The 72,089-nt window shown below is 37.8% G+C and overlaps 1 protein-coding gene across 3 annotated transcripts; it reads left to right on the forward strand.

Moving 5' to 3' along the window:
- Window positions 1–16,556: 16,556 nt before the first annotated feature.
- On the forward strand, window positions 16,557–59,652 carry LOC137941440 (fumarylacetoacetase). Of its 3 annotated transcripts, XM_068786851.1 has the most exons (15): window positions 16,559–16,987; window positions 18,079–18,157; window positions 18,366–18,424; window positions 18,518–18,642; window positions 25,669–25,743; window positions 25,994–26,069; window positions 40,909–41,008; window positions 41,091–41,150; window positions 41,320–41,390; window positions 41,673–41,735; window positions 52,404–52,541; window positions 54,987–55,051; window positions 58,265–58,361; window positions 58,449–58,574; window positions 59,434–59,652. In XM_068786851.1, exons 1-15 carry the CDS (start codon window positions 16,784–16,786, stop codon window positions 59,494–59,496), a joined length of 1,401 nt encoding a protein of 466 aa, XP_068642952.1. In that variant the 5' UTR covers window positions 16,559–16,783; the 3' UTR covers window positions 59,497–59,652. The 3 variants fall into 3 exon arrangements, with proteins under 3 accessions (XP_068642969.1, XP_068642952.1, XP_068642962.1); XM_068786861.1 differs by lacking the exon at window positions 52,404–52,541 and having other exon boundaries at window positions 16,562–16,987; XM_068786868.1 differs by lacking the exons at window positions 54,987–55,051; window positions 58,265–58,361; window positions 58,449–58,574; window positions 59,434–59,652 and adding an exon at window positions 52,693–52,845 and having other exon boundaries at window positions 16,557–16,987.
- The last annotated feature ends 12,437 nt before the right edge of the window (window positions 59,653–72,089 follow it).

The raw sequence follows: 72,089 nt of genomic DNA on the forward strand, positions 1-72,089 counted from the left end.
TGGGTTCCAAATCGGTACTGTTTGGGCTTGGAAGAGCTTTGAAGTAGTGGGTATGTTGAATTTGGAGGCTTTGAAGTTGGACAATAGAAATTGCGACCCTTATGTGACTTGATTGCCTAGACTTTTGAAAAGACATAAATATATGTTTAACTGTAGTTTGTGCATATAGTCATAGTTTGTGAAATTAGTTAGAGTATCTCATTTTTTTATATAATTATAGGTGGAAGTCCCTTTGGGGTGGCTGATATATGGAAGGTGGTGTCAATTAATCATTTCTAACAGTAGTGCAGTGTTGATTCTAAATGGTTTATGGAAGGAATTAACCCATAAAGATATTGTTATTATCATTTGTTATTAAAATGCAATTGGACTATTCTTTTTTATAGAATGAAGTATGAAAGTTGCATTATGCTCCATTACTATGAATGTATACTGTCAATCAGAAATTTAATTCTTATAGCTTATGCTTTTAGGAATACAATGCTACTATTGGTAAATGTGTTTACATGACTTTGAAATCTTCAATGGATGGTCGGCTGATGGTGCCATTATAGAAATTATGTTTGTTTCAGAATACTTTTCATAGGCTAAATACATGCATAATTGTGCTATTGTCAATTTGTAGTGAATAAGCTATGTGGGAAAGGGGGTTGCTCATTCTACCACCTCTATAGATCATGTGTGGAATTAAAGGTACAATTGTGTGTTGAATGCCTTTCGTCATAAATCCCTTTTAAGTTACATGACACGGACAGTATTTCATCATGTGGAGGCTATATGAATATGTATCTCTATGTCAGTTGTTCAGGTGGGAAGTGTTAGAAGATGGGTTCAAGCTCACAAGCTCAAGACAAGAAGCCTACACATCAAAGTAGTGGCATATGTGTAAAATATGGTACTTTCCATAAAGATGGCATAGAAATTTAAATATGTGTTCCTTTTATGTCTTTTGTTTTATCAAGTTGTAGCCCTAAGGGCATTGTAAAACTATAAATAAAGGCATTGGCTAAGAGGTAGGGCATTGAAGCACTCTCATCTCTTTCCACAAATTCGTCCAGCCCTCATTTTTCTTTTTAACGCAACCCTCTTCTCCTTTTAATCCAAACTCTCTCCTTCTTCGTTCTTCTTCTTCTCTTCTCCTTCTTTCTTCTTCTTCTTCATCTTTCTTCTTGATCTACAGTTCCTTTCATGAGATCCTAAATTCTACATGGTATCAGAGCAAGGAGTTTAGGATCTCTCTTCATGGAGTTATTATGAAATTTGTTCAAGAAGTTGTAAAAGGAGTTAAGTCTTGAAGAGATAAGTTCATGCACTTCTTATTTACGTTTTTTTTATTTCTTTTTCTTATTTACATACTTTTTTTTACTGTTTTTCTTTTCTTCTTGAATTTTGAGTCACATCAAGTCAAGATAAATCTTTATATGTTGTAAAGATTTATTTTTATGACTAAATTGATGCTATAATCTTGACTCCTTGCAAATCAATTACAAGAGTGATCAAGATCATTTGTTGTTTGCATCTTATTAAAATTGATGGGTGAAATTCAATTACCTTTATGTAATTTGGATCCATCTCATTTGAGGTAGAATTCTAGCACATGTTGATGTATCTTCTCCTACTTAAGGTTGTTTATGGGTTTGTGTTATGTTGTTGGATGCCCATTATATGTTTGAAGAAATTCCAGCAGTCATTTACCCTTTATAGTTCCCTTTTTTTTTAACTTCAACAATTGAATTTTTTTTTTTTTATGTTGAAGTCTTCCATGACCTGAAGATAATCTCTTCCAAGTGTCTTGGTTTGCCATTAAATCTTCTCTAAATTTTTGTCTATTGCTCGTTTGTGTTGGAGTTTGGATTAAGACCTAATCGGTTGCATCTATTTTCTTCTCTTTGTTCTTATGAATACAAGAGAAATTGAGTGATGGCTAAATGTTATTATCACTTTCTAAAGGCACAAATTTTTTGATAATTTGGTCTTGCCCTCGTGAAATAAATTGGTTCTTGTTCTCTTTTGTTGGTGACTAATTTGGTCTACGGGTTCTTCAAATTACATTGAGTGATTGTTTTTTGAAGAAGGTTTTTTCCCTTGACCTCCATATTTTACTTGCCTCATCATGGAGATTGGATACAATAGTAATAAGAGTGATTTACTTCGTATTACTATAATTCCACTTAGAGGTCTCTCCAATTACATGACATGGTCACAATCGGTTCAGAGGGTTCTTATTACTCGTGACCTCTTGAGCCACATTGTTAACTTTCTTCCTCCGATTGATGAAGAAGATGCGTCCTACCACAAGTGGGTTAAGGATGATAACATGGTGATAAATTGGCTCATTAATAGTATGGAAGAGCAGGTGGCCAACAATGTGGTCCACTTGGAAACCGCCAAGAACATATGGGACACTTGTGCCAAGCTTTATTCAAGCATTGCTTCATTACAAAAAATATATGATGTATTACAAAACATGCTGCATACGAAACATGGAGATAATATTCACAAATTTTTGGCACGGTTTCGAGGTCTTCTTTAAGAATGGAAACTAGCTCAGCCATATTCCACTAATATTGTCGTTCAAGAACGACAAAAAGAAGCTTTGGCAGCAACCATTTGTTTACCGAATATTAAACCATACCTTGAGGTTGCCAAAACTCAGCTTCTAAGTTCTTCTATTCTGTCATCCTTCGATGATAATAGTGCTACATTACTTCGGATACCGGATCCATCCCCTCCTTCTCTTATTGATGCTCCATCGGTGATATTCTCTGCCAATCGGGGAACATCTTTCTCATCCTAAGGACGGGGCAGAAATATGAGAGGGGCTGAAAATAGAGGAGGTAGAACAGGTCAGAATTCTTTCCGTACTGAGCCTCAACTTTGCACTTATTGTGGCCGTCAGAACCACCTTGTGGCATCATGCTGGAAACTTCATCGCAAGCCTGATTGGGCCACAACTAACTCGGTCTCGATTAACGTTGAGAAAAATGAAGATAAGGCTGAATCATCATCCGAAAATGTGACTCTTATGGCTGAGGACTATGCTGCATTTCAGAAAATGAAATCCTTCATGGAATCATCTATTCCCTCATCATCTACTGCTGCCACTACTATTGTCTCAGGTATGCTTTCTTCTTCTTCTTCCTCTTCCTCTTGGATCATCGACTCCGGGTCCTCCGAACATCTATCAGGTAACAAATATTTGTTGCAGTCCTTATCTCCTTGTTATCCTCATAAATTCGTTACTATTGTTGATGGTACCCAAACCAAGGTTTTTGGCAAAGGTTCCTCCTCTCTTACTTCATCTGTTCCCCTTCAAGATGTTTTGTTTGTTCCTCAATTTCCTTTAAATTTGTTCTCGGTTAGTCAATTGACCAAACAATTAAATTAATCTATCACCTTCTCACCGTCTTCTTGTGTCTTTCAGAATCTCACTACGAAGCGGGTGATTGGTGGCGGCCATGAAAAGGGGGGTTTGTACTACGTCACTCTTCCACCATTAGTTGCATTATCGTCCACTACATCTGAGGCCCAACTTTGGCACAACCGACTTGGTCATCCGTCTACCCCTTCACTTCGTTCTTTGGTTCCATCTTTAAAAGGACTTTCTAATTTCAGTTGTGTGGTTTGTCAATTAAGTAAACATATCAGGAGTACATTATGCTCGTCGTCTTACAACTACAAGTACTGCTCTGTTTGAGCTAATACATTCTGATGTATGGGGCCCTTTATGTATCTCAAATATTTCCCAAGTTAAATATTTTGTCATTTTTGTTGATGATTTTACTCGAGTGACTTGGTTATATCTATTTAAAGAGCGTTCCAAAATTCTTCCTTTGTTTAAAAATTTTCATGTTATGGTCTTCACACAATTTGGGAAGAACGTTCAAACTCTTAGATCTGATAATGTTAAGGAATACATGTCTCGTGACTTCAAATAATTTTGTGAGAGTAATGGGCTTATTCATCAAACATCATGTGCCTATACTCCTCAACAAAATGGTGTTGCTGAAAGGAATAATTGTCATCTTCTTGAATTTGCTCGGGGTCGGGGCCTCCTCTACTCCATGAAGGTACCTTATTTCTATTGGCCTCATGCTATACTTACAGCATGATTTCTCATTAATAGGTTACCTTCATCAGTCCTTTATCATAAAACTCCTTACTCTGTGTTATTTAATGGTGAAGATCCTTTTTCTCTTCCTTTTAAAGTGTTTGGATGTACGTGTTTTGTTCATGTCACATCTCCACATAAAAATAAACTTGATCCTCGGTTATGAGGTGCATTTTTTTTGGGTACTCTCGCACCCAGAAAGGTTATATCTGTTACAATCAAACCCTTCAGAGGATGTTTATCTCTAGGGATGTGACTTTCTTTGAGGACACCCCTTCTACTCCTCCCTTGATGCTCCTCCAGGATGGACTTGTCCTTCAACTACTCCTTGTCCGCTTGTGCCGTTCAATCTTGAAGTGGATCCATCCCCTGATGCACCGGTCGTACCTTCACCTGTGGAGTTGTCGAATTCACCCAAGGTAAGTCCTTCTCCTCCTATGTATGGGCCTGAATTTGATACTCGGGCTATTGCTTTAAGAAAAGAACATTGCTCTTGTACTACTTCGCATCCTATCTCAAATTTTATGTCTCACCATCGCTTGTCTTCCGAGTGTTTTCAGTTTCTTGCGTCCCTTTCTTCTACTTCCGTTCTGTAGTCGTATCAGGAGGCCCTAAGACATCCAAGATGGAAGGCGGCTATGGATGAAGAAATGCACGCCTTATACGAAAACCAAACCTGGTACTTAACATCACTCCCGAAAGGTAAAAGTCTAGTTGGTTGTCGATGGGTTTTTCGGTGAAACATAATCCGAATGGATTGGTTGCTCATCTTAAAGTTTGACTGGTTGCTAAGGGCTATACGAAGTGCTATGGGATAGATTATGAAGAGACCTTCTCTCTAGTTGCAAAATTGAATTTGGTACGCATCATCTTATCTATTGCTGCTAACTCATCATGGCCCGTTTATTAGTTGGATGTTAAAAATGTATTTTTAAATGGTGATATCAGTGAGGAAATTTATATGGTGCAACCACCTAGTTATGTGGTTGAGGGGAAGTCAGTATGCCGGTTAAAAAAGTCTTTATATGGGGTTTAAGCAGCCCCTTCGGGCTTGGTTTGATAAATTTAGTCAAACACTCCTACGGTTTGGTTTTAATCGGTACTCAGTTAATCATTCTGTATATTATAAAGATACAGTCAAAGGGAAAATATTATTGGCTGTATACGTGGATGATATTATCTTAACCGGTGATGATGCTTTGAGCATACAAGAGGTGAAGCAGATGATATGTCAGGAATTCAATACTATAGACCTTGGTATGCTTAAATATTTTTTGGGGTATAGAAGTTCTTCAATCCAAATATGGGATAATATTGTTTCAAAGGAAATATGTCTTGGATCTCCTTGAAGAAACAAGAATGAAGGGTTGTAGACCAGTTGACACACCTATGGATACAAATGTAAAATTATGTGCCACAAATGAAGAAGATATTGATATTGGCAAATATCAAAAACTCATGGGAAAACTGATTTATCTCACGGTAACTAGGCCAGACATATCATATACTGTATGTGGTTGGAAGATGGGCTCTAGCCCACGATCTCAAGACAATAAGCCCACACGTCAAAGGAGTGGCATATGTGTAAAATATGGTACTTTCCATAAAGATGGCATAGAAGTGTAAATATGTGTTCCTTTTATGTCTTTTGTTTTATCAAGTTGTAGCCTTAAGGGCATTGTAAAACTATAAATAAAGGCATTGGCTAAGAGATAGGGCATTGAAGCACTCTCCTCTCTTTCCACAAATTCATCCAGCCCTCATTTTTCTTTTTGACACAACCCTCTTCTCCCTTAATCCAAACTCTCTCCTTCCTCGTTCTTCTTCTTCTCTTCTCCTTATCTCTGCTTCTTTTTCTTCTTTCTTGTTGATCTAAAGTTCCTTTCATGATATCCAAAATTCTACAGGAAGTTACAAAATTTATTTCGAGAAAATGTGTTAACCTATCTTTAAGACTGTGTTGGATGTTATGTATCGAAGGATCTTTAGATCTGTAGGCAAGAATTGACGTGGGATTTGGTAAGAGGTTTTGGGTCACCTAGCCTCATTTAGAATTGTGAATTGTGGACTCATCTGAATGAACTATTGTGTGGACCCTAAAATATATGGGTGTATGTGTAGATTAAAATACTCATGTGTAAATGTGCCCCATCTGTAGTGGAGAGTCTAGACCTTAACTGGGAAACCAAACGATAGTTATGTGGACCTAGTCAGAAAATTGACAAAATGATGTGGGATTCGTTTGGGATGCCAAATGGGGGATCAAGACCTCTTTTTGGTAGTTGGTTGAGGATAAGGAATTGATCTAGATCATAAGGAATGGGATTCTATGAAACCAAGTTTGGAAACCAAGTGCCTCATCTATAGAGGAGTCAGGATCTCATTGGACAACCAATGAGGGTGTGTTTGAAATCATTAGTATATATATAAGTATTTACTTATCTTAGTAGTATGTGTGCATGTTAGGCATGTTGATGTTTGTTGTTATCATGTTAGTTATGATTTATATTTGAAGTACGTATGGTGGATTAATTGTTTTTATTATAGTATTATGTACTGATGTAGTTGAGAATAATAACTGGGTGATTGTGATGTCCTCGCAAATGAATAGATAATATCTAGAAGTGCACATTTTCTTGGGAAGCCTTGGAGACGAGATAAAATTTTTTTATAAAAATATGAGTGAATTTCATCTAGGAATTTGAACTTGCGTCCTACTCAAAATGTGTTGATTTATTAACTAATGGATTACTCTCTCCCATTTTTTTTTTAAACATCATAGGTGATTGGGAGTAGAATTTATTGGGCATTCACTCACCCGTGTACGATTTTTTTTCTTTTTTTTGTTATAGAGAAGGGAAAGGTGCAGTAGTTGTTGCTAGTGATCAAAGTCTACTAGGGAAACTATGCCCAAGAGAATTAGGTAGGTGTAGAGTGGATAAAAAAAAAAAGAGAATTATACATTTGTGTTGGCATGAAATGGACATAGTGTATAGTATTTATTTTTGTATGCTATAGCATGATATAGAAAGTCCAGGGACATGTGCTCCCAATTTTGAGTTAAAGTTTTCTTGTTCTAGTATGTTGAGAGAAGTGGATTCGAATGTTGACTCGATGTTTCAATGATGAATGTAGTAAAGATAGTACAAGAAACAAACAAAGAAAAGGGCCTGCATTCATACCTCATTTGAACATAGATTGTCATACCCATTGCCATGTAAAGGTGAGATGGTGGGGTATGACAAAGACACATAGATAAGTTATTCTCAATTGTTTAACAAAGGATATGAAATGACAGAATGGACTCCAACGATTCATCAGATGTTGATTAAGTGTCGGATCCAGTTAGGCCACGAGACTTTGCCAGACTTCAACATAGAGAATAAGACTAATTTCTATTGAATTTTTGTTGCACTAAGTGAGCAAAATGTTATCTGAGTTGTACTTGGGGAAGATGAATTTGTTTATTGATGGTAAAAAATACTAGTGAGTATGAGATTACTCAAGATTACATTCATTCAATTGAGGATACTCTTCATCATGTAGTGTAGCATTGAAAGTATTATTCTAGATTGTTGTAGATAGAGATGATGAGATTCACGAAGAAACTATTGAGGTATATATTGGAGAGAATATGCAAGGATCTTAAATTTAGTAGAGAAGATGGTGTAAAATATATTGAATTCAATGATACAAATGGCATATATGATACTGAATTTGACAATACGAAAGGTATGGATGTTGAAGGAGATGATGTGATGGGTGACATTGAATCGAGTCGAACCCGAACCTGCATATGTTCGAGCTGGGCTTGATTTAAATATTTCTAACTCAAGTTCGAGCCGAGCCTAGCATCGAGCATAAAATTGTAGTCGAGCTCGAGCCCATTAATTTTAACTGAGTTCGAGATTCAACCTACATTTAAAACTTTGCATAAAATACGTGTTAAATAAATTATGTATACATTTTATATAAAATTAGGCATGACTTCTACCTAAAATTGGACATAACCTCTATACATTAACCCTGTATAAAATTATCTATACACTGCATAAAATTCTTTTTCCCAGATAAGTATGTACTCGATTATTTATATATAAATTATTAGGTCAAATAAATATGAGTAAATATTATTTTGTATCATATTATACGGTTACGTGATAATTCGATAAAGCGAGGGGTAATTTTTGTAAGTTTTAAGACTACATGCGAAAGTAGAGGGTCTTTATTTATATTCTAAAGGAGAATAAATTATTAAAATATTTACTTAAAAATAATTTGGTCGTATTTTAATCCACATTATACATTTTTTATATTTTATAAAATTTTATACTATAATTTAAGCATATAGCATTTCAAATATTTTATATTCTTATTTATTGACCTTTTTAATAATTAGGTTATAATCAGCCATTGGACACCCGTTCGACTTCATAATTGGGCAAAGACTCGACACGGCAGTGCAATCGTGTTGCACATGGAGCGTAGAGTAGCAAACGCCCTAGGTAGGATTGACCTGTCTGGATTGTTGTTCTCTTCTGGCCTTGGGACGAACTAACAGAGACTGGTCCATTCCTTTCTTATTTGTTAGACCTTTTAATCGAGTACTGAGGAAAAAATTTCAAGCTAAAAAGTTGATCATTCCATTTTTTTTTTGTCTTCTCTGGCTTCGGTCTTTACTCAAGAAAATGGGAAGATGGGTTTTGCCAGTTGTGATCGCTTTTATCATTCTCCAGGCAGCTTCCTCTTCTTCCATTGAGGTAATTGTCAGCGAGGAAGAAGATTAGAGGAAGAAATCAAAGCGGAAGATGCTCGAAGAGGAACAACGAAGAATAAAAAGACGAAATCGAATAAAAAACCAAAACTTCCCTAATGGAGCAGATTGCACTCCGATTTTTCTCATCAACAGTCAATTTTCCAACCTTCCCAAACCCCAAATCCCCATTTTCGTTCGCTCGTGAACTTCTTGTTTTTAAATCCTGAATATCCTGAATTCCTGATTTCGAAGAATGAAACTAGATAAAGTCGGTCGGGGCCTTCGTTAAGTTAACGAGTTGGCTTACGAGCTTCTAAACCGAACCATGGTTCGCTCAAGCTCGAACTCGTTAACATAAACGAGTCCGATCTGGATCTAGAACCAGATAAACAGAATCGAACCGAGACGAGCTCGAATTGGCTACATTCGATGCCACCCCTAGTTATGAACATATTAAAATGTGTTTCCTAGAGAAGAAGATGAGGATGGTTGGGTTAGCAATGGTGTAGACCATAATAATCTTATATTTAGTGCCGAGTTCCGCATTGTGGGAAAGAATGAGTTATATGCTGGTCAATTTTTTGAAAGTAAGGAAGCATTGAGAAAATATTTAATAGCGGGATCAATGACATTAGGGAATTATTTCTAGTACCTTGACCATCACCGATTGAGTCCCCTTATTTGCTTGTATGGGGGTGCTTACAAATTACTCCTAGGTTGGTGGTACCACTTACAACTATGCAATAGACGGTTTATCAACCTAGGGGTAGTAAAGAAGAAGTGTAAGTGTATTTTTTAGTATTGACATAAAAATTTGGATATAATTCTTCTACTTATTCTCATTTTATTATTCTTTTACTTTATGACAACTAGGAGCAATTCGACACTTAATCATGGATGTACATTAACATGTAGTCAATGGTCCTACATGTGTGAGATAGGGACATGCCATGAGTCGTACTTATCAGCTGCTATATAAAGTCTACCACTCTTCCAGGGTTCTATTATAAGTGTTGACTTAGCTAAACATTTGCAAACCCATGGTGAGTCACATGATGTAGGACTTAGCAAACATACTCATATCATGTTGGCACATCTAAATTCGATTTTGTCATCAGGTGATAGCATTGCCACCACTAACACATGAGTTATCTGCATGAACACATGTTATCTCTTAGTCTTTTGATGAGGCATATGTTCATCACATGATCAAGAGTTTTACTGTATGTCTATGCATTTATACTAGACAACAAAGAGGCACAATGAATGAAAGATTGGTTAATGCACCGGTCTTTCCAACTCCATCTCCATATGCACCTTCACATCTCCACGAGTAGTAGGCTTAACTCCATGTGCATGTGGACATGTTCGTACACAAACACATGAATTTTAGTCTTTTTCTTAATTTATATTAAGACTAAATTACTGAAATAAAATATTTCACATAGACCAGAGTAATTTCTCATTGTTTCTACTCCTTGAAATTTTAACACGTGTATATTTGATATTTATTAGGTATATATTTAAAATTTCATGTCCTTGAAATTTTAATAGGTCAATATTTGAAATTTCATATGCTCTTAAAATTTGAGTAGGTATATATTTGAAAATTTAATAGGTGTATATTTAATATTGAAGTATTTGGTGATGGAAATTACGTTAGTCTTCTCTAAGTTGTTCTTTTAATATAGTGGAAATTTAGAAAGTAATTGATAATAAGATACAAAATTACTATTATTTGACTTCTTGTTGTTTAATAAATGAAACTAGGTAAAATTATTCGATTACTTAATTAAATAGTTTCTTAAATTTTTTACCCATTTGGATCCTTAAGCATTTTTACCCATTTTTTACTATTAAATACCCCTTACCTAATTCATGTGGATCATGGGGTGGTTGAGACTAGGCTATGCACAAATTTGCAGGCATATCACTTTATAACTAATCTTTAAGATGTACTAACTTGCTTTAGTAAGCTTTATCACCATATAAATTCTAGTGACCATCGACTCTAATATCTACATTGGTGGTACCAACTTTAATGTCGGCATTTGTGACACTAACTTTAATGTTGATAGAGAAATAATGCTTATTATACCAACTTGAGACAAAGTACCGACTTTGTCACCTTTTATTCTTAGTGAACTCGGTACTCACAGTACCAATATTATCACAATTTTTTTAAAAAAAAACTACCTACATTGCAGTTGATCAGACATGTGAAGCATTGAACCGTCATTCTTCCAAATAATTTTTTTTGTTGACTATAAGTTAACCAAATTTTAGAATAAAAATCATTAAATCTAAAAAAAACATTTAGGAAAAAGATATTGGTCAATTTTACGAACAATTTTTTTTTATATTCCACTCATTCCTTTATACATAACAATTGTGTGTGTGTGTGTGTGTGGTTGGGGAGGGGGGGTGGTTGTCATCGATGAACTTGAAAAAGTTAGACTTCAATTCATTTAAAATGAATTAATTCAACTTCAACTCATCATTGGGTGTTAATGTAACCGAGTTCAAGTGCACTGAAAAACAAATTCTAGTGTTAGTACCCCAAAATGAAAAATATGATATAAAGAAGAGAATGAGTAACTTTTTATAAGATACTTAAATAGAACATATACCTAAATAGATAATTAACCAAAATAAACATGGTTACTACACTTATAAGTGATTTAATGTGTAGTATTAAAATATATTTATAAACTAATTAATGAAAGACTATATTATATTACTTAATGATTACAGTTTATTATAAATTAATATAATAATTACATGTGACTAGAATAAATTATAAAAAATAAATAAATAAAGTAAAAAATAACATAAGAGAATATAATAAATAAAAAATCATTTTATTAATACCAAAAGATGGATTTTTACATACTATTAATTAATAATATATTTTAAAAAATAAAAAATGATTATTTTAATTAATTATAAAAATAAGATAATTAAACCAAAATAATTGATCAAATTCTCTCTTTGAAAATATTATAATTACCATTCTTAAATTTATAATTTAATATAGTAATAAAAATAATGTATATTATAAATAAATATATATGGTATTTTATTAATAAACTAGGATAAAATTAATTAAAACTTAAAAAACATGCTTGAAAATGAACCGAGTTACTCGTAATAGTCCACAATTTACAACATAAAAGCAACCGTTTATGCCTTGGAATATAACAACGACTTCGTGCATTTAATATTAAAATTATCAACTTACTAATTTAGTACATATGAACGACAAAATACATATTTAGAAGCAATAAGATACAACCATCAATGATCATTCCATTGACAACGGCTAGCCAATACAACCCAACAGACCGATCTGTTAGGTGCGGAAAGCTACCGCCTACAAGAGTGGACAAAACCACTCTGACACCTACCCTGCCCATTCTTGATCACCTCTCACGGGATTCAAACGTGGCACGTGGCGTGCCCAACTCTGGTACCAAGACAGCAGCTAGCCAATACAAGTCAAGAGACTAGTCTATTGGGTGCGGAAAGCTACCGCCTACCAGAGTGGACGAAACCACTCTGACACCCACAAGCTAGTCACTATGGCATATTGAAATTGTGTGGCTCTTGTGGATTCTAATGCACGTCGCCTCCGCATATTTGTTGATAGGCTATCTTCATCCACAAGATCATCGCTATCATTATTATCTTCATCCTCATTTATACCTGCTAATAGGATCTCATCACCTCCTCCACCAAGCTCATCACCTGAATCATCAACTTCCAATTCAAACATATCATTGTAATCCTCTCTACGTATATAATTATGTAATATGCAACAAGTTATTACAATTTTTATCTGGATCTTACAAGAAAACGGAAGAGGGCCTCTCAACATTTAAAATCGAGCTTTTAAAGCACCAAAAGTTTGTTCAATAGTATTCCTCAAAGATGAATGCCTTCGGTTGAATAACTCTTTATCATTTTTAGGAAGGTTGTCTCCAAATTCTTGTAGATGATAATGAGTTCCTCGATATAGAGCCAAAAATCCTGGCATATTTGCATAACCAACATCGACTAGATAATATTTACCTATAGTAAAAAATATATTCTACCTAAAATAATTAAAGATAATAATAGATAAAAATATATTGAATAAAAAATATTATTTACCTTCAGGTACAAAGACTCTATCTTCGCGAGTCAATGCATTCTTTAATACACGGGAATCAGCTGTTGATCCCTCTCATCCAACAAGTACATAAGTGAATTGCATGTCAAATGTACATGTTGCCATCATATTTTGTGAGAGATAGTCCTTGTGTTCCAAAACCTTTGTTGTTCTTCAAGTGGGATGTTTGGTTTGATATGAGTTCTATTAATAACCCAAATACAATTTTAATTATATCATTTCAATTAATACAAAGTAACTCTGTATATTAATCTAAAATTATTCATTAGAGGCCAAGTGATGTTACCTTAAAATATGAATAAAATATTGGATTGTTTAAAACCTTCGAGCGAGTGCGTTCTGAAGGCCATTTGATGTAATTAGATTAAAGTTTGACAATAGAATTCAACACCTTATTGAAATACCTACTTATAGTCTAGTTTGATCTATCAAACATCTCTACTGTGATACTATACGATTATTATTGACTAATAGTTAAGAGAAAATATGCAAGTTGTTCTTCCATTGAGATGGTTTTTGTAGGTGATAAAAATCTTTTACTATAAAGTATCTCTGCCAATTTGTGAAAAACAATTTGATTCATCTTGTAAACTTTTCAAAATTTAATAGGTGATTTCTCTAATTCCTTTTACAAATAAATCGGACCATCAATCCCACGAGAACGTGTTGGATGTCTATTCCTTTGGCTGAGATAGTATCTTCTCATGACATACAACATACATGTGAATGTTAACATACTTGCAATCTTTTCTTTGTCTTTCTTAATATTAATGGAAACCTGCAAATACAATCACCACAAGTACAAAATAATAACCCAACAATCATGAAAACCCAAATCTTAACCATAATAACATTCGTAATCTATCAATGATAAGTCTTACAATGTCATAATTAAAAAAAACATCATTAAAATTCAAAACGCTCGTCCCAAAGTAGGTAGTGTACTTAAAAACTCATTACTACATTTCACTAGAACTTTATTTAAGCCACTTGAGCCGCTCTTCCACTGTCAACTTCGTAAACATGTCCTTCTTAGTTTTTGTATCCAACCATTGAGGAGCGCAAAACTTCAACTCATCCGGGAGGTCCAAGATTTCCGTGAGGGCTTCAAACCAATTCTCTCCGACTTTACCATCTTTAGGTTTGATAGCATCACACAATACCACGGTAATTTCCTTCATTGTATCAAGGAACATGAAAGTGTCATCAGTGGACATTCCCGCTTCGGATATCTTTTCACAACAAGTTGAAATTGATGGGTTACCACTTCGAGACTGATCAAGTGCCAACTCATTCCCGCTAAAGAATGATGATAGAGTATACCTACCTAAATCGACATCCTCGAGCACGTCCAAGGGTGAATTTTCTTCCTCACAATGGACATCATTGCACATGTCTACGGTAGTTTGACTTACTGTCCCTATGGCTATTGAGTTTCCCAGTACCAAAGCCAATTTGTCGTAAAGGGGGCAGCCTTATTGTCAATACTTTCAACATCTTTATGCTCCTACAAGAATAAAACATTCTTTAGACGGTTTGGAATAGAGTTTTAGTAATGCAAAAAACATACAAAATGTTTTACAGTACATCATGATTTACTAACCTTGATGTAGTCTTGCCATACATAATAACATGCAGTAACTCGTTGAGATAACTCGTTACTGTTTGGTAAATTTTCTTCCATGATCTTGTTCAATTCTTGAGCTGCTCAATAGTTTTTTTATTAACTACATCTTCATTAAACTTATTGACATAGTCCATATACACCTCATGCTTCCAAACCCCACTAGGCATCTAGTTCCCCATATTGACCTGCTCAACCAAGAGATCAAACATTTTGTTGTCAACCTCGAAGGTCTAAATGTCATATGATCGAGGAGTTTGTTTTCTTCTTTCAGCCATTTACAATCTAAATCCGAGATGGTCCTCATGGAATTTTTTTTATCAGACAACATTTACCCGTCATAGAAACTAGGGACAAACAGAAATACAATAAAAAAACAATTACCATGTGGTAGATAGTTATAACACCCAAATCTCCTCACCACATGATAAGATCATTCCATAACACTTAATATTCAACAACATTCTATAACATTTCAAAATTAATCAAACTAATTTAATTGCAAAAACACACTCATCAAGTCCAAATTCACCGAATAACCTTGGTAGAGCCCCATATGACTTTGCAATCACTACGAACCGTACCTCATCAGTTTTCGTTGGCTAATGGACCCCCGTGTAGGCGACTCAAACCTTGTTTGAACTGGACTAAACACCCCAAACCTAAACCCTAAACCCTATCACTGCTCTAAACCCTAACTGAGAACCCTAAAAAATTAAAAAGAACCAAAAACCCTAACTGCTAAACCCTAATTCCAAAACCTAAACCCTAAACCTTAAAACCCCTAAAATCCCCAAACCCTAAACCCTAATTCCATACCTAAACCCTAGACATTAAAAACCCTAAAAGCCCCAAACCCTAAACCCTATCACCCCGAAAACCGAGAAAAATTTAAAACAACCCTAAACCCTAAAAAAACCCTAAACCCTAAACCCTTAAATACCTTGAACAATACCCTAAACACACTAAACCCTAACTCTAATCCCGAAATTAATTCCACCTATAAAGACGAAATTGAACCCTAAATACCATAAACCCTAACCCTAAATCCCACAATTATGCAACAATCAATACAAATTATGCACAAAATTAAAATTAAATCAAATACAACACTAAATCAATTGAAAAAAATTAGGGTTTAGGCTTACCTTCTGAAATTTGGGAAAAATCAAAGCCGGTTTGAAGTAGAATAGAAGAAATTGAGGCCGAAATGTCAAAAATCGAAACCAAAATGAGTTAAATCGAAGAAAACTAGGAGGATTTTTAAGGGAAAAGAAAAAAGCAAGAAGGAGAAGGGAAAGGGAGGCCGAGAGGGAGAAAGGAGAGGGAGGCCGAGAGGGAGAAGGGAGAGGAGGCCGAGAGAGACATGGAGAGGAGATGCGAAGACGATGAAGGGAGAAGAGATGTGAAGACGATGAAAGGAGAAGAGAGAAGAAGCCGAAGGGAGTGTGAAGACGAGAGGAAGAAGAGAGCAAAGATGAGAGGAAAAAGAGAGAGGGCGAAGAAAATCGTTAGAAGAGGAAGGTCGAGAGAGAGGGATAATTGAAGGAAATGAGGAAAAAAAATTCGTCAAGGGAGGGAACGACGCATCCCGTGTGACGCTTCATATGAATGATTTGTAAAATCGGGCTGAAACACGATTCCCAGATTTTTTCAAGAAGATTACCAGTATGATTCAAATGAAGAGGCGCTCATTCACCGCGGCCTTATCGAATGAACGGAATAATGCACATGAACTTCATTTCAAGTTCATTTTGCACTAACCTTTTAACTTTTAACAACCTTTTGAAACCTTTTTGAGTTCTGTTGAAACTCACCAACGTAACCACCTGCCGAGTCCATTAAAAATCTGATCTCACTGTACCTATCCGTCTAAACCTCCCTCCCTCTCGGAGCCACGAGTCTCCTCTTAAACTGTCCCCTCCTAAAAAGTTTTATCTTCCATTTCGAAGACATTGGGAACCATTGATCTCAACTACCGTTTCTTCGCCTGGTGTAGTAGCAATTGCTCTGCGGTTCCTTTCGCTTGTGGGTACGTATTACCTCGAATCCTCCGTTCACTTCCCGCTTCTTCCTCTCTTCGCTCGACCGGGTCACTTCCTTTCCCTTCCTGCCCAAACTATGTCGATGAAATCCTTCCTCGAGGTTGCCTCGGACTCGCATTTCCCTCTGGAGAACCTTCCTTACGGCGTGTTCAAGCCCAAGGGAGGCGAGGAACCTCGCATTGGTGTCGCCATAGGCGACTATGTCCTGGACCTTACGGCCATCGCCGCTGCCGGTCTTTTCGATGGACCCAACTTGAACAACTCCCAATGCTTCTTTCAGGTACTTTGTGCTTCCGCTCTCAGTTCCTGCTTTAGTTTATGCCTTCACTTTTTTATTTACTCAGTCTCGTGAACTTGTAATGTTGGAGAGATTAGCTTTCTTTCGGTGTAAAGCCTGTTAAATATTCAGCGCGAAATGTTTATTTGTAAGCGAAAGAGACTTCTTTGGATTCGTTTATTTCCTAATTGAATGAGAAAATATGTTGTATTTCTAGTTTGATTTTCATGGATAGATTTCGCTGGTTTCGGCTGCTCATTTACTTTTTGAGTCACTGTTCGTAAATGCTGGGGTTGTCTATTTATTTATTTATTTATTTATGATTGAGGGGTTCCCTACTTCGTTTTTGTTTTCTTTTGGCGTTTGCTTCCTGTTTAGAGTGCCATCTGGTGATGGGCATTAATGGCTTCTGGAGTGGAAAGGTGAATTTGGTGAAAATTTGAAAAATTAGTATTGGTCATTGGAACGTTTTGGTTATTGACAAATAGTATTTTTGATATTATCTGTTTGTGGACATCTGATAATTTGGTGTCATATTGCAATATATAGTTTCTTTTAATGGGTTAGTTGGGTCATTTCTGCTCTTCTTCCAGTAATCAGGATTTTATGATATTGAGTTCCCCTTTTGAATCATGCTTTTTTGAATTATAGGAAAATGTAACTAAAAATTTCTGGAAAATTTCACAAACTGAAAATTCATGTTCTGTTGCTTTGTTGCATTCTAGCTTCCTTTTTTTCTCCTCTAAACTAATATTAGCAATGAATGGGGAGCATTTTTTGTTGTTTTGTTTCGGGAATTGGGTTCAATCTTTTTGGTTTTGTCACAATTTCTTTGAATCTAAGTACTTTTTCTCTGCTCTATCTGTCAATAGACTCAGTATAACTTACTTACGTCCGCTCCTAGTGTAAATTTGGTATCTTCTATGGCTATCCTGTTGAACTGACCTGATTTTGCCACCTTTTTGTCTTGATGTTACTTTGTTTTTTAGGAGTTTGCTCCCTCTTATTGATGTTGCTTCATTTTCTGGTGTTCTTGTTTTAAGGAATTTATTTGGTCCAAATGTTTTTACTAATGCTAGACTTGCTCTTATTAGCCTTCTCTTAACTGCTTCCTGGGAATGGGACAACTAGCATGGAAAGAGGCTCGTGCAACAACACAAAGACTGTTGTCAGGCATGCTCTACTTTTCTATTTTCCTCTGTTCAGTATGAATATTTAATATCACGAAAAAGCAACCACTGGAATCTTTGGCAGAACTGGAAACCTATTTCCCCTGCTCATTAGCTTCCCATATTTTCTTTTTTCTTCTAATTTTCTAAAATAACGAAATTTAAATCCTTTCATAGTTGTGTTTTATGACTTTGTTAATTTTGCTTTGCAGCTGAAGAGCCAACTTTACGTGACAATGCAAATTTGAGAGGCAAATCCATATTCCCTATGGTAAGGCATCTGTGCTCTCTTCAATTAAATAGTATGTACATTGTAACAAGCTTTGTGGTGCTTGTTCAAAACTAAATTGAAATTCAAAAACAGTCAGGTGTGGAAATGCTCTTGCCTTTTACAATTGGAGACTACACAGACTTCTTCTCCTCCATGCATCATGCAAAGAATTGTGGGATCATTTTTCGTGGACCAGAGAACCCTATTTCTCCAAACTGGTTTGTCTACTACATATTTTCTAAGGATTTTTTTTTAAATAGTGCTGAGTTATATTAAAAGGCTCATAAGAGCAAAATTACATGGAGGGGGAACCATCCCAAACAATGAGAGATTGCAAGGATGTTCCAATTTTAGCTAATCTATCAGCTGAGGAATTGGCTGGTCTAGGAATATAATTCCATCTACATGAAATAGTAGATACAATGTCCGATATAGAAGAAATGGTGGGCCAAGGACGCCAAAGGGGGAGGCCGTACTAGGGCACCATCTAAGAAATTTTATTTTGCCTTTGAGTTTGTGAAATTATGGAATAAGAGGGATTGAGAGAGGAAGAAGTAGAGAAGAGAGAAGGGGAGAAGAGACAACAGCAAGAGAGGGATATCTCGTGATTAGGGTTCTAGTCGACCTCTTATCACCTTTTATAATTTAAAAACAAGTGCAAGGATAATAATGCCCCTACTCACTTAAACTCAATTACACCCTTATATCTCCTTCATTATACCTCCCAATTACATGATACTTAAATTACATAAACTGTCAAACGTATTGAATAAGATAAGCCTATTCCTAGAAGGTGCAAACACTGAGAAATTACCAAACTATCCTTCTAGAATATTTTTCTATATGCTTGGTTACTTTGTGAAAAATTGGGTTTCCAACATTGAAACTAACTGCTTGATTGTCACAATACATAGTCATAAGCCCATTGTTCTGTTGATTCAATTCCAGTACAACTGATCTCACCTACATCAATTCATTGACTGGATGAGCCATAATGTTGTACTCAACTTCTGCATTGGAACGAAGCCACCATATTTTATTTTTTACTTCTCCAACTTATGAGGTTTCCACCTAAGGACACATAGTAGCCAATAGTTGATTTTCTGTTTGGTTTAGATCTGATGTAGTTGTCATTTGAGTATGCCTCTATCTTAAGATGATCATAATATTGAAGAATAGTCCTTTTCTAGGAGAACGTAGGTATCTTAGTATCCTCTGAGCAGCTTCTAGATGTATCTTTCCATGACCGATCCATAAATTGGCTGACCACACCAACTAAGAATGATATGTTAGGACGAACAACGGTAGCATAGATTAGTTTTCCAACTAACCGGCGATAAACAATCTTGTCTTTAAGTTCATCGTTGTCCTCATTATGCAAATCATGATCTACTTCTGTAGGAGTCTTTACTGGTTTCACTCCTAGTAGACCATACTCCTGTAACATATCAGTGACATATTTTATCTAAGTGAGTACAAGTCTTGCCTTGCTTCGGGTTACTTGTATGCTAAGGAAGTACTTCAGGGCAACCGGGTTTTTCATTTGAAAATGCTGGGAGAGATATAACTTCTTCGATCCCATTTGATCACTTCCACACAAAATAATGTCGTCCACATACATTAGTAGGACAACAACCCCAAAGGATTTCTTTATTATAAACAAAGAATGGTCAAAATGATTGCAAGAGAATCCATATGACATAACCACCTGGATCAATTTCTCAAACCATGCCCTCGGACTTTGTTTAAGTCCATAGATTGCCTTTTGCAGTCTACTTACTTTCAAAATCTCCTTTTGAGCAACATACGCATGAGATTGCTCCATGTATACTTCCTCAAGGTCACCATACAAAAAAGCATTCTTGATATCAAGTTGAAACAATGGCCAGTCTTGGTTAATAGCAATAGAGACAAGAATATGTACTGAAGACAGATGAGCCACAAGTGAGATGGTCTTAAACACATCTACTCCACATGTCTGTGTGTAGCCTTTGGCAACCAGTCGTGCCTTATATCATTCAATAGAACCATATACCTTGCTTGTGACAGTGTACCCAACGACACCCAATGATAGTAGCCTTTGAGGTCAAGTCACACAACATCCATGTGCCTCTATCAACGTAATGCCTCCATTTCAGCATCCATAGTTGTTTTCCATTGAGGTGACAATAGAGCCTCCTGTACAGAAGAACGGTGCTCGAGAACAAAGATAGGGCAAATTTTTTGTACTGGTGAGACAAGGAACTAAATGAGATAAAATTTGACAATGGGTGTCTTAGTGGACTTATAGACACCTTTCTGAAGAGCAATAAGGAGGTCTAAGTCACTTATCTTAGGATCAATAGATGAAAATGATTTTAGGTCCAGGAAGAGAGAGGGTGCTTGTGCTGTGCACTCGAAAGTATGTCTTCTATGATACACCTGTAGTGGTTTCTTTGCAGGTACAACTGGTGAATAGGACTATCCTCTATAGGAACTGGTGCAATAACTTTCAGATTTGGAGTGAGAGGAGAAGTATCTCTAATAGTATAGAGGAGAATGTCTCATCAATGGATATAAATGTTTTTCTAGTGGAAGGATAAAAAAACTTGTATCCCTTTTGTGTACGGGAGTATTCTAGGAAAATACATTTTATGGGATAGGGTGATAATTTATTTTTGGCTAAACCAAAAACATGTGCAAAACATATACACCCAAACACTCGTGGGGTCAAGGTATGTATGGAAATTGATGGTCTAAGTAGCTGGATGAGAATTTTCCCCCTAAAAGAAAGCATTCTATTAATAAAGTAGCATGCAGTAAAAACTGCATCATCCCATTATTGTTTGAGAACATTCATATGAAGGAGCATTGAACGAACAACTTCTAGCAAATTGCATTCAACTACCTCATTTTGTTGAGGAGTGAACACACATGACGTTTGGTGAATAATTCCATGAATTTGGCAAAATGTATCAAACTTGTGATTCATGTATTTTAGACCATTGTCAGTGCGAAGGACACGAAGAGATACATTAAACTAGGTTTTTATTTCATTGTAAAAATATGGAATACTGGGAATACTTTAGATTTCTTTCGTAGGATATACACCATGGTACATCTACTAAAATCATCAATAAAGGAAAGGAAGTACTTAAAACCAAAGTACTGGACATGAGATAGGGTCCCCATACATTTGAGTGAATAACTTCAAATAAACTTGTATTCCAGTGATGCTTGCCTAGCTGACACATATCACACTCAAACAATAAACTAGAAGGAAAATTTGGAAATAGCTGAATCAACTTTGCTGAAGAAGTCTTTCCAAGGCGAGTAAACTCCCCCATACTAAATCTTGCCTCCATGGTATTCCCAGTTATTTCCTTTCCTTTTTCCGTTGCCCTGCCACTGTCAGGAACCAGTTAGAATGCCTCAAGAGTTGCTTTCTTTGGGGTGGGCCTAACGGGAAAGAAATTATTATCTTGTGAAGTGGTTTGATGTTTTGCCAACCTACGTATCTTGGTGGGCTTGGCATTAGAAACATTGCAAATACCAACTCTGCTTACCTCATCAAATGGAGTTGGCGATTCAACTTGTCTCCTGGTCTGATTTAGAGGACCTTGGTCGCTGCTAAAGCTGACAAGGTTGGTTGGTGGCTTGATGGTGTCCGTCATTATTAGTTTTCACCTATTTGGCGGAAAATCTCCCTCCTCCTTCCCAAATTCTTAGAGGCTGTTAAGAGTTACCCGGGGAATGGTCATCAAACTAAATTCTGGATGGATTGGTGGTTGGGTGACAAGCCATTGGATTCTGAGGCTTTGATGGCCTCCAACCTGGCCAATGTTATCATCTGCAGCCATATCCCTGATCCCTTGCCCGAATTGTTCCCTCTATGTGGCTTCTGCTTATAAACTATTGCAAGGGCTCAACATTCCTTAGCCTCACCACCCTGTTGCTCTGGCTTGGTCCCTTCTTGCTCCTCCTCGTGTCAACTTTTTCACTTGGTGTGTCTGCAAGAACAAAATCGTCACCTCCAATGCCTTGATCAGTCGAGGAACTCATGTCCCGGATCCGACTTGTCCCTTCGCCGCTGCACTCCAGAATCTACCACCCACATTTTACTCCATTGCTATTTTGCCCAAGCTATTTGGGCTAACCTCCTCAATAGAGTTGGCGTACAATATTGTGTATCCCACAACTTGCCATCTATGATCCAATCCATCACCAACTCTCGGCTCCCTAAGCTTGGAAAATGTTCATCTCTAGCTGCGTGGGCCACATTCATTGGGCGCTCTGGAAAGAGAGAAATAACCTGAAATTCCAGTTCAAATAACACTCGCTAATTCAAGTGTTTTCTGAGCACATCGCTGGCCAAGTGTCCGCTGGCTCCTCATGAAGAAAGAATTCCTTCACCTCAACAACTCTGATTTCCATGGAAACTGGCGCCTGATTGCTGCCATGGCTGGGCCCTCTCGCACCCCCAAAACTGGTAATGTGGTCCCCTCCCCCCAGCTCACTTCAAACTTAACTTTGATGGTAGTGCTTTTGGATGCCCGGGGCCTACCGGATTTGGCGGATACGATGAAAATGGCAGCCTCCTCTCCTTCATTGGTCCTTTGGGTATCTTTGATTCCTCTGCCGTTGAGCTTGTTGGGTTGCTCTAGGGCCTCAAGATCTTTCGGGATTGACTCTCTGCCCCACTTATCATCGAAGGTGATTCCAAAGTTGTCATTGGCTGGTGCGCTAAGTTGCTGCCCCTTGGCACTGGGCGGACTCCCATGCTAAATAGGGAACCTCGCTCCAAAACCTTATTGTGGAGGGTGGCCCCACTCTATTGGTTGTATTTTCTTTCCTCTTTTTATAATATTCACACATTCCATAAAAAAGAAAAAACTTTGCTGAAGAAGGATGTCCTAATCGTAGGTGCCACTGAAGTGGTGATAGTGTAGTTTGTAAAAAAATAAGTCAAGCAGACTGTGAGTGTCCTCCAGATGATAGAGTATGTCCCTCTCAAACTTGGAACCAATTGTCCTCCTCGTCATGAGATCCTAAAATCCACAGTAAGATAGATAAAAGGTTACTGATCAGTTCATGGACTCTGTAAGCTGACTTATTGACAACAAGTTGAGAGGAAAGTTAGGAACAAGTAACAGTGACTGTAGTGACATAAAAGGAACAGGGACTGGTGTACCCCTTCCCTAAATGGATGACACTGATCCATCAACTAAAGTAACAACTTGACATCAGGAGACTCTGTTAAAGTAGAAAACATGGAAGACATACCTGGCATATAAATTGTGGCTCTTGAGTCCATAACCCAAGTGGAAGTAAGAAGTACATGTTGAGTAGACGTACCTGAATTAGCGAGTGTGGCAGTAGGGGTGGAAGATTGAGCCACAAAGGCTAAAGAGGAGGCAATAATCAATTGGGCAAGTCTTTGAAGCAACTGGTGTACTTTATCCGATGCTCCAACTGGTGTGCCTAATTGGGTCCCTCCTTGCATTTTCTTGATGTGAGGGGAGGCCTCCCTTGATGTACTCTTTTGCTTTCCTTTGTAATAAAATCATTATCATTTAAAAAAAAAGGTAAAATATACACCCTTTCTTGGAGAGATGCAAGCTTCTTCTTCCTTTGTAGCTCAATGTAAAATGATGGAGCTTGGATTATATGAATGCAAGGATTGATGAAAGAGATGAGATTTTTCAAAGGTGTGAGTCTCTCTCTTTCACTCTAAAGTAGTTTTGAAGGAATTTTGCAATATTCAGAATAATGGTTGGAGTATTTGCCAATTAATGCTCATTAATTTCTCTATTCATGGTTTGGTGGGGTATTTATAGCTTCCCCAACTCAAACTACCCGTTATTTTCCCGTTTGCAAAAGTTGGTACTTTGATTGATCGATCAATCGATCATAACTATTACTTTTTTGTCAGTCAGTAACTTATTGATCGATGGATTCATTGATCAATATGTTATCGTTGGTCCAAAAAAGTTAAGTTGATCGATCATTACCATTGGATGATCAAACAATCGAAATTCTCTCTGGTTGTCCATTACAAGTATGATCGATTAGTGCCTTTCGTATGATTGATAATGCTTTATTTCCCTGATTAGCAAGATTCACTCTGATCGATCAATCAGGTCTGCTTGCCTAGGCAGAAATGATCGATCAATCCAAGTGGGATGATCGATTGTGCGTTATAGCATGAAATAGCCATGTTTTGGATGATTGATCAATCGATTATAGTTGATCGATCATGCTTTATATTTCTGGCCTGCATAGTTTTGGATGATGGATCATCAATAATGGTTGATCGATCATTCCAATACCAGTTCAACAATGTTGACCTTTAAAGCATGGGAATATTTTTCTCTAAGTGCTCTAGCATATTCTAAATAATGTTTATGATGTTCTTAAACATATCTAAATGCAGTTTATGACCTAAAGCTTCTATTTCACATTTGTACTAAAAGTAGGGATTTAGAACACTTTGTTACATAAGTGATTGAGTTGGACATTTTGACTTTTACACTTGAACTGTGGTCTTCTCGTTATCTTCTTCCTTGTGGGTGCTTCTTCAAGAGATGTTCTTCAATAGTGTTTGAGGTCTTGAGTTTAGCTTGAAATTTTAGACCTTGAGATACATTTCTTCTTGAAGGCGAAGTATCTGAAATACTTAAATTTTCAAGTTGTTAGATCAATTTAAGTTTTGTTATCATCAAAATGGTTGTTAGATCAATTTAAGTTTTGTTATCATCAAAATGGGAGTCAACCTACGGTCAACAGCTTGATGACTTCTCCACTATGGCCCTTGGTAAAAGGGAAATTGGGGCATTTTGTAGCAAGTTAGGGTTTTTTATATACATGCTCTAGCTAGTTTGGTCAAGTGTAGAAAACTGCTGTCTAGGGTTGCTTTGGTCATTTTATTTAACGGAAGATTGGTCATACATACTCTATTATATCTAGGCTGTTTTGTTTATGTAAAGATAGTTAGTTTTCTGTTTTATGCTCAGGAATAAGTTAGATGATGATGTATTAGTGAGGTGACAATTTTATACTTAAAAAACATGTTTCTAAATTCAGTGGAATATAAAAGAGAGAACAGGGTTGAGCTTGATCCTAATCTGGTTCTTCTCTGATATGCGGCAACTTCATTCCTCCCTCCTGTTTGTTTTCAATCTATTTCTCCTTAAACTCTTCAATTTCACCTCACGATCTTTTTCTTTACCTGGAAATCAAATTGACTGTTGGGCAGAATGTTTCAGGTTTCACCTTCCTATAGCTTATCATGGAAGAGCCTCATCCATCGTCATCTCTGGCACAGACATTATTCGACCAAGGTAAGAAAACTTCACCTTGTTGACTAGTTCTGCCAGTTAATCTATCTTCTGGTTTTCTTTGATTTTCTAAATGAAGTTCTTATTTCACCTTGCCGTTTCCCTTAATTATTTAGCGGTTTCCCCTTAATTATTTCGGGTAACTTTTTCATAACTTTGATAATGCAATAGTGATAATTATTCTGGCAGGCTGGAAGTCTATATTGTCATTAATTTTTTTTTTTGTAAAATTAAAGATTTTCTTATTGCATAGGGGTCAAGGACATCCAATTGGCAATTTTCCACCATACTTTGGCCCATCAAAGAAACTGGATTTTGAGCTTGAAATGGTTAGTCATTTAGAATTTGAAAGCTGCTTCATACTCTATATGTTATTTCCAAATACTGCCAAAAAATTTATACAATTGCCTTATTCATTTCTCTTTTCTCTATGTACATGACCACTTAAGGGTCTCTGTGTCTCTGTCTCTGTCTCTCTTTATAATGCCCTCCAATGTTGGAAAATAATTGTGATACAATGATCATGATGTTGAAGAATTACCTTAAGCATTCTCATAAATGAATAACCATAAGATCAGTTGTGTTTGTGAAAGAATACAGGTCAATTTGAAAAAGGTAACATTCCTAGTTTTAGCTGAAGTTTCTACTTTCTAGTAGTGGCAACTTGTTGTAGTTGGAAGTTTTAATTAATAGCAATTTGCTATCTTAATTGAAGGCTTCAATTAGAAAGAATATTCAGAAAAAAATCGATGATAAAAAAAGAAGAAAATGTTGGAAGCCATGACCCATGCCGCTTGGAATTTTATTTAAGAATCTAGTAATATTAGGTTTCCTTGTTCAACCAATACTGGGTTGCAGAATACCCAAGATGAGGAGTTTAATTAGGAGAAATGTCTTGCTTCAATGTACGTGAACTCTAGTTTTAATTCCACTAGGAATACAAAGCTGAAATTGCTCCAGACTTCGGTTTATAAATTGTAAGGCCCTGTGAACTGTTAAAAATCAAGAAATATAGAGAGAGTACAGTTATACCTTGCAAAGAAATTTTTCTTTTTTCTTCTCTTGTTCCCTCAGGTTTTTTTGGTTTTCCAACATTTGGTATTAGATCAAGGTCACGAGTTCAAGCTGCCCTAGAGGTATTCTGAGAAAGGGGGGATTGTTGGGGGTGTGGGACCCTACCTCAGCATACCTCTGAGTGCTCACGGGCTAACCACCCGGGGCTTAACAGTCGCACCTGTGGGCAATAAGGTTTGGTGCAGTCCTTCAGGTTTGCCGTTGGCGAAGCGTGAGCCATCTATGGGCACAGTGGTGTAGTGGCGCTGAGCAATGGTCAAGTGGCTGGAGAAGCAGGGTGTGGTAGTGGAGAGAAGGCTGGTGATGAGCAATCTGGCAGTGGTGGTGATCACTCACGTGCTGCAACAAGCAGGAGTTCCTGTTTGTGCATGGGGTGGATCACCTGTTGGTGTTGTGGCTTGGAGCGAATAGTTTAATGGCCAAGTAGACACAAAAGAAAGCAGGTCAAGGGAAGGACATGTCCAACATCTTGTGCTTCAAATAAAAGCAGTATGACCACTACAAGTCCTAGTGTCCGAGTCAAAAAGATCAAGGATCCAATCATCATGCTGAATTCACCAAATCAAATGACAAAGGAGTCAATTTCGAGCAAGCATTATCGAAGCAGACTGTGGGTAAGCTTAGTTTAAGGGAGGCTAGTAAAAAACTAGATTTTTGTATCAGTCTAATTTGGAGATTTAACTTGGTATATTGGGCCTAGTTCAAGGGAGGCTATTGGAAGTCATGATGCATGCCCATGAAGAGTTTTAATTAAGTAGAAATCTAGAGGAGTATTAAGTTTCCTAGTTTTGTTAAAATTGCTTTATAATAGGTTGCTTAATACCTAAGATTAGAAGTTTAGTTTGGAGAAAAGTGTTTTGGTTCAATGTATTTGAACTCTAGTTTTAGTCCCATGTAGAATAGAGAGTAGAAATTGCTCCAGACTTCAGTCTATAAATTGTGAGGCTTTGTGAGCCTTTTTTTGAAGATAAGAATTAAAAAAACAGCTTGAAATCTATCAATAACTATTCCTTAACATACTATATACTCTTGAAGTAAAGCAATTGTAAGGAAGGGCAAAAAACAGACTTTCAAAACTTTTATAATTCCCCATGCTTCATTGTCCAGCTCAAACTAATCTATTATGTAGGGGTTTGACACACTAGCAAACCAATGTTATATAAGGGGGGGTTAGTCAACATGACTCAGGACATGATCTACATGTGCATTACTCAGTTCATGTCCTGAAGTCGTTAGGGAGCGCCATACTTTATGTCATGTACATGATCATCCATGACTCAGGAGTTCATGTCCCAAGAGTAAATGCTTTCCACCCGATTTTGATAATCATGTATATGACACTATCGCGGGGCTCTCTCTCGGGGCTCTCTCTTTCGCACACCCTCTCTGCCATTTCATTTCTTTGGTCTCCCTCTCTACGGCTTCCATCTCGCTGCGAACGTCCTTTCGGCGTCCTTCTCTCCATCTCAGACTCGCTCTCCCTCTGAACCTCCCCCTCGATTTTGACATTTTTGCTTCGATTTCTTAATTTCTACTTCGATTCGGCATCGATTTCCCCATTTGGCTTTGATTTCAGCCATCGACTTCAGTTTAACAGCCATCATCCCTCTCCTCTCCCTCTCGATCTCCGTCGCAGAGCACGGGAGGTCGAGCTTCTCGGCCTCCCTCTCTTCTCCCTCTCGGTGTACCGTTGGAGCGCCGCCTCTGTCGGCGTTGCCCGCCGCCGTCGCCATTGGCCATTGGCCCGTCGCCGTCGCCATTGGCCATTAGCCCGTTGCCGTCGCCGTCGCCGTCGCCCGTTGGCTCGCCACTGAGGAAGATGGCGATGGTTTAATTTTTCCGAAGTTAGGAAAAATTAAACTATCGTCATAAAAATCATTAATTTATAAATTTTATTTATAAAATAATTATATTTATTTATAAAATAATTATTTTTGTTTATAAAATAATTTTTTTATTTAATATATTTATTTTATAATTACTATATTAAAATAGTGATTTAATAGTCATAATTAAAATATTGTTAAAATAAATATTGGATAAATTATTTTGGCATAATTATCCGATTGCTATAGTTAATAAACCAATGGTTTTAAATTTTGTGATAATATATTATTAATTAATAATACATAAAATATATTATGTACAAATATATAGTGTGTTAAAGTTATGATTATATTAATTTTTTCTCTTAAATTATTCATTTTTAGGTTAAAGTATATCATATGTTATTAATAAATTAATAACTCAACGTATTACTTTCGTTTTTGTTATTTATAACGTTATTTATTTATTATTTTTAATTAATCATGTGTGTATTTCATTTGCTCATGTAATTACCATATTAATGCACAATAAAATATCTAATTCCATTAATAAATATATTAATATATTTAATTATACATTAAATAACTTATTCGTGTAGTAATAATGGTTGTTTTACCTAATTTGGGGTTTAAGGATTATGATGTAATTAAGTGTACTGTAAAGGTTTAGGGATTCTCTTGTTTTTTATGTTTGTCTCATGTTGGGGCACTAACACTGGAAACTGTTTTCAAGTGCACATGAAGTCGTCAACACTAACACCAAGTGCGAAGATGATCTCTACATGACTGACATGATCTTCATGTTGGACATGAACTTGAACTTCAAAAATCCATTTTGGGGACTAACCCCCCCTAACTCAATAAAGCTGGCTATGTAACCTGTTGGAAGATAAACTCGAAGTATAGTGGCATGATGTAAATTATCTTTGATTTTTGTCCCTTTTTTTCCTCCCTTCTTAGGGTAAAGGGTATTGATAATAATTATTGAGTTTTTCTTTAGTGTAAATACATTGAGGGGGAGGATTAGGCATGTTACTTAACCTAATCCTCTTTCCCTCTCTCTTTCTCACTCTTAGCCGAACATCCTCTCTTCTATTTCTCCTCCTCCTCCTTCTTCTTCTTCCACTCGTTCTCTCTCTTTCTCGCACTCGTTGCCTTCTTCTCTATTAGCCTAGTTTCTTTACTATTCTCTTCATGGGATCCTTAATCTAACATGGTATCAGAGTATTAGATTTAGGATCCCCATGTTAAAGTGATGATTAAGTGTTTTTTATCAAACTTCACGTGTGATTGTGTTGGTGAAGCAAAGGTTCGAGCTATGCAAAGTTTTTTTTTCTTTACCTTTCATGAGATGGTTCTAGTGGTTATTTTGATCTCGGAAAGATGCTTGCTTGTTGATCTTTCTCGTCCAATCTAGTAGAAGAATGATTATTACATCTCATACAAGATCTATTATGCTTTAGAGTGTTCTTATCTTTCGGTTTGCTCTCTCTCATGGAATATCGATTAAGCAGCAGTTTCTTTGCACATAACTTCAAATTCTTTGCACGAAAACTATGGTTGGACCGAGCTCTATCATCCTTGATGTATTATCAGATTGATTATCATGATTTGAAGCTTGTTATGGTACCTACTCTGTTGTCATTTTGGTATTCTTGAAGGCTTTGCGTGCTGTTTTTTCTTTTGCTCTTAAGAGCTCGTGAATGGCTGAAAGTTGATTACCGAGAGGAGAATTTTTTTTTGGGAAAAAAGTTGTTGGAGTTAGCAACAAATCCAATCTCCTATATCAAGTTATCTCCTGGACTCTCTTACCTTAATTATTCAAGAAGGAAAGGGAAGTCAAAGTGGTGATTTGGCATGCAAAGTTGGCGATTTTATTTACAAGGAAAATTTCCTTTTTAAAGAGATTCTGTTTTGATTTAAGATCTCTTTCAAATTTGATTTGATCTAAGATTGTTTCCTAATTAAGATTGGAAATCTTCTCTAAAGGGCATGACCGGGGCATGAGTATTATTCTCTACCCGTTTAAGTGCTTGATTAAAACAGGATAGTGAATGCATTGGGAATCCCTCATGTGTGAGAAAGGTATGAGATCTACCTTATATGGGACAACACATGGATTTTTCATTGCTGCATGGTTGATGTTGAATGATAATTGAGCTTGGGTTAATCTTTCTCTAGAGTTGCCTTATACTTTTTTGCCTTGGTTTGCTCATTGGCTTGGATTGGTTTGTTTGACACATTGCATATAAATGATTTGATTACTTGTTGATTAATGGCTGAAGATTACATGGAAAGTAAAAGTGATCATCTTAAGGTTAGCACTATTCTCCTGAGAGGGTTATCTAATTAGCTAAGCTAGTTACAATCGGTTAAGAGGTTTCTCATTACTCGAGACTTCTTAGGACATCTAACCAAACTGGCTCCATCTGTTGATGAGGAGAACAACTTTTATATTAAATGGCTGAAGAATGATACACTATTTTTGTTATGAATGGTGCGTATATTGATAAAAAAAAGGAGAAGAAAAATTACAAACCTAGGTCCAAGGCTTGGCTCCACAACAAAGTGTTGGAGAGAAATGCCCGCCTTGGCTTGGGTGTTTGCCAGGTGATTAGCAGAGCGGAGAATGTGATTCCATTTGCAACTTAAATGTGAAAATAAATTACATATTTCATTGAACATATGCCAATGACGCCATGGGGTCTGATGGAGTGTGCACACCAAATGATAACCACTTTTGAATCGCCTTTAATACAAAGAGGACTAGAGAGGTGGCTAGAGAAAATTTTCAGCCCGTGCAACAGTCCCGAGAGTTCTGCTTTGGTAGAATTGGAGTTGCCAAGGGGGCTTGCATAAGAGAAGAGGAGGTCACCAGTTGCATCGTGGATAACACCACCGAACCTTGCTGGTCCCGGGCAACCGAGAGCACTTCCATCAAAGTTGAGCTTTATATGAACGGGGGGAGGGAGGGCCCATATAGCCATGGTTAGGGGGGGGGGGGGGGAGGGCAGAGATAGACCAGCGATTGTCTGCCAGTTTCCCCTGAAGTTTGAATCATTGAAGTTTCTGAATTCTTTTTTATTTAGGAGCCAAACAGATACTTGGCTGGTGATTTGCTCAGTTAGAACCTCAAAAGGAGAGGTTTTGAATTTGAATTTCCTCCTGTTACGTTCTTTCCAGAGTGCCCAAATGATATGACCAATACATCATGATATAATCATTTTACCTGTCTTTGGGAATTTGGAGTCAATGAGTGAGAGGACAGTGTCTGCTAAGTTTCCCGAGGCACAGTATTGGAGGCTAATTTTATTTAGAAGGGATATCCAGGCCAGATGGGCAAACTGGCATGATACGATAATGTAGGTTGCCGTTTCTGGGGCATTTTTACAGAAGGGGCAGAGAGGGTCCAAGATATGGGTGCCCCAACGGATTAAGGAATCAGAAGTTAAGATTTTGTTCCTGCATGTAGTCCAGATGAAGAATTTGGCATGTGGCGGGGCAAGAAGGTCCTAGGCATAGGCTATAGGGTGTTTGAGGTGTACTATGGAGTAGTTCCTTAGGTATTTGTATGCAAAGGATGTGGAGAAAGATCCTTTTGGACATGGAGTCCAGATTAAAGTGTCACCTAAGTTATTTGGCTTTCTGGCTGGGAGGCTGTGAAGGAGTTCGGAGGCAAGAAGAGCTTTAGGATCTAAGAGGCCCCTTCTAAGGTTTAAGTTCCAGTCCCCATTATCTGACCAGATGTCAGAGATAAAGACCTCCGAGTTATCTGAGAGGCCAGAGATTTCTTGGAATCTATTTTTGAGGGGGGATTGGCCAGACCACCAATCATTTCAGAATTTTGTTGAAGCTCCATTTCCAATGTAACATTTTACTGCCATTTTGAATTTGGGGAGAAGTCTAACGATTTTTTTCTAGGCAGGTGAGAGTGAGTAAACTCGCCACCCCTCTGTCCACCAGCCAGAGTGGAAACGTGCTTTTTCCGCAATGAAGGCTCTCCAGATTAAAGCAGGTTGTATATTGAATTTCCAGATCCATTTGAGGAGAAGAGTAAAACTTGTGGTGGTGATATTTTGGATACCCAGCCCACCTGTGGCTTTTGGTTTGCACACTTCCTCCCATTTAACCAGATGGTATTTTTTTTCCCCGTTTTGGCCACCCCAAAGGAATCGTCTCTTTAGAATCTCAATTCTGTTTCTGACTGAAGCTGGACAGTGGAACATAGATAAAAAATAGTTTGGAATTCCCTGCAGACAGGATTTGATTAGAACTAGTTTGCTTGCTTTTGAAAGGAGTTTTCCCCGCCAGGAGGCAAGCCGCCCTTCCAAGCGCTCGATGACAGGGTGCCATGCCAAGAAGCCTTAGAAGGGAGATAGGTGGTCAAGGGGAGTTCCAGATATGATCCAACAAATGTTTCAATGTTGCAACCAAGATAGCTTGCCATCGAACTAAATAAACCAGGCTCAATGTTGTAACCCAAGATAGATGATTTCCCCCAGCTGATTTTTTGCCCAGATGACATTTCAAATAAACTAAGCAGGTCACTTAAATTGTGAATTTGACTAAGGGAACCATCACAGAAATGAATTGTGTCATCTGCATATTGAAGGAGGCTAACATCAAGGGTAGGGTCTGGGAAAATCGGTTTTAGCCATCCTGTCGTTTTAGCTAGATGGACCATGGCAGCCAAATGCTCACCAATGAGAGTGAACAGAAAGGGGGATAGAGGATCCCCCCTGCCTAATTCCCCTAAAACCCTTAAAATATCCACAAGGTTTGCAATTTAATAGGACAAAGTAGGAGGCATTAGAAATACAACTTCTCATTCAGAATCTCCAACGGGTGGGAAAGCCCATCTTGCCAAGGATGTGGTCAACCAACTTCCAGTTGACCTTGTCAAAAGCCTTTTCGAAATCAAGCATAATTACCACTCGTGGATTGTTCAATTTTTTGAAAGAATGAAAGATTTCATGTGCTGCCATAGACGAGTCCAGGATGTTTCGGCCAGCAATAAAAGCACTTTGACAAAGACTGATAACACTGGGGAGAGCAGACTTAAAGCGCTTGGCCAGAATACGGGCTAGGATTTTGTAGGAGCTTGTGGTGAGACTAATGGGTCTATAAATCTTGGGCCAGAGTAGAGATGGATTTTTTCGGGACAAGAGCAATGAATGAGGCACCAATGGATTTGTAGGTGATACCTACTTAATGAAAGTTATTGACAAAATCTTGCACATTGCTTTTGATAATGTCCCAAGACTGACGGTAAAATTCTCCATTGAAGCCATCTGGGCCAGGGGCCCTATCCCTTGAGTTTATTAGTTGAGAAAAAGGCTTCCTAAGGTGGCTAGTCATTTTGGGATGGACCTTGGACCCAATTTAACATGGTATTAGAGCAGGTACTCATATGTGGGCCTGCACCTAAATTATTTACTTGTAGAGTCACAAAAAATGACCTACACCTAAACTATCTACTTGTAGAGCCACAAAAGAGGGCTTACACCTAAACTGCCTACTCCTAAATTATCCACTTGTAGAACTACAAAAAGAGGGTCCACACGTGAGGAGTGTTAAGGAATAGTCCCATATAGATTAATGAGTACAAATATTTTGAGTTTATTAGTTGAGAAAGATGCTTCCTAAGGTGGCTAGTCATTTTGGGATGGACCTTGGACCCAATTTAACACTTAGACTCAGAGGAGTCTAGAAGCCTCTCATCATCTGAAACGGCTTAGAGATATGCCCTCCATGGGCAGTTGCAAACCTTCGCCCACATGGATCTTGTGCACTGGAAGCAGCATGCTTGCTTCAAGTGGCTCTCAAAAGGGGATGCAAATACCAAATTTGTCCATGCTGTCGCTTCAGCTCGGAGAAGAGCCAACCACATTACTTCACTCAGTGTTAATGGTGAGACCACCTCAGAATGATCTCTAATCTCTGACTCATTGGTGAGTTTTTTTTGCAAATCTGTACTCTGAATGCCAGGTAGTTTGCCCCTTTTTTCATAGGGTCAATATTTAGGCTATTCCTTCTGCGGTAGCCAGCCTCATTGAGCTCCCCTTCTCTAGTCGTGAAATTAAGAAAGCTGTTTTGGGCCTCCCTCTGGATCGTGCTTTGGGCCCGGATGGTTTTAGTGACATTTCTATTGCCACTACTAGCCCCTCATTAGTAAAGACATTTCCCACATGGTCCACTCCTTCTATCATCGTGGCATCACATACAGGAGTATCAAAGCTTCCTTCATTGCCCTTATCCCTAAAAAACAGGGGGCAAAGCTCCCTTCAGATTTCCGGCCTATTAGTCTCACTACCTGTACATACAAGGTGATAGCTCGTCTCCTCGCTAACCATCTTCGTGCGGTTCTTCCGGTGGCTATTCATCAAGGTCAGAGTGCCTTCCTCAAAGGAAGGAATATTTTGGATTGGGCTATGGCGTGTCACGAGCTCATCCACCACTTCAAGGCGTTTATGCTTCGCAGATTCATTCCCAAGTTAGACTTTGAGAAAGTTTTTTACAGAGATAATTGGAAGCTTCTAGACACTCTCTTGGGGAAGATGGGATTTAGTGAAAAGTGGCGGATCCGGATTCAAAGTTGTATTTCCTCTGCTAGTAACTCAGTTCTTCTTAACGGGACTGTATGCAACTATTTTAGGGGATCTCGGGGAATCAGATAGGGAGACCCCTTATCCCCTTTGCTCTTTAATGTGGTGGCAGAATACCTCTCTTCCTTGATTTACTCGGCCAAGGATTTGTGATGGCTTCTCCCACGATTGATTGTGCGGTCTTCGATATTCCTATCCTCTAGTTTGTAGATGACACCATTTGCTTTGGTGTAGGCACCGTGGATCAGATTAAAAAGTTGTGTACAGTCTTGGGCTTATTGAGTTGGCTTCTGGGCAGAATATCAATTGGAAGAAAACCACCCTTCTTGGTTATCACATTGATGCCACAATGCTCCGTGGTATGGCAGATTACTTGGGGTGTGCATTGTTAAGTTGTGGAGCCTACTCAACGCCCTACGCTGAGTCAGTACGTGGATTACGGTTGCCATAGTTTCCTTTTTATATTTGGGGCGCCGCTATTAGGGTTTTAATCATCCGAGGAGCATCGGTTGCGGTCGAGAGAGGTTAGAGAAAATCAAGACCTATTAGTGTGTGCGATATCTTTTGTAAACTATTTCATCTTCATAGTGGATTACTGTAGTGGCGGAAGACAAGATGTAGACTCACCTTGAGGCGAACTTGTATAAATCTTGTTGTGTTTTTCGTGCTTGCTTTTTTCCTTATGCTATTATTATTATTGCTCTCGTTAGTTTGGAATTAGGGCGTCTAATTCCTAACAAGTGGTATCAGAGCTTTGGTTCGTGATTGAGAGCAATAACTGGCGGAGAAGGATCGACACTTGGAATCAACAAGTTCGATAGTATGAATTTTACGTTCTGGAGGATGTAGATCAAAGATTATCTGTACAGTAAAAAGTTGCACACACCACTTCTGGATATGAAACCAGAAGGTATGTAAGATAATGAGTGGAATCTCCTCGATAGATAGTGTTGGGAGTAGTCCGGTTAACACTGTTGAAGAACGTTGCTCACAACGTGGTGTCAGAGAAACCACAACGGAGATGATGAAGATTCTATCCGACATGTATGAGAAACCTTTCGCAAATAATAAGGTACATCTCATGAAAAAACACTTCAATTTAAAGATGACATAAAATATATAAGTGACATCACATTTGAATGAGTTTAACACTATTGTCAATCAATTGACCTCTGTTCAAATTAAATTTGAGGATGAGGTTCGTGTTTTAATTCTTTTGTCGTTTTGCCAAATTGTTGGGAGCTTATGAGGGCTGCGGTGAACAACTCTATAGACAATGGGAAGTTGATATTTAATGATGTTTGGAATACTATTCTTTCGGAGGAAGTTCATAGAAAGGACTCGGGAGAATCGTTGAAATATAATTCTGCCCCAAGTGTCGATACTACGGGCATGAACTTCGAGAGGAATTCCAACAAGGGCAACGGTAGAGAAGTCAAGGAATGGTAGAAGCAAGTCCAAATTCGGAAGGAACGTGGAATGCTGGAATTGTTGCAAGTCTGATCACATAAAGTAGAACTGCAAAGAACCGAAGAAGGATGAAAAGAAAAGTAATGCTGCAAATGTGGTGACTGAAGAGGTACAAGATGCTTTACTCTTGTCGATCGATAGCCCTATTGACTTTTGGGTGTTAGATTCAAGAGCTTCTTTTCAAACCACTTCTTTTCACACCATTGTGCCCCGGCATCGATTGTCTCCTCTATGCGGCATTGGTCACCTCCAGCACTCCTCTGACAAAGGGCCAATGTATCTCGGATTGGTTCACTTGCCAACTACGTCTTGACTACTCCCCTCTGGCATCTTATCTATTCCTGGGTGAGTGGATTGTTTCTTTCTGCTCAATTGGTGATTGCTCAATGGCATACCGACTCCCTGCTTCAGCCACTATCACTTTTGTCCGGGACTAGAACCCTTCCCTGCAGCAATGGGGCCTCAGTCAATGGGTTTACGGGCCTCTCATCTGAGCTTTGGGAAGAAAGCATCTTTGGCCTCATTGCCAGCCACTTCGGTACCTTAATCAAGCCGGACAGAAGCACCGCTGAACGCCGGCGATTCGATCGTGCCCGACTCTTCATCTATTTGATTTGTGTCCACTCCGTGACGACCTTCCTCCGGCTAGATGCCATCCAATCACCCCTTTGGCTCGGTATCACATTTGGAAATCTTGTGGGAGACTGTCTCTCTCATTGGTGGCAGCAGTAGCGACACGTCCCCAGGCCGGCCTGCCACTATGATTGATAGCATGAGCCTCAATTTCTGCATCCTCCCTGACTTGAGCACCATGTGTCGTTTCTCATATGGCAATCATCTCCCTAGCCTTGATAAGCTTCTGTTAGCTGCCTATGTTGTTTACATTCCATGGTGCCTTTGGACTTAAAAGGAATTCCAGACGGTTTAATCTTGCCTCACGCTCTGCCACTGAGGTTATCTGTACTGCTACGGGCCTTATCTTTACTTGGATTCGCACTCGAAAAGAATTTGGCTATCTATCATGTACCCCTTCCTACACCCACTTGAAGTTTATTGCTCAGATGTCCATTCCCTCAACGCCCCACTAAATTGATATTTGGAAGACCCCCTCTCCCCCACTGGATATTACAAGCTCAACTTTGACGGTAGTGCTTTTGGGAACCCAGGTTTGGCAGCTTTTGGGGGGTATTTTTGATCCTGGTGGAACAACTATTATGTCATACCCTGGTCCTCTCGGCATTGCGGACTCGACCATTGCTGAGCTCTCTGGCTCCTCCACGGGCTTCACATCTACCGGGATCGCTTCAGAGCTCCACTTATCGTGGAGGGGGTGACTCCAAAGTCGTCGTTGGCTGGTGTTCCACCGCCTCCTTCCCCCCGTCGTCACTGACAACTTTTTCTTGATATTATGGACATTGTTTCCACTACCTCTTGTACTTGGTCCCATGTTCTTAGATCAGCCAATTCGGCTGCTGATTTATGTGCCAAATTGGTTCCCTCCCTGTAATTCTTGTTGTTAGGGGAGAGCTCCCTTGATGTATTCTTTTAGTTTCCTTCATAATAAAATTATCATCATTTCAAAAAAATAAAAATTTCTCAGATGTTATCATAAATCAAATCCAGAATTCTCTCTGGATGGAGGGTTAAAGTTCTCCTGCATCCGCCATATTAGTGACATAGAAGCACATAATGACCAATTAATTCTTTCAGAAACAGGGATGGGTAACATCCCAAGAAATCTCAATATAAACCCAATTAGGGCAATCAAATCATAGAGAAGCCCTCAATGATCAATAAAAACCAGTAACTCTAGGGTTATGGCAGAGAATAAGAGGAAAAACTTGAACTTTTACAAACCAGTAACCGAAGAACTTGCAGAATTCCTCATCTATGAAGTCGTCTCCTTCAAATCTGATGAAAAACCTGTAGTAAGATGCTCCCAGCAGTGATCTACTGCTTTAATACCATGAAAAAAGTAAGGTTTTTGGTAGAGGAAGAGAGAGGAAGAGAAGAGAGAGATTGGGAGAAGAGCCAAAAGGAGGCTCGTTGGGGGTCGTGCATGACCCCCAGCTCTATTTAATAATAGGTTTAGGACAAAATTACAAATTGCCCCTATGCACTCAATAATGCTTGTTCTCCTTATATCTCCCTATGTATCCTATGTTCATGAAAATTTAACAACTAACATAATTCCACACATACAACAAGATTACATATAGAAATAAAACTACGGAAGTGGTAAATAACCAAAATGCCCCTGAACATATTTTCTAATAGATACCTTATTGATCGAGGTTAGCTGCATCTTGACCTTTATGATGCCGGTCAGAAGCCTTGTGTTAGGAGAAGGTAGATAAAAGAGAACTTCATATTTGATTGATTGATTTATTCAAAGGGCTCAAAGAGCTTATAATATATTGACTGACTGACTCAGCAACTACTACTTTCAACTTTGATTGAGACTAATAGTTTGGATGCCCATTGACATTTGTACTAAGCTATCTTCTACATACACTGAACTTAAACACTCTATCTCCTTATTCGTATGTGGTTTTACTCGGTGAGAAATCTTCTCCTTGATCCTTTCAACTTATCTCTTCTACTATAAATTGAACTCTTGCTGAAATGGAAATTCTATTCAAATCTAGACTTGATCTGACTGGCCTTACGCTGGGTCAAGCCTGCCCTATCCTTCCAGCCATCCTCCACAGCCCACTCAAGTTCTGTGGGGCTGAGAAATGGGGTTTGTAACAAAATCCCATAGTTGATTTCTTCAAAAAAAAAAAAAGTTAGGAAAGGGTTTTGACTACTAACTTAGATGGTAAATACTAGTAATAGACTTTGGCTGGCATTTAACTCAAAGGGAGCATGAGATATATTTTGCATGACGCCTTTGTGCTCCACCAAAAGTAAAATTCTTCATGTGGAGCGCTTGCCAAAGTAAGATCCTCACAGTAGATGTGCTTAGACGGAGAGGCCACCCTTCTATTGATTCCCTTTGTCCTTTCTGCAATACAGAAGATGAAACCACCAGCCATATCTTGCTCCAATGTTTTTTCTTGTGGATAGTGTGGAATTCCATCCATTGTAAGGTAGGGCTGCAATTCTGTATGTTAGTGGATCTGATTTCCTTCAGCAAATCGCTCGCTGGTATTCCCCTTCCAGGTTTGGGAAAGCTGATGCTCTCTACCTTGAGTGGTTTTATTTCGTGGGCACTCTGGAATGAACGCAACCGCATGCATTTTGATGCTAAATGTAAATCCGCAATGAGATTTGCGGATCTTGTGTCGGGCCAAATCTCCGCTTGGTTTCTTACTAAGAAGGCCTTCTCCTCCTTTGTGGGTTCATCTATTTGAGATAATTGGAGCAGCTTGGCAAGGATGTGGATTGGCGCCAAGGTTCTGGTCATGCAGGCATGGATCCCTCCGGAGCCTGGTTTCTTCAAGTTGAATTTTGATGGTTTTTCTTTCAGTAATCCCGGGATTACTGGCTTTGAGCGAGTTATCTCAGATTCCTCCGGTAATCAGTGTCTCTCACATGCAGGCCCACTAGGTATTTCTGACTCAACGTGGTTATTGGATGGTGCGATTGTGCATCCACAACCCAACACCCCCCCCCATATTGACTCTCAATTTTCTTGTATTTGGTCTCACATTCCGAGATCCACTAATTTGGCAGTTGATGTGCTTACCAAGCAGGGAACATCCTTCCAATCTCTTGTTGTTAGGGTTTTGCTCCTTTGAGTATTGTTCTCTCTCTGCTAATATATACATCATTTTCAAAAAAACAGTAAATACTAGTAATAGACTTATTATCTTAAAGACTTTCATGAAATTGACTACTATTTACCAACCAAAAGCTTTCCTAAATTAAACTTTTTCTAATGGGGATTGTTGACAAGGTAGGAAACTATTAAAAGTAGAAATATGCTGACTGTTCCTAGATAGAAGTATTAGTGATTACTTTCCAAAAAAAGCAAGCTGTAGTCTTTCAATCTTCTTCTTTCCTTTATATAGTTTTAATTGTTTTGGATGACTTTCTCCGTCTTCATATTCTTTAGCTTTTCTTTTAGAACTGAGCCATTTATTACATCACTATATTACATGTTTGTGAGTTTTCTATTCCCTTGTTTTCTCCCAACCAATTCACATTGACTTGACCTGCTGGTCATCCTTCTCCTTGATGAGCCACAGGCTGCTGTAGTTGGTCCAGGAAATGAACTAGGCAAGCCCATTGATGTCAAAAATGCAGCAGATCATATTTTTGGGCTTGTGTTGATGAATGACTGGAGTGGTCAGTTATGCTTTAGTCCTTTCATTTTAGTTGATGATCACTGTTGTGGCAATTGCATTAAACTATACTAGTTCTTGGCCAGCAAGAGATATCCAAGCATGGGAATATGTGCCTCTTGGACCCTTCTTAGGAAAAAGTTTTGGTGAGAAGTTACTTCTTTCCCTTTGTCTTACTTTTTTTATTTCTATAAACTTTCTTCAATTAAATTTTTTGTTGAGGTACCAAGGCTGTAGGGTCCTTTAATACCCTTATCTTTTAAACTTTTAGCATTGAAGAAGCCTTTCTTAAGATTGCATCTTGAATGCTTGCAGGTACGACCATATCCCCTTGGGTTGTGACTCTGGAAGCTCTAGAACCATTTGCTTGTGATGCTCCTAAGCAGGTGAGGGAAATGCATTTTTATTTCTGGAGTGCTTGTTGTCTTCTGACCAGCGCAACATGTACAAAAAAATATCCAGAATAGGTTCTGCATCCGCTATCGGTGGATTTCTAGTCTTCTGGTTTTCTTGCATCTGCTATCAGTGGATTTCTAGTCTCTTCTTTTAGTCTCTCCAACCCCCCCAGATAACCTTGTTAATTGAAATTTCCATTCAGAATTCCATCTTTGTTTGATTTTATAAATTGAGGGATATTCCAAATCCAACTGACAGGTTCTAAAGTGCAGGATCCTCATCCATTACCATACCTAGCAGACAAGCAGCCAAAGAACTATGACATCCCTCTCGAAGTATGTACATTATCTGCTTCTTTGATATTTGCGGTGTTTGGTTAGTTCTCATTTGTTAACATGTCATTATTATTTTAGTTGAATTAATTGCTGCAGTTATTTTAACTTAAAAGTCATGGTATTCTATGTAGAAATGGTAGAGTCTAGCAAATTGTTAAGTGATCTACAGACATCAGTTACACCAGAATGTGTCTCCAAATTTGTGACGCATTTCAGTGGAGAATGCATTCATAAACTTCCACCTTTAGAGGCTGAATTTCAGCCAATCTTAGGAGTTTGTAACTTATGGTGGTTCACAGTTTCATAGACCTGTACAATGGGCCCTGTGACAAATCAACATCATTATCACAGGCTTTTTTTATACTGGGCTGAGCCCTTTTTGTCCATTCAGACTAGCTGTTGCTAAATTCGTTGTTATCCTTTATTGTCCTTCCTGACAACTTCAATTAATGTCAAAGGGGAAACATTAATCAGAATAACTATGACCAATGCTGATTTTCTTAGCTTCTTCATCTTAATTGTGGATTTTAGCTTGCTAGTTTCTGCATTTGAGAGACAATGAAGGAAGAGAAAAACAAAGTAGAAAGAGAGCAGGAGAGGAAGAGAAAGAAAACATTGTATCTTTCCTCTCCTTAGTTTGTTTATGTAAAATATGAATAATAAGAAGAAATAGTAGAAGAAAGAAAGAGGAAATATAGAAGAGAAGAAGTTGGAAGGAGGGCTGCATTGAAAGAGCAACAGCCAATGCGTCTGTGATTGACCCTAATTCTTCTTACAACCTCACTTAAGTTAAAAGATTACAAAATGACATATATGTCCTTCTACAAACTCTTATAACTCCTTATTACACATTAGAATGAAACAAAAATTTAACCAAATAGTTCTAACATGCAGAGAAGCTAACAACTACCCCAAGAGGGACATCCAACCATGGAAAGTGATTAAAATGCCCTTTTTACATATATTTTAACAGCCCCTCTTAGAGCATATATATCAAAGAGCCTCAACTTGTTACAGAAATTCTCAAACCCTTTCTTTCCCAGAGCTTTTGTAGATGAATGAGCTTGATATAGGGAGTGACTACAGTTCCACTCATCACAGCATCACACACAAAACGCTAGTCAATTTCTACATGTTTAATTTGTTCATAAACATTGGGTTACTTGCAATGAATATTATGGCCTGGCTATCACAAAACATCTTAATAGTTTCTATTATAGGAAAACCCAACTCTTGTATCATTGATTTCACCCACAAAAGTTCACTATGTATCTTCCAACTAGAGCGAGCTACGACATTTTGTTTCTTAGTTTTCCAACTAACTATATTTCCATCAACAAAAACATAGTATCCAAATGTAGATTCTCTATCCAACTTAGACCCGTATAATTGGCATCAAAATATCCACTAATTTTGCGACAAGTCAGGTTTTATACCTCTCTATAAAACCATCAGCCTTGTGTTTTACTGTGTAAACCCAACAACACCCAACTATAGTAGCATTTGGTGGTGGCTCATAAAAAGTCCATGTTCCCTTATCAATGAAAGCTTCTACCTTTTTATCCATGGCTTGTTTCCAAGGAAGAGAAGACAAGGCTTCTTGTAGGGAAGAAGGAAGAAAACATGAAGACAAAAATAATGCAAATTTTTTTAAAAACTAGACAATGAATCCAAACAAAAAAATTTGGAAATAGGACATCTAGTTCCACATTGAGTATAAGTGCGACGGCCTTTTTGAAGGGAAACAAGTTGATTTAAATCATTTACCTCAAGAACAACAACAAATGAGAAGGCACAAGTACGGGTGGAGGAGAGTGTCTCGGTATGATATCCTTGGAAGGTACCCTTCATCTATAGACCTGTAATGGCTTTGGTGTTGGCAGATACATTCACCACAGGTCGAGGGATACAACCATCTACTTCGTGTGAAGAAGAGGTATTGTATTCAGCAGATTGTGAAAAATATGGGATATCTTTAGAAAAGGTAACGTTTGTAGACACAAAGAGCATTTATATCCTTCTTGAGTTCGGGAATAACCCAAAAAGACATATTTGATTGATCAAAGAGATAGTTTATTAGAAGATTCACCAAACACATAGACATAACACACCGATCCAAACACTAGTTGGCCTAGAATTTGTATAGAAATCTTACCAATAAGCACATATGAAGGCATACTATCAATAAAACAACAAGCAATGAGAACGACATCCCCCTAGTAGGATTTAGGAACCTTCATTTGAAAGAGCATTGTACTCACAACAACAAGTGATGATTTTTGCTTCTACAACTCTATTTTGTTGTGGAGCATAGACACATGAACACTAATGCAAAATGCTATTGGTTAAAAATTTATCAAATTCATTTTAAAAAAAATTATCAAAATTTTATTCATGAATTCAAGTCCATAAAAAATGATTCTTTATTTCACTATAAACTTCAAGAATACATAAAAAAAGTTTGATTTCCTCCATAGATGATACATCCATGTAGGCCAACTAAAGTCATCAATAAATAAAACAAAAAACTGGTAACAAAAGACACTAGGTATCCCACAGGGTCCCCATACATTTGAATGAACAATATCAAATAAACATGTAAATATGAAGTATAACGAGAAATTGAGAGAGAAAGAGAGAAAAGAGAAGAGGATTTTTGGAAGAAGCTGCATTGAAAGCAGTCTTTATTGGGTCTGAAATCAGGCCCTAATTTCTCTTATAAACTCACTTAAGTTAACAGCTTACAAAAGGCTGTATGTTCCCCTCTACACATGCACTCTTATTTCTCCCTTATAACATATCAGAATGACATGAAAATTTAACCACATAATGCTAATATAATAACTAGCTAATAGCTACACTTTTTTTTTGTTTTATTTAAATGTTGATAATTTTATTTCAAAGAGAAAGAGTTTACATCAAGGGAGGCCTCCCCTAACAACAAGAGATTGAAGGGGGGCCCAATTTAGCATACAAATCAGTAGCTGAATTGGCTGATCTAAGTACATAAGACAAGGGGGGGTTAGTCAACAAAATGAAAATTTGATCTTCATCTTCATCTTCATCTTCATCTTATGTATCTACATGATTTTCATCTTCGAAATGGGTGTTAGTCAAGACAACTTCATCTTCGAAATCTTTGAAATAGGGTGTTAGTCAAGACAACTTCATCTTCATCTTCATCTTATAGAAATTTTAAATTATTGATTTTAATAATTATAAAAATGAACTAATTAAACCAAAGTGTCTGAGTTAACAATATTTTAATTACCACTATTAAATCATTAATACAATAGAGTGAATAAAAAAAATTCTGATTAATGAATAAAAAATATTATATTAATAACATAAGATAGATTTGTATTGTATTAATTAATAATATATTTTGACATAATTAATGATGATATATTAATCAAATGCATACTTTAATTATATTTTATTTACCAGAGACTTAAATATGAAGTTTAATATAATAATAAAATAAAATAAAATAATAAATAAATACATATACAACTTTTAAAATAACCTAAAAAAAATTATTCAAATAACGAGTTCGTGCCTTTAATATTACAATCAACGAGTTACAAGTTTAGTACATATAAATTACGCATGTTCAAAAGTAATAAGAGTAAACCATCATTTATCGTTCCACATGGATGTCGATATGGCATCTCGAAATTGTGCGGCTCTTGTGGATTCTAATGCACTCTGCCTCCGAATGCTTGTTACTTGGCTACCCACATCCTCAAGATCATCGCAATCGTCACTGTCTGTATCATCCATTGCACCTAATTGGACCGCATCACCTCCTCCACCGAGCTCGCCACCCGAATCATCATCTTCATCTTCAAATATATCATCATAATCTTCTGCACGTATATAATTGTGCAATATGCAACAAGCATGTACAATTTTCACCTGGATCTTAAAAGAAAATGGAGGAGTGCCTTTTAATATTTGAAATCGAGCTTTTAAAGCACCAAAAGTTCGCTCAATAATATTCCGTAAAGATGAATGTCTTCGGTTGAATAATTCTTTTTCATTTCTAGGAATATTATCTCCAAATTCTTGTAGATGATATTGGGTTCCTCGATATGGAGCCAAAAATCCCGGAAGATTTGCATAACCAGCATCAACTAGATAATATTTTTCTATAATAAAAATTATATACCACATAAAATAATTGAAGATAAAATAGATAAAAAAGTACTGCATAAAAATATATTACTTACCTTCAGGTACAAAGATTTTATCTTGACGAGTTAATGCATCCTTCAATACACGGGAATCGGCTGCTGACCCCTCCCATCCAGCTAGTACATAAGTGAATTGCATATCAAATGAACATGCAACCATCACATTTTGTGAGAGATAACCTTTTCTATTCCAAAACCTTGGTTGATCTTCAAGTGGAATGTTGGCTTTGATATGAGTTCCATCAATAGCTCCAATACAATCCTAATTATACATTTTCAATTAATATTTACTAACTTTGTATATTAATGTAAAATTATTTAGTTATAGGAAGTGATGTTACCTTGAAGTAGGGATAAAACATTGAATTTGTTAAAATCTTCGAGTGTGTGCGTTCCGAAGGCCGTTTGACGTAATCAGAGTGAAGTTTGAGGATTGCATCCAACACCTTGTTGAAATACTTACTTATCGTCCAGTTTGATCTATCAAACATCTCTGCTGTGACACTATACACTTGTCCTTGACCAACAGTTAGGAGGAAATATGCAAGTTGTTCTTCAACTGAGATGGTCTTTGTAGCTGATAAAAACCCTTTACTAGAAAGTATATCTGCGAATTTGTGAAATACCAGTTGGTTCATCCTGTACACTTTACGAAATTTAACTGGAGATTTGTCTAGTGCCTTTTGCAAATACAATGGACCATTCATCCCACAAGAACGTGGTACATGTCTGTTGCAATGGTACATATAGTATCTTTCCATGGCGATCATCAAAGTTGTGAATGCAATCATAGTTGCAACCTTTTCATCGCCTGTCATAGTATCCATGGAAATCCACAAATTCAATCGCCTAAAATTCATAAACACGAGTAAACATCAATCTTCAATCATAACCTATTTGCAATCACACCTATAAACAACCATATTCATCCACATTCCCACATCCTACATTCAATCACATCCTACATTCATCCACATTCACACATCCTACATTCAATCACATCCTACATTCATCGACATTCCCACATCCTACATTCATCCACATCTCACATCCTACATTCAATCACATCCTACATTCATCCCCATTCCCACATCCTACATTCAATCACATCCTACATTCATCCACATTCACACATCCTACATTCAATCACATCCTACATTCATCCACATTCCACATCCTACATTCAATCACATCCTACATTCATCCACATCTTACATTCAATCACATCCACATCCTACATTCAATCACATTCCACATCCATACTCAAAACACCATATTTATCTATGCAATATATAAACACAACAACATATCAAATTTAAATACAAACCATACTAATAAGTTTTTCAATGTCATAATTCAAATATCATGTCTACTACATAATAATATTCCAAAAAAATAGTGTATTTATAACGCATTACAATTAGTTTTCAAAACAAAATTTAAGCCACTCAACCCGCTCTTCCACTGTCATTTCCATAAACATGACCTTCTTAGCTGGTGTATCCAACCATGAAGGAGCGCGATACTTCAATTCTGTAGGCAAGTCCGGGATTTCCCTGAGGGCGTTGACGCAAGCTCTTACAATATCGTCTTTCATCATGAAATTCTGAAATGTCTGAGCAATTCGATCTATTGCATCAAAAATTCTGCTACTAGTGTCGTTATCGGGCATTTCGGTTCTCTTTCTACAACGACTTGAAGATGACTGTTTACTTCTTTCAGATTGATTACCTAGAGACTCATCCATGCTTAATAATGGTGATGGAGTATCCCTAACTATATCAACATCCGTTGGCTCATCCATCGCGACATGTTCCGATTCACGGATCACCTCATCGCCCTGATCTACTAAGGTTGTAGCTCCTGACCCTACCGCTATTGTGTTTCCCACCACCACAGCTAATTTGTCGTACAGGGGGCAGCCGTCACGTCTGTACTTCTCAGCATCTTTATGTTTCTACAAGAATAAAACATCATTTAGACGTCTTGGAATAGAGTTATACTAACGCGAAAAACATAAAAAATATTTTATAGTACATCATATAGTCGAGCCATACAGATTTATTGACCTTTATGTAATCAAGCCATACAGAATTACATGCAGTAACTCGTTGTGTGGTTGCATCCCAACCAAACCCACTAGTGTTGATACAGCTCGTTACCGTTTGGTATGTTTTCTTCCATGCTCTTGTTCGATTGTTCACCTGCTCAACAGTTTTTTTCATGACTGTGTCTTCATTGAACTTATTTACAGAGTCCATGTATACCTCATACTTCCACACCCCGTTAGGCAACTTGTTCCCTAGATTGACCTGCTCGACCAAGAGATCGAGCATTTTGCTATCATCATCGAATGTCCAAATATCATATGTTCGACCACTTGGTTGTCTTCTTGCAGCCATGTATAATCTAAATCCGATACAGTCCTCACGCAAAAAACTTTATCAGACAACCTTTACTCGTCACGGAAACACAAACCATAAAAAAAACATACCATGTGGTGGATATGTATAATACCCGAATCTCCTCACCACATGGCAAAAACATTTCATAGCACTTCAAAAATTCTCAACAACATTCTCACACATTTCAAAATTAATTAAATTATTTTCACTAATGCATATGCACTAAACAATGAAAACACACACACATCAAATCCAAATTCACCGAAGACCCCTGGTAGAGCCCCATATAACTTCGCAGTCACTATGAACTGTACCTCGTCAGTGATGGGGGTCGGGTTTCGTTGGCTAATGGACGCCCGTGTAGGCGACTCAACCTTGTTTGAATTGGACTAAAAACCCCTAAACACTAATTCCAAAACTTAATACCTTAAAAGCCCAAAACCCTAACCCCTAAACCCCCCCCCCCCCCCCCCCCCCCCCCCCCCCCCCCCCCCCAAAAACCTAAAAAACCCTAGAGCTTAAAAACACAAAACCCCCAAAATCTTAAAAACCATAAACCCCCTAAACCTTAAAAATCTTAATCCCTAAAATACCCTAAACCCGAAACACAAACCATAAAAAAAATACCATGTGGTGGATATGTATAATACCCGAATCTCTTCACCACATAGCAAAAACATTTCATAGTACTTCAAAAATTCTCAACAACATTCTCACACATTTCAAAATTAATTAAATTATTTTCACTAATGCATATGCACTAAACAATGAAAACACACACACATCAAATCCAAATTCACCGAAGACCCCTGGTAGAGCCCCATATAACTTCGCAGTAACTTTGAATTGTGCCTCGTCAGTGATGGGGGTCGGGTTTCGTTGGCTAATGGACGCCCGTGTAGGCGACTCAACCTTGTTTGAATTGGACTAAAAACCCCTAAACACTAATTCCAAAACTTAATACCTTAAAAGCCCAAACCCCCCCCCCCCCCCCCAAAACAAAACCTAAAAAACCCTAGAGCTTAAAAACACAAAACCCCCAAAACCTTAAAAACCATAAACCCCCCTAAACCTTAAAAACCATAAACCCCCCTAAACCTTAAAAATTCTAATCCCTAAAATACCAGAAACCCCTAGCCTAAACCCTACCCGAAACACAAACCATAAAAAAAAAAAAAACTAAACCATCAAACCCTAAACCCTATCACCTACTAAACTCTAAACCCTAAACACTAATTCCAGGACTTAATACATTAAAAGCCCTAAACCCTAAACCCTACACCCTAATTCCAAACCCTAAACCCAAAAAACCTTATAGCTTAAAAACCCTAAACCCCCTAAACCTTAAAAACCCTAATCCCTAAAATACCCTTAACCATAAACCCTAATTACGCACTAAACCCTAAACCCTAATTTAGACTATAAACCGTAACCCTAAATCCCAAAATAATGCACAAATAACCCCCAATTACGCACTGAAAATAAATTTAAATCAAATAAAACACTAATTTAATGAAAAAAAATTCGGGTTTAGGCATACCTTCTGAAATTTGGGGAAATCCGAAGCCGAAGGGTGAAATCGAAGGGGAAATCCGAAGCCGAAGGGTGAAATCGAAGGGGGAAATCCGAAGCCGAAGGGTGAAATCGATGCGTAATTGAGACTAGCCAGAGAGATAAGGGAGTGGGAGGCCGAAAGGGAGAAGACAGAGAAGAAAGGGAGGTCGGGAGGGAATAGAGAGAGAGAAGCGAGAGAGAGCTTGTCCGAGAGAAGAGAGGGAGTCACGGAGACGAGAGAGGGGGTGCGACAGAGAGGGCGAGGCCGAGAGTTGAAGCCGGAGACGAGAGGGAACTGAGATAGTGGCCGAGATCAACGTCGGGGACGCAGGGAGACGAAGGACGAGAACAATGTCGGGGGCGCAGGGAGACGAGAGAGGGAAGGGAGTGCGGGAGAGAGGAAGAAAAAAGAAAAAGACGACGCGCGATGGGGGGGGGGGGGGGTGCGAGGAGAGAGAGCGAGGCCGAGGGCGTCGCCCGTCCTTCAATTCGAAGAAGATCAAAAAGGGCCTTCTTCCACATGATTGAAATTAAACCGTGGAGATGAAGGGCCCCTTCATCCCCTGCATCGAGATGAAGCTTCATCTGCGGTCCACTAACGACTTCAAGTGGAGAAGGGCGTTATGTGGTTGAAGATCATCTTGTCCTTCAAGTTGACTAACCCCCCCCCAAGTACAAGAGATAGTGGAAACAATGTCCAAAATATTAAGAAAAATCTGCCAGTGATGCCATGGGGAGAAGGATGAAGTGGAGCACCATCCGATGACGACTTGGAGTCTCCCTCCACGATAAGAGGGCCATTGAAGCGATCCTGAAATATACGCAAGCTGTGAAGGAGTCTAGAGAGCGCAACAGTGGTCGAGTCAGCAATGCCGTGGGGACTGGAGTAAAGAGATAATGGCAGTGCCTCCCGGATAAAAAATCACCCCATCAAAACTAGCCAAACCCGGGTTCCAAAAGGCGCTACCATCGTAGTTAAGCTTATAATAACCGGTGGAAGGAGGCACCCAAACAACAACTCGGCAGGGATCAGAGGGAACAAACATCTGTGCAATAATCTTCTAGTTGGTTCTAGTAGGGGCACAAGAGAGGTAGGCGAATTCTTTCCAAGTGCGGATCCAGGTAGAGATGAGCCCCGTGGCAGTACAAAAAACCTTAGCAGTAGAGTGGAAAGCACAGTTAAACCGTTTGGAGTTCCTCTCCTTCCAGAGACACCAAGGGACGAAAGCAATGCAAGCAGCTAGCAAAAACTTGCCTAGGTTGGGAAGGTGGATCCCAGAGGAAAAGCGGCACATGGTGCTCAGGTCGAGAGGGATGCAGAAGCTGAGGCCCATACCGTCAATCATTTAAGTCTAGACCTTCGAGGTGAAGCCACAGTGGAGGAGAAGGTGGCTAAGGCCTTCGTCTCGTAGAAGGGGCAAAGAGGCTCGGGAGTGGTGTTACTGCGCCTGATAAGGTTGTCAACAGTGAGGATCTTGTTGCGGCAGGCACTCCAAAGAAAAAATTTCACCTTGGGCGGGTCCAAGAGGTGCCAAACAAAGGCTATTGGGTGAGGGGCGGGAGGCCATGTCCATCCCATAAGATGACGGAAGGCTGAGGAGACTGAAAACTGGCCATTGTCGTCAGGGAGCTAAATAAACCAGTCAGCTGTCTGGGGACGGACCTTAACACTCCCAAGACTATCAATTAGGCCGTAGACAAAAATGGCTTCCTCATTAGTAAGGCCATGCCTAAGACGATGATCCCATGAGCCATTTTCCCAAGCGTCAAAGACAGATAAGTTGTGAGCTAAAGAAGCGGTGGATAAGACGAGGCAAGAGAGCCATCGCCCGACCACCAATCTGTCCAGAAACGCAGGCTGGAGCCATCCCCAACAAAGAACCGAATGATAGTGCAGAATGTGGTGAGCAGGTGGAACTTAAAATTTTGATGTCTTTCAACTATTTTTTAATGAAATAAAGAATCAGTTTGCAACATCTATCCATATATTTCGTACAGACAATGGCCTAGAGTTTATGAATCGTAAATTTGGCTCTTTCTGTCAGTCACAAGGAATCATTCATCAGACTTCTTGTGTACTCCACAACAAAATGGAGTTGTTGAATGCAAGAATCATCGTTTACTTGAGGTGGCTCATACTATGCTGATTTACATGAATGTACCTAAAACTTATTGGGGTGATGTTGTTCTTACTATATGCTTTTTTATGGCAAAATCCCTATTCAAATTGTTTTGCCTATTGTATCTTTGTTTCCAGTGACACCTCAGGTCTTTGCGTGCATATGCTTTGCATCTGATAGCTTATAATAAGTTGTCTCTATGGCCTATCAAATGCGTTTTTCTAGGGTATTCATGGCCACAAAAAAGGTTACAAATGCTATTGTCCATCTATGTGAAAAACATTTGTTTTTGTTGATGTTACCTTTTTGAGGATAATTCCTTATTTGAATCTTTTACATCTGAATTAGTTTCACCTAAACCCTCTATACCTACTCTGGTTATTCCTCTTCCAGTTTATGAACGTGCTCCAGCTTCAAGAGATGCTTTTACTGAAAAACCATTGCAGGTATACCAGCGCCGACAACAACCTTCTCATTCTGATCCAGATCCCCTCAAATCTGACCATGACTCTATCATCTCTTGATCCTGAGGTAAGTGATATGCACCTTCCTATTGCCCTTCAAAAAGGTGTTCATAAAGGTACCCGCCATCCTTTATCTCATTTTGTCTCCTTTGATTCCTTGTCTGATAATTATCGTAAGTTTACTTTGTCCATCTCCACTTGCACTATTCCTTCTTCAGTGTAGAAGGCCTTGTTGCCACCTCATTGGAAGAATACCGTGGATGTTGAGATGGAAGCTTTAACAGATAGAAGGACTTGGGAGTTATGTGACTTACCTCTATGTGCTGCTCTAGTTGGATGTCGATGGGTCTATACTATTAAATATAACTCAGACAGATCAATTGAACGGTATAAGGCTCGTCTTGTTGCAAAAGGGTATACACAAACATTTGGGGTGTATGTTTTTTAGACTTTTTCTCCAATTGCTCACATGTCCTTTGTTCGTATACTTATTTTTGTTGCAATCCATCATAGTTGGTCTCTATTCAAACTAGATATTAAAAATGTCTTCTTATATGGTGACCTTGACGAAGAAGTTTATATGGAGCAACCTCCAGGGTATATTGCTTAAGGGGAGACACATAAAGTATGTTGACTAAAGAAGACCCTTTATGGCTTAAAACAGAATCTGTGAGCTTGGTTTGAAAAATTTAGCCAAGTGGTTATATCCATGGGATTTCGTAGAAGCCATTGTGATGTGAACAAAGGTTGGTTTTACTTTGCTATATTGTGGGACCCACCATGGTGGCACAAGCGGGTGGGACCCACCATGAGGACGTGGGCTGGATTTACTCTATTACAATATGGGACCGACCATGGTGGCACAAGCTGGTGGGACCCACCATGAGATTTCGTGGGACCCACAAGGATAGCCACGAGTTGGCAACTTATCCTAGAAGGGCATGTGGTTAGAAGATATCGTGGAATCCACAAGGATATCCACGAGTTGGCAACTTATCTTAGAAGATCTCGTGGAATCCACAAGGATATCCATGAGTTGGCAACTTATCCTAGAAGATCACGTGGAATTATATTAGGTTTCTATTTACGCCAAGTTATCTTAAGTTTTCCTTTAATTGAATGTAACTAGGGGAAAGGATTTATTCTATATGGATTCTACCACGTCCTCCATTATAAATAAAGGACTTGTACACGGATTAGGGACCTTTGATTTTATTGATATTGAGAGTTATTCTTCTTGAGTTCTTGAAGGAACTTTTCGAACTTATCAGGGTTTTTCCTGTGGCGTTCAAAACGACTTATCAAATGGATTATCCATCCCCGTTTGTGGCGTTTTCACCATACCAAGGTTCTTGCTTTGCTAAGCAACGGGTCACGGTTTTCCATCAAACTTGAAAGGTCTTGGGGATGATTACCAGATTTGGTATCGGGTTTCGTCACTGGTTGACGTGGTTCGTATCAGTTGGTATCAGAACTTTGGTTAATTAGGTTAGCCCACGTCCTCATGGTGGATCTGGTCAATTAGTGGATCACACATTAGGATAGAGACCCATGTCAAGATGAGCATGCTGATGGGATAAAAAAATCAAAACAATTTGTTGATTGTCCCAACATCCAAGAGCAAAAATTGGACTTGGCAACAAAAGTTAGCTCTTTTATTCCTTAAAGTATGGTGGTTACAAGGCTGGCAAATGTACAAGACAAGAAACATAATATCCTCCATAACCTTGGGATAACCCCAAGACACACTTCCACTCCTACAAAACCCACAATTCAGCCACGGATAAAGGGTGAACTAGGGCTACCATAGAGACCAATTGGCAACATTGAGTCTAAACCTTCCCACAACTTCATTCAAGAGGAAATAGGCAGTAGACATGTGTAGGGATTATGTTTTAATTATGATGTGAAGTTTACCCCAAGACAACAGTGTGAAGTTTTTCCATTATTATTTTGTGATGAGCCAAAAGAAGTAATAGCGGGGATGAAGTGGAGTACCAAACCAATAGAACCTTCTTGAATTGGTAAATTACTCGTCGCTTTTATTTTTCATTCTTATTTGCTCTTTCATTCAATGATAATTTGCTGTTAACTGTGCATTTTCGTAAGAATCGTGTCACTGGAGCCACACATCTACCTCTAGGAACCACCCATAGAACTACCCATTTCACATTGATCAAATCACCAACTCTCCTCATTGAGGTCTTGAGAATTTTAATGAAACTTTTCACATTAACTGATGACTTTAATCTGAAGTCATTGGCAGGCAAATGATTAAAGCCCATCAGATCAGGAGGTTTCACATGAGGGATGAGATTAGAAAATCACATCAATTTTGTGTTAATCTAGTAACGTATGAGTTGAAAGAGTTTAAAAAAACAACACCTGCAGAAAAGAGATATAAACCAATGTGTATTGAACGGCTTGACTTGTGTTCTTTCAGTTTCAGTCATTTTTTAGTAGTCATGAAACTGCTATTCTTTGAATGATTGTTGTTTCTTCTTGCTACCAGGTCCGCATCAAACCTTCTGGACAGGAAAATGCATTAGTTGTCACCAAGAGTAACTTCAAGCACCTGTAAGAGGATCCATAATTTGTCCTATTTATCACTTTATGCTAAAACATTGTATTTTTCATGCGCATTGCAAATCATCTTGGAATCGATTATGTCTTAATTAACTTAAAGGGTTCTATTTTCTCTTGGTCCTTCTAAGACTTCTTCTTTATCTACATATTTTTCATTTGTTGGAACAAGATGCATGATACATGTTAACTTTGTGAGAAGAAAATGTTACTTGTTGCTTATCAATGAAAAATCCAGGAGTTTTACTGTTTTTCAAAAACATACTTTGTGACAATATTTCAAAAACATGGTTTTTTCAGTGGTTCCATTTTTATGAAGTCCAATTTTATAACTAGCATCTAGGAACTGTGTCCACGTAAATCATCAATTGTGTTTTACCAAATATTGAGCCACTAGAAATTGGTCAAATAAAAGGATACACAATTGACAAAATATCTTGTTTAGGTCCTTGGAGATGTGATCTTTGATGAAACATAGAAAACAAGCTGTAAAACGTTGATTGTGTTGATAGGTGAAAAGATCAACCTCTATAGTTGTACGTGCTCCATGTCTCACACTAGTTGTCTAAATTGATAATTGTGTGAGAGGATAGTCATAATAAATAGAATTTATGTTGATTAGTAGGGAAATGGCCTTTGAACTTCGGCTAGTCATTTTGCAAGGAACTTTAATGCCACAACATTATTGAAGTCAAGTTGAGGGACAGGACTGGAATATGTATTACTTACAACCAGATTCTCAACTTTTAAGGAATTCCAGGTTTTCAAGTTCAAATTGAAGACTTGAATTTGTGTTTTTTGTAACTAGTAGTAGCTATCAAGAGAAGAAGACCACTAATAAATTATTTTCATAACAGTGGTACTCCAACAACCCAACAGCCAACAAAAAACTTGTATTAATTCTCCAAAATTGATCCAAATTTATAACTGATTCACCTATCTATAGACTCTAGACAACTGTGGATTAAAAATGTTAAGGAATAGTCTCACAAGGATTATTGAGAACAAATATATTGAGTTTTTAGTTGGGAAAGAGGTTTCCTAAGATGACTAGTCATTTTGGGATAGGTCTTGGACCCAACTTCACATGGTATTAGAGCAGCTATTCATATGTGGGCCTCTACCCAAATTATCCATATTTAAAAGCCAAAGGGCCTATACACTTGAGGGGGAGTGTTAAGGAATATGTTAAGCACCTAGCCAATACTACCCAAAAAAGACCGGCCTGATAGGTAGCAAAAAGCCAAGTAGTTACCCCAGGATCATAACAATACTCCCCCCGTTATGAGCCAACGTCCTCGAAAGCCCACTCTAGCGGCCCACTCTAGCAACACTGGCCCGACACACTTTTTGGGTCTACCAGTAATTTTAATCCGGTCTCTAGGTCGCCCCCTCCGGGATTCAAACCCGCAACGTAGTGCCATGTTCTGATACCAAATGTTAAACACTTAGCCAATACTACCCAAAAGACCGGCTTGATAGGTAACGAAAAGCCAAGTACTTAACCCCAGGATCATAGCAAAACTCCCCCCGTTAGTCACTCGATAACAAGAATAAAGATTTCTAAATTAAAGAAAAGTAATCAACGAACCTTGACTGCTGAAATCGAAAGAAATAAACTCCCCACGAGTCGACGATGAATCGACAACGTGAATGAATCCCCCGATAGTCGTAATCACTGAGCCACCTTATAACAGAGATGAAAATGGAAACTCCTCTGTCGGAAATGATGTAGAACTCACCGGAAATAGTCACCGATAACCACTGCTATTCGAGAGATCAGTACTCTCCCTGAGCCATGCTCTGAAGACAAAACGACGCGATGCTTCCTCTCCCTTGACTCCCTCTCTAAATTCCCTCCCGAAACCACTTAACATTGTCAAATTCCCCAAATGCCCCTAACCCATTAATCACCCTCTAATGATCCTTTTGTTTACTCCGTCTAAAGTAAGTAGCCTAATTTGGGGTCTATCAGAATAGTCCCAAATAGATTAGTGAGAACAGATATGTTGAGTTTATTATTTGAAAGAGGTTTCCTAAGATAGCTAGTCATTTTGGAATAGGCCTTGGACCCAACTTTACAAAAAAAAAGTTACGTCATTATAATAGAACTTTCCTAGGGCTGAACTTCCCTGTTATAACTGAATAATGACTTGCTTAATTGAAAACCATTGCTAAAAAGGGATTCTGGAAACTAACTTAGATGAAAACTACTAATATTAAACTTAGTATCTTTAAGGCTTTCCTGAATAGAGTATTAATAAAAGAAACTTACGAACCAAAGACTTTCCTAAATAAAGCTTTCCTAATAGGGATTGTTGACAAAGTAGGAAATTACTAAAAGTGGAATCTGATGGCTTTCCCTCGATAAAAAGACTGAAAGTGAGTACTTTCCAAAAACAATGATTTTGCAAGAAAAGCAAGCTGTTGTCTTTCAGTTTTTTTTTTTTTTTTTCTTCTTCCTTCTTGTATATAGTTTCAATTGTTTTGGATGACTGTCTCTATCTTCATATTCTTTAGCTTTTTACTTCCACCACTGAGCCACTTACCACATCAAAATGGCCCATTTTTAACATGGTATCAACGCTAACCCAAGTCTGTGTGGCGTTTGATTTTGGGTTTTATGTGTGTTTTCTGTAGGCCAGGTGTGTATGTACTCTGTACTTGAGTTTAGTTTGTCTATTTAGGCTTGGATATGAGTGGGGAGTGTTGGTGGGTAAAAGGATCCCTAGTTTATGGTTGTATGCACTCAATGCCTAAGGCTAGTTGTTTAAAGTGAGAGTTGTGTTTGTGAGAGAATAATCTACATTTGTTTGGGTTGGGCTTGAAGAGACCCTATGTTTATTGGTTGGGAAGAGGCTTCGTAACTTCAGCTAGTTAATTAGGGAAGAAGTGGGTCAACTTTAACTGACTGCAATCTAATGTGCTGGATTTTCTGCTAGACTCTTATCTGCTTCTTCTGTTATATCTTGAAACACATGATGTTGTGAATATTTAATACATGCCATTATGAAGCATGCCATTTGCTTAACATAGCTTCTATATTTATCAATCATTAATCTTGTTGTGAATATTTAGTAATTTATATAATTGTAGCAGCTTTCTTGTGTTTTTAAAGTTCACAACGAAAAAGAAACACGGTACTTGGTGTTTGGTTCAGTATTTTAGATGTCTGAAATCATATCGCCTACTAATAACTTTGGTTAGGTATTGGACACTGGCTCAACAAGTTGCCCACCATACAATCAATGGTTGCAATCTAAGACCTGGTGATCTTCTTGGGACTGGGACTATAAGTGGGCCAGTAAGATTTTACCTTACCACCTGGTAGTACTGTAATACCTTTTCTTCCTTGTCGAGAAATACTCGAATTGTTGGAATTTTCACACAGGAACCGGAGGCTTTAGGGTGCTTGCTCGAGTTATCTTGGAATGGGCAAAAACCTCTTTCACTCAATGGTTCAGTTCGTACATTCTTAGATGATGGAGACGAAGTCATCTTCACTGCATGCTGCAAGGTTCGTTGTCTTCTGCATAAATCTCTTTCTAGTCCATGGCTTACTTGTGATTCAGTATTTCACACAAACAGTACCATTGAGTATTTAATTGAAAGATTATATAAAGTATTTAATTGTCTCAAATTAAACTTGCTATGTTCATAGCTGCTCCTTGTCGGTATTAACTTGCAAGTGTTGGTTTTGTTAAATTCTTTGGGTTTGTCTGAATAGAAGCCTTTACCATTTTACGTCATGATTATTTTTTAACTTTCGTTAGTCTTACTTTCATATTGGCATATATATTTCTTAGAAATTTTGAGTAAAATAAATGTTGCTGTCTTTAAGGTTGTGTTTAGAACAAAAACAAGTGGAGAGAAAATAAAAGGAAGAGAAAAGAAATTGGATGCCCATAGAAAATGAGAAGAGAAAATGGAAGAGGAATATAGTTTTTCTTGTGTGGATACAAGTGAAAAATGAAAAAGAAAAGAAAATTAGTAATATTTTAAATTTTTTATGATTATGATTTTTTCTCAAGTTTCCATTTCTTTTCTTTTTTCCCCAAATTCTATCATTTTGTGAGAGAAATTTATTAACTATTTTCTCTCAATGATTCTCCAAAATGATAATACATTTTGATTTCTTTTATGCTATGAACAAATACTATTGAAAGGCTTTAAGTCTCCAACAAATTGTCGCAATCCATAAAAAAACCGTTGAAAAATCCACTTAGTGATCTAGAAAACTTCAGAAGGCCTGGAAAGGAATGGAAAAATTACAGAATTATCCACATGCAATGCATTTTGATTTCTTTTATGCTATGAACAAATACTATTGTTAGAGCTAGTGTTATTTTCCAATACAATTTGGTTGAGTTTTTCAGGGTGACAGCTATAACGTGGGGTTTGGAACGTGCTCAGGGAAGGTTCTTCCTGCGCCCCAGTAAGTTTCTTTTATCTCGTTTCGACGACGTTTAGTATTTATATTTTGTAATAGGATTCTCCAAATGTGTCACTAAAGTGTCAGACTTCCAACTGCTTAAACGTTCCAACTTCTCACAAAAGGTGTTTCAAATGCAAGACATCCATTTTTTTCTTTCTAAGTTTCTTCAGTATTTGTTCTACTGCTGACATTCAAACCTGTGGAACCAGTTGCCAACCCATTCATTACAAGTTGGCGGTGAATGATTTGTTATCATAAAAAATCAAAGAGGGGGTGAGATTTTCTCCTTGCCTCGCTAGGTGGAGATAAAGGTGAGAAAAAAAAAAAATCTTTAACCTACAAGGTTTACTTATATATGTATTTTTAAAATTATTTCTTATTAGATAAACTAATATCTATAATTATAAAACTTACAATAATTACTGTAGATTTTATTTAAATTTAAATTTATTATTTTCATCCTTACCATGTAAACTTTTAAACATCATCATCATCGGTAAAGATAGGTTAGATTTTTTAAACCTCCATGTACGAACTTGATTTGAGTTTCGATTATTCCGATCGCTGTAGTGAAATTTCCTTGGTTGACTAGCCTCAACTTATACCTGGCTTCCACTCCATGTTTGACGAGAAGTTTTAATCTCATATTAAGTGTAACAGCTTTAGGATGGTAACAAAGTAGCAATAAATAAAATTATTTTTTTCTTCAAGCTAATTTGATAGTTGTGGTGTTGGGAGCATAATATGAGCTTTTTATTTTATCATGAACGGAGTTTTGATGTGAGTCTACTAATTTTCTCTCTAAAGTTCTTCCAAAAGTTCACTTGTTCTCACGCTTAAACTCAAGGGATACCTCTACCTTTTTTTCCCTCCTACCCTTAGTGACTAAGTACATATTCAAGAGGAAAAAAGAGATGTAGCAAGGCTTACTCTTTTTCCTGTAATTGGTTTTATGGTGACTATCAATCAGGAACCCTGATTTTGACTTAAATCTGATTTTGACTTAAATCTGATATTGACCATTGATCAATTGTTTGACTAAACAGTTTTGCTTTGACCCTTGTTAATCTAGTAATCAGGCCCCTTTAATCTTGATTGTTTATTGATATCAATTATTTGGACCGTTAATCGATATCGATGATCTCGACTGTTGATCGAGGTCTTAATTTTGATGATTAAATTTTTATGTCTATAATCTACAATTTTGTTTAGTTAATGGTTGATGAATTTATTTAGTTATATTAATGTGAAAACCATGGTGTTTTGACCCCTATTTGAGAATTGACTCCGGCACAAAACCGAGGTGAGATTGAAAATCAGTTAAACTTGGGGTGAGTTGGGGACTCCCTATGATAGATGAGGGAATTCTAACCCATTGATCGAAATTCACCGAGTCGAATCATGAGTTGACTTGCCATTACATCTCTTACCATTTTCAAGGTTAAAAAAAAAAAAAAAAGTTAGACTTGGCTTCTAATAATAATTCTATCTAGGCCCCTGATTGGTTTTGAGTGAGTAATCCACAATCACCCTAGTTGAAACCAGTCGGTTTGGTCCAAATCATTCAATAATGGAGTGAAAAATTGACAACTGACTGAAGAAAGCAAGAAGGATGAGCCACATGATCTAAAAGTGGCGCTAGCTATCATTCAATAATGGAGTGAAAAATTGGTAACTGACTGAAGAAAGCAAGAAGGATGAGCCACATGATCTAAAAGTGGCGCTAGCCATCATAATTCATACGCATCTGGATGTATCCCAAGGTCGTGACATTTTGGAGGTTTTGTGACAGAGAAAATTGAGAAGGGGTAATAAAGAAGTCACTTTCGAAATTGAAAATCAACATTGCCTCAATTTTTCTTTGGGTAGGTACTTAATTTTCCATCATGGAGGGGGAATACGATGGGACTGTCATATTATTATTATTATTATTATTATTTATTATTATTATTTATTATTATTATTATTTATTATTATTATTTATTATTATTATTATTATTATTATTATTATTATTATTATTTATTTTTATGTTTGTGTTGTAGGATAAATTAAAATATTGTCAAAATTTCTTTTATTGTCTTTGTTACTAGGTTGGGTAGTTGAATGAAAAGTGATAGAACCTTAATTTTGATCGAGTTTAATTTTAAAAATAATACAAAAATAAGATGAGAGTAAAATGTAGAAAAAAAGGAGCATAGTGCAAAAAAAAAGTGCATAATGCGAATTTAAACTGTTTTTCAATATGAAACTAATATGAAACATAATATGAAATAAATGATAGGAGTAATAACATGTAACAACTCCAAGTATAATACACAACATATAATTCAATAAAAGCCTAACTACAAAATAAATGATAATTCACCAAATTATATATAACATATTAAATGTTTGGGCAAACTTTAGCTTATATAGTTGGGGAGTTAAAGTCATGTTGGTGTAAGAAGATATGGTTCATTAAAAACGCCCTAGATCTCAACATCTTGACATTTGACAATATGCTCTTATAATTTCTCGCTAGTATCTCAAATGTTAAGGTGTTTAATTGTTTGATTGAAATGAGACTACCCACTCAAGAAATCGTAACCAATATGTTAGTTCATATAAATTTTGTGATATTCATCCTAGTTAACAATCCACATAAGAACTAAATATACTTGTATTGAATTGTTCTGTAGGACAGTTTGGGACTCGTAAGATTATTTTTTATTGCTAGTGTTATAGTTTGAGACCGCTATCGATGCATTTTGGATTGCATTTCCTTGATTTCCTTGAATGTTATATTGCATACTTTCTTGACTAGTATGCAATGTGTTTTGGTGACAAAGTGTGGTGTATGTATGTCAAATAATTATACTAGTACAACACTAGGGGTGTAGGGAGATGTTGTCGAAATTTTGTTATGGTCCCTGTTCATGGATCTTATAACACGACGTTGTGGGAAAGGATCCAGTGTTGAGTTCTACGATTTAGAATAATAAGAGAAGGAGAGAGCAGATTCGTTGAAGGGAAACTAGACCTTTGAGTTCGTTGAGGAGAACTCCAATCCCTGGTTTAGGTAAATCAAGACTTGACCTTTCCCATTACTTACACCCCTAAGTAGGGTTCACGCTAACAAGGTTCAAGAGTACACAAATTACAGATATGCCCCTCCATGTCACTTAACTTGAAAAGTAAATTAACTTAATGACTAAGTAATTGACTCAGCCACAATGCCTCTGAATGACTCGATTGGCTATTGAGTCCACAACATTTTCCCCCCTTCGAGGAAGAGCTTGTCCTCAAGCTCAAATTCGGGGTAGACATGTTTGAAGTTGTCTAAGCTTTACCAAGTAGCTGGTGTTGTTTCTGTGTCGGTCCACTGGACGAGAATCTCCCATTGGGCATTAATAAGTTAGGCACGCAATACAGAGGCTGGAGAAAGGATGACTCGTCTGTCGTCCACCGGAGGAAGGAAAGGAGTTTGAGGTGTTGCACCTTTAAATGGTTTAAAGAGGGATACATGAAAGACATCGTGAAGCTTGACATTGGTTGGAAGGTGTAGCTGATAAGTAACCTGTCCAATTCGCTTGAGGATAGAAAATGGTTCAAAGTGCCTAGGGGAGAGTTTATGGCATTGCTGGCCAGCAAGGGAGTGTTGGCGGTGAGATTGCAACTATAGCCATACATAGTCACCAACATTGTAAGTGATGTCCCGGTGACCCTTATCATAGAACTCCTTCGTATGATCTTGGGCTTTCTGGAGACAACCAGTAATAACTTTTAGCATCTGGTCACGGCCAAGGAGAGTCTGATCAATGGCTTCAACTCTGGTGGAGCCCTGAGTATAAGAAAGAAGGCGGGGTGGATCTCGGTCATAAAGAACTCATAATGGAGTGGCGTGCAAGGCTGTGTGGAATTATGTGTTATAGCAATATTCTACCCATGGTACCCATTCAACCCATTGTTTAGGTCGATCACCCACAAGGCACCGTAAATACATCTCCATTGTGCGATTAACCACCTCAGTTTGGCTGTCAGTTTGTGGATGATAGGAAGAGGAGAAGTTCAACTTAGTGCCACACAGACGAAAAAGTTCCCTCCAAAAATGGCTGGTAAAGACAACATCCCGATCACTGACAATAGATTATAATCCCGTGTAGTCTTACAATGTTCTCGAGGAATACATGTGCCACTCTAGAGGCCGTATAGGGGTGTGCCATTGGAATAAAGTGAGCATACTTGGATAATCGATCAACTACCACAAATAACACTAATTTTTCGGACGTCTTGGGAAGATCATCCACAAAATCCATAGAGATATCGACCCAAACTTACGTAGGGAGGGTGAGTGGTTGGAGGACACCTACTGGACTCAAGTGTTCAACCTTGTTGCATTGACAAACTTGGCAAGCTGTCATGTATTCAGCAATGGTTGTCTTCATGACCTTCCAATAAAAGTCATCTCGAATGCAATGCAACGTTTTCTGGATACCCTCATGGGTGTTGTCATGGTCAGCAGAGAGAATTGCTGCAATCAAGAAGGAAGTGTGAGGTAAGTAAATACGGTTTTTGTAGAGGATGAGATTATCTTGGATGGACCAGTTCAAGTCCATAGCTCCTTTAGTAATCTGTCTGTGCAACTCTTGGAGGATGGAAGTATTTTGAATCTCCTCTTTAACCAATTCTAATAGGAGAGAACGAGGTTGGCTCACTACATAGACGAGTTGCTGGTCCTCCCGGAGCCTAGACAACGCATCGGCCACCTTGTTTAACTTATCGGCTCGATATTCCATAGAAAAATCAAACCCATCAACTTACTGATCTAGTGCTGTTGTGGAGAAGTAGCAAGGCGTTGTTCGAACAAAATTTTTTGACTATAGTGATCTGTGCTTATGAGAAATGCACGTCCCCACAAATAAGGTCGCCAGTGTTGAACCACCTTGGCCTAACCGATCAGTTCCCTTTCCTATGCTGCCAGTTTATGATGCCTTCTGCTAATTGTCTGCTGAAAAAAGCAATGGGGTGGGTGTTTTGCTGAAGGACGACCCCCAATGCCCCCACCGAACGCTTCACACTCCACCACAAATAATTCATTGAAATCAGGTAGTTGCAGAACTGGGGCGGATGCGAGTGTTTGTTCGAGAGCTTGAAAGGATAGTGATGCTGCTTCACTCCAATTGAAGGCATTTTTCTTTAGGAGGGCTGGTCAATGGTGCTGCTAACTGTCCGTAATTCTTGATGAATTTTCAGTAGTATCCTACTAACCCCAGGAACCCTCTCAAAACTGAAATAGTTTGAGGTTGTGGGCACTCTGAAATTGTTTGAATCTTTTCTAAATCCATGGTTACCCCTGCATCTAAAATAATGTGGCCTAGATAGGCCACCTATGGCTTGGCAAAGGACCATTTGGAGTGTTTTAAATGAAGTTGGTGTGCCCAGAGTAATTGAAATACAACCTGTAAATCCTCTAAATGTTGGTTCCATGACTTGCTGTAAATTAATATATCATCAAAGAATACAAGCACATATTTTCAGAGATAGTCATGAAATACCACGTTCATTAATGCCTGGAAGGTGGATGGGGCGTTGGACAACCTAAACGACATTACCACAAACTCAAAATGCTCGTGATGAGTGCAGAAGGCTGTTTTCTCAATGTCTGTCTAATGCATTCTAATTTGATGGTACCTAGATTGTAAGTCTAATTTTGTGAAAACCCGTGAGCCATGCAATTCATCCAGGAGATCATCCACCACTGGTATAGGAAACTTATCCTTTATAGTTTGTGCATTCAATTCTCTATAATCCAAAAAAAATTTCCACATGTCATCATGTTTCTTAACTAGGAGGATTGGAGAGGAGAATAGTGACTTGCTGGGTCCAATGAAGCCTTGTTCCAGCATTAGTTTATATTGGCGTTCAATTTCATCCTTTTGGAGGTGTGGATACCTATAGGGTCTGACCACCACTACATCTGATCGGGTTTTCAAACAAATTCTATGATCACAGTGCCGCAAAGGAGGCAGCCCGGAAGGCTCCCGAAACAAGACTAGAAACTCTTCCAATAATTTCTCTAAAGTGCTACTCAGTGGGTTATGCTTGTGGTGTTGGTGGAGTTGTTGTGCCATTTTAGCTTGTCTGCCCTATAACATTACTTGGTGTCCTTCAGCCACAAAACTCATAGTTAAGACAACAAATCCCACAAAATTGGGCCCAAGGTTTGCAACCATTTGATTCACAGTACCATATCAAATACAGCTAATGGTATGATAAAAAATTCAGTAGTAAAATGAGTGGTACCAATAGAAAATTTTATTGCCTTGCTGACCCCATAGCTAGGGACTTTATCTCCATTTGCGACTGAAATCCCCCACCGGGTCTCAAGTTGGATGAGGCAATTGGATGAGGCTGGATCTCAAGTTGAAGATGTTGAGCAGCTGTCATGCTTAAAAAATTGTGGGTACTTCCCGAGTCCACTAACCCCACTAGAAGCTGTGCTTGAACCATTGCCCGCACTTGCATTGTTTTGACTGACTTTTGTCCAGTCATTGCATTCAAAGAAATTGTTGGTTCGTTCTCCTCTGGAAATTTTTTAGTCGTGTCCTCTTCTTCCAATGTATCTAACTCCAAGCAAAATATTTTTTACATTGGTGTCTTGCCGTGTGAAGTTCATCATAGTTATAACATAAGTTCCTTTTCCTTCGAGCCGCCATCTCAAATTTGTTTAATTTTCGTATATGTTGTACTACTGGGCTTTGTATCTCATGTCAAACCATTAATCGGGGTATTTTTTTGTGGTGGCACTATTGGGAATGATACCTAAGGCGAAATGTTCCTTCTCCCCCCTGCCAACCAGTCCTCCAAATTTAAATTTTCTGTTTTGCTTCTACTGCTTGAGCTAAATCATTGCTCGGCCCAAATTAGTAGGTGCGTTGAGCTCCACCTCCAACTTCAAGGATTCATTAAGGCCTACTATAAACAAACTTACATGTTGGTCGACTCTAACCATCCTGCTTGCTCAAGCAATTTTTTAAAAACTATTTTTGATAAATTTCCACGGATTTGGTTGTATTGGATTTGGTCTATCTTAATACAACCAAATCCCCCAACGGGTTGCTGTATGTTGGCGGCCCAAACCGTATAGTGCATAACTCCTTAAATTCTTCCCAATATAATACCAGTCTCTCCAATTTGACTTGACAAAACTATAGTTGTGCTTCATTGAGCATGTGGAAGGCGGCCAAGCCCACCTTATCAAAGTCTGTTGTTCGTTGTTCGTTGATTGCAAAAAAAAATTCACATCTGTGTAACCAAATTAAGGGGTCGTCGGCCCCAATGAAGGTGGGAAAATCTAATTTTGTGTACCTGGGTACGGAACCTCCACCCTGCGTAGGGAAATTTGTGTGCCTTGCAGACTGCTCTCCCCGTCTACTATACAAGTTGTCTTCCACCCTTCGATCAAAGGGCTGATTTATTCCAACCACTCTCTGAAACCTTGCTCGTGATTTGTTCCATCTGTTGTACGAGTCTATTCTCCCATGCTGCCATTCGCACATAATTCTATGCGTTCATCTCTACGTGCATCTCTCTGATTCACACCTCATTGTCTACCGGCATATCTCTGACAATGGTTCTCAACCCGTCACTGCTGGATGAATCCCCCATGTTGTTATGTTCCCTGGTCATGGATCTTGTAACACTACGATGTGGGAAAGGATCTAGTGTTGAGTCCTACGATTTAGAACAAGAATTGAAGGAGATAGAGCAGATTCATTGAAGGGAACCTAGACCTTTGGGTTCGTTGAGGAGAACTCCAATCCTAGGGTTCGTTGAGGAGAAATCTAATATCTGGTTTAGGTAAATCAAGACTTGACCTTTTCCATTCCTTACACCCTAAGTAGGGTTCACGCTAACAAGGTTCAAGAGCACACAAATTACAGATATGCCCCTCCACGACACTTAACTTGAAAATTAAATTAACTTAATGATTAAGTAATTGACTCAGCCACGACGCTTTTGAATGACTCAGCCAACTATTGAGTCCACAACAAATTTCAACAAGTATCTTAAATTATAGCCATGTAGTAGCCAACAATTGAGAGTCATGGAGGGGTAGGGTAGAGTTGCAAACTCAAGTGAATAATGAAGTTGGATATTATCTGGGAGCCCCGTTGTGAGACTTCTATCATCTAGAACTAGGAATCTTAAATTAGAGTCTACTTTCGTAGATGGGGTTGTTGTTGATGGTTAATTAGTTTGTACAAAAAATTGGTGTTTAGGAGAAAATGGACAAGAGTTGGGTGAATATTGTTTGCAAAAGACCCTTGAGTGAAAAATTAGAAAAGGGTGGAAGATTTTATTTGTATGACTTACACCAAATATATGCTAGGGTCATATATAAGATGCACTATCCATGCATGTGTGCTAACAAAGTTTTTGGGATGTATGCCAAATAAAGGACTAATTATATGTTAATGAGACGTTATTGAGTTATACCCAATGGACATTCATAGGAACAACTCAATGACTATGAGGAAACTCATCAAAGGAATTATGGTACAACTCCGACCAATGATGAAACGAGAGGTGAAGGTGGTATACACGGTGGTATCCATGATCTCATCCGAGAAGTACAAACCAAAGAAACCTCTCTCAATGACAATCAACAGAGACCAATAGTCATGCTGAAATCTATGGGCTTGGAGCAATTGGGTTTGACAAATTTACTAGCGTGTTGATGGATGCCAATAGACCATTATATCTTGGTTGTCAAAACTTCTCTAAGCTAAAGTTTTTTATCCATTTTCTCTTATATCAAAACATATTCCAACATGATCAATAAAGCATTGGACAACATACTTTCTTAGTTGAAATTACTTTTCCTCTTGGCGAGTCATTGCCTCACCACTATTACGAGGCCAAATCCCTTTTATTTGAATTGGGATTCTATTAAAAGAATATACAAACTTGTATTGTATTTTATTTTGGAAGGAATATGAAAAGTAAGACAAATATCCACAATGTCACGAATCGAGATCATATGATCGAATAATAAACTAAAGCTGGTTCTGTAGAAAATCTTATGTTATTTTCCACTTAGATCACTACTTCAACAGTTGTTTATATCAACCGTTGTAATTGAGGACATGAGGTGGCATGCCGAGAAGAGATTGGATGACACAAATATGTTGAGACATTCGAAAAATTCAGACTTTTGGCACGACAAAGATCATCCATGGTTTGCTACAAATTCACGAAATGTAAGTCTAGGTCTTGCAAGTGATGGTGTCAACCCATTTGGCAATATGAGTTCATCATACAATATATGGCCTATGGTGTTGATGTCATATATTATGCCCTATGGAAATGTATGAAAGATTATTATTATGTGATGAGTTTACTAATTCCAAGGCCTAAGTCTCCAGGCAACAATATTGATGTTGATTTACATCCTTTGGTGGATGAGTTGAAAGAGTTATAGGAAGAAGGTATGTAGTCTTTTGATGTATATCAGGAAAGGTATTTATAATGTATCTTAATTTTGACCATAAATAATTTGCTAGCATAGGGTCACTTTCTAGTTGGAGCATGAAGGGAAAATTAGTATGCTCAACATGTATGAGTCAAACACACTCTATTTGGTTGTAACATGGAAAAATGAATGTTATATGGGTCATCGATGTTTTTTACCTATGGACAATAAGTGGCAAAGGGATATGAGAGAGAAATGCATGAGCTCATTGGTATGTTGTATGGTAAAACATATGCCAATAGGAAAAGGAAATGATCTCCAATTGAATTGCATTGGCAAAAGGAAAGCATGCTTTTTTTAGTTGAGTTATTGGTCAAATTTGAAGCTAAGACATAATTTGGATGTCATAAATATTGAAAAAAATATTGATCATAGTATGATGGGCACAATTCTTACATAAGTGGTAAAATCAGATAATGAGGGTAGGAATATGTTTTCCAACTTACATAAGATCATCACTATATCTCCTTGTAGTATCTCCAACACAAAAACTCTATGAGTGTTTTTTAGTACAACCATTTAAAGAATAATCTCAAATCAATAACTGCAGTTGTTACATTGTTTGATAGATAACCACGTAAACCCATGAAAAGTAAATATTGCATCATTAAATGGAAATTATGAGTCTACCTCAACACTACTTGATATGTTTGAAGCAACTTGATTTAGAAACTTTATGTTACATAGACATGAACAAAATCATTTTTTTTTCTCTTGTAAAGACATTGTGTTTGATGCTAGAAGCATATAAACAAAATCACCATCTCTTGTCCAATGCGGTTCCTTTTTAATTCCCATATCTTCTAAGTTAAGCCCATTCATCATGATGGTCTATCTAACAAGTTCATCTACTTCATAAGGCATTATATTGTAGTCCGATACAATCTCGATAGATGTACCCAATTGGAAGGTTTCTTCAAAGTTGAAAACATCAGTACGGAATAAAGCTTGCCCAAAAGGTTAAATCAACGAGGCTTATATTAACAATGAACTTTGATGTCTTGCTTTATGTATTTATATGGGGTTGAAAAAAGATTTACTTGAACATCAGAATTACAGTGGAGATGTTGGTACTAAAATATTGGGTTTTTTCACTCACTACCCGTGCGCTGAGTGGAAGAACTGAATTGATACTTGATCCGAATTTTTACTAAAAAAAATTGTGAATTATACTGAATAACTATGATAAGATTGAATAATATTTCCTATAAGTATTTATTAGTTTTACTTTATATGATTACATTTAGCATATGAGTGTTAATCATATAGTATTTCTCTTAAATAGTGGGCACAAGGAAGTATTGAAAACCAATGATATAACCAATCAGGATCAACGACCCAAAGAAGAGTTTGCCGTTTGGTTTAGACATATAGTTAGTTGTGTTCATTACGATGTATATGGCTCAAATAATTATTTTATTAAGTGTAATATGGCAGATGTCATCTAATTTATTACATGTCACAACTTTAGAGGCTTGTAGCCAGCTTGAATCAAGCAATTATATCTATTGTCTCAGTATGAATCCCATATCAAACAACAGTTACTCAAGTAGTATTGTTAATGGCATACACACACACACACACCAAACAACTTTAGGCCAATTGTAGGACTCAAAATAACAACATTGTTATGAAGGGATTCTACATGGATAATTACCTTGACTACTATGGGGTTGTAATTGATATAATTGAATTATGGTAAGGCAATAATTTAGTTTCTGTACTCAAGTGCAAGTGGTTTGATATAAGCAATACTTGAGAAGGTATTAAGAATGATAAGTGATTTACTATTGTTAACACAGTACAAACATGGTGCAATTACGATTTTTTCACATTGGTGCTTCAAGCCGACAAGGTTTATTACAAAGATGATCCTAAAAATGATGGCCTATGGCTTGTAGTTTAGAAATCAGTTACGAAAAATATATATAATGTATTAGAGCAACCATTAACTACATCAAATGAAGCAAACACCTTCCAACTAGAGGTGTCAAGTTTTTTTTGTCAAGAAAGACAACAAAATTTGGCACTTAACAAGGTTAGACATTCCACTTGAATGTACAAGTGCGCCAATTCACATGGTAGACAACGAAAAAGACAATGAAAAAGAAGAAGAAGACAAGTCTAAGGAAGAAGAGCAAGAAGAAAAAAAAAAGGAGAAGATGAACATATGGAAAGAAAAAAAAAGTGAAATTAGACGACTAAGAATGTGAATAACTTTCGATAATCAACAATGTTAGTTTATGACGATGTCTTTAAATTGGAGTCTTCTATGTCATTTGTATTAGTAGCATTATTGATATTGTATAAAATAATTTTCAAATCATCTTACTTCATGCCTTCTCGTCCACCTAGGCTACTACTCCCTCATCTTGCACCATTCAGGGATAGTTCGACAGATTCGTAGATCCATGATAGTTAGCCACTAGGAGAGGACTATCGAGTCTCAAATACCTAGGGTATTTAAGACAACTCAAAATTTTATTTTCTATTTATAAAAAATTGTTTGTAGTTTATTTATTTACTTTACAAATAATGTTTTGTACAATATAGATGCCTCCATATCTTTTTCATCCATGACACTTGCATCCACATCATATAGATCCATGTCCACATCTGGTCCAACCACGTCTCCATCCACATCCTCGATTAGGCGAGGATGTGGCCCATCAAAGAGTTCCAGAGTGGACGACACCATGAGAGAGTTAGGGAGGAAGATCCCTTTGGAGTAAGGGATTCACAGAGGAGAGCATTTGGGTTTTATAGTCCCCTCTTTACTCATTGGGTAAGCCATGTCCTTTGCAACCATGTGGATGAAAGGGTAGAGAAGTTCAAGGCCCACATTGATGATCTGTTATTGGCTATATACCCTTATATCGAGGTAAATATTACAAATTCCTCAGTTAGAGTTTTTAACGTGCCTGTATTGATAAAAAAAATTTATGTTATTTTTTTGGTTTAGGATAAGTTTGATCTTGATTTACAAAGTAACGAGGCAACTCGAGTCATCGTGTATAGGGGTGACACCAAGCTAAACCAACAAACATGAAATAAGTCTCGTTAAGTATAACAATCCAAGATC

This window comes from Aristolochia californica, unplaced genomic scaffold (assembly GCF_029961685.1).
Source record: "Aristolochia californica isolate CCGP_79_NKW_82.1479 unplaced genomic scaffold, dmAriCali1.0.hap1 SCAF_10, whole genome shotgun sequence".
In the NCBI taxonomy this organism is placed as follows: domain Eukaryota; kingdom Viridiplantae; phylum Streptophyta; class Magnoliopsida; order Piperales; family Aristolochiaceae; genus Aristolochia; species Aristolochia californica.

What these genes read in the sequence shown, in the direction of transcription:
- LOC137941440 (XM_068786851.1), top strand. Translation starts at nt 16,784, where the DNA reads ATGTCGATGAAATCCTTCCTCGAGGTTGCCTCGGACTCGCATTTCCCT. An exon ending in CTTCTTAGGAAAAAGTTTTG is followed by an intron (nt 41,151 to 41,319) that starts GTGAGAAGTTAC and finishes GAATGCTTGCAG; the next exon opens with GTACGACCATATCCCCTTGG. An exon ending in CTGGGACTATAAGTGGGCCA is followed by an intron (nt 58,362 to 58,448) that starts GTAAGATTTTAC and finishes ATTTTCACACAG; the next exon opens with GAACCGGAGGCTTTAGGGTG.